Consider the following 72,089-nt stretch of genomic DNA (forward strand, 5'->3'; position numbering starts at 1 on the left):
CGTCACCCTGTTTTGCATGCAAGAAATTTTCTCTCCCTCTTTGATATAAATAAGCATCTCTGATATAAATATGTAGAGATAGTTATCTTTAACTGTGCACACATGCCTGCAAACCGAGCTGGTTCACCGCACATCAGCACGAGCCGTGTATGCTTAAACCCACTGTCTTTATTCAGACAAAGCTCCTGTTGATTTTTCCTTGCTTCTGTAAATTCCAGAGCCACAGTCCGAAGCTGGTTGCGCACAGTTGTTTGCCCTTGTGGCATAATACAGATGAGAGATCCCCGTAATATGACTAACTTTATTTGCTGATAGAAATGTGTAGAGCTGTGAGAGGTTGCTACATAGATAATCATTGATTTCCTTTTTTTTTTTTTTTTCCTTTTTCTATGTAAAACTGACTAGGCTAAATGCTGCAGTAGACCAAGTTTTCAATTGATTTGGGTCTGATAGTCCTCTTTTAATTAAAAATTGTTTGTTGCTGACAAGATGGTCCTATTTTGTTTTTCAGGAGTTTCCTAATCCCTGTCTAATTTTGTATCACACGTGCTGCTGGGGCTAGGTGACAACTGTGGCCAGTTCAGTTCCTACCCAGAGCTTTATTTGCATCTTGACAGAAGGATGTGGTGGTTTTTCCCCTCTTCCCCTCTGTACTGATTTCCTATGAATAGTATATTTAGCAATTTACAAAGCGTATGCAATTTTGAGCATACCACTAAAAAAAAAGTCCAAAAACCAGAGTAAAAGTATTCACTAGAAAGATCTCAGAGCAGCAGATGTGTGCCTAGAAAAGCTGGAGAGATTTCAAAGAGGACTGGGGACATGGGTCATGCTGCTCCAACAGGCTGTTGACTAAGGCCAGGTCTTGTGTCCTCCAGGTAGAACAGAATCACAGAGTCATTTCAGTTGGAAAAGACCCTTTATATCATCAGATCCAGTCATCCACCTGACACTGCCACATCCACCACTAGATCATGTCCCTGAGCGTCACATCCACAATGATTGATTCAAATGGGAAAAGGTGGAAGGGACATTCTGTACTAGCGAGGCTCTTCTCAATGTTATGTTAAAAAAAAAACAAAACACAAAAAACAAACAGAACATACATAATACAAAAGAGCGTGAGAATTCAGGAGAGAACAGCTTGGCCTGGTTTTATTTCTAGGTGGCTGTCCGCATACAGAGCCTGTGCTAATAAAGAGGAATCAGTTTTGGTTAAAGGATGGTGGTTGAGTGGTGGGAGCGCAAGTCTAAGGCTGTGGTTACGTGGCCATTTTCACCTGGCATGAGTATGCTGATGCCAGAGGCAGGACCCACTTTCTTGCTCCTCTCTTCTTGTGATAGGACAAGGAGTAATGTTTTAAAAGTAAAAGAGAGAAGATTTAGGTTAGATGTTAGGAAGCAATTCTTTACTCAGGGGGAGGTGAGGCACTGGCACAGGCTGACCAGAGCAGCTGTGAATGCCCCATCCCTGGAGGTGTTCAGGGCCTGGCTGGATGGGGCTCTGGGCAGCCTGATCGGGTGGGGGGCAACCAGCCCATGGTCCTGAAGCACATGCAGTTCTTGATAGAAAGAAAGATCCTTGGATCCAAGAGCCTGACATTCATCCCATCAGGATTATCCCCTGGTCAAAGCAAACTTAAATTCTGTTGGCTTTTTGCCTGCTGGATTTGATTATGTATAGGAAGTTAGTCAAGGATTCTCATAAATCTTGACCACAGCAGAGCTTCTGTTCTCTGTTCCCAGCAAGCAGGAGGAGATGGAGGAGGACATCTCAGGGCTTGGTGCTACCTGCTGGATTTGTCCCCCTGGCCCATGCAGGAGTGGTGTAGGCTGGCAGCAAGCTTCACTCATGGGAAGAGGGACACCCTAACCCACATTGTGCACTCTACTGGGAGCTGGAATGTTTATGACTGCACACATGCAGATATCTGCTCAGCAGATGAGCATTTTGCCCACCTTTGGAGCGCCTTGCCCTGCAAACCACTGCAGGAGAGCTGGCATGCTGGGAGACCTGGTGGCATCCTGTGTAAGATGCTTTGGTAGCTTTTAGCAAAAGATGTTGAGGCAGCGTGCAAGTGATTCATAGTTGGGGTTTTCTCTTCCTTTTTGCTGTGTGAAGCTGCAGAGGTGTTTTCTCCCTACTGCCCACCTTGTCCTCAGCCACCCCTAAGAAATCTCTACATGGGGCCCATGTGATGACTCAGCCCCCTCAGGAGACCCGGGGGTATTTCCCCCACCTTCCCATCAGTGATTTCTCTGGTGAGAAAGTCCTCCAAGGCTGTGCCTCGGCTCTTGCGGCTCACCAGAATGCAAAGGTCATGTCCTGCTGGGTGTGATCAAGCCAGCGCGCTTGTTCATCGTTATTTTGATCAAGCAGAGACCTGAAACAAGATGACTTGTCTTTTTCTTTCATTATTTGCCCAATGAAAAATGTTCACAGCTTAGCTGCTATCTAAGCATTCCTAAGAACAAGGGTAGAAGGGAAGCATGGCCGCTGTTATGATCTCTGTGCACCATGCACAGGGGCTGGGTGGGGATTTTATAGGCAGTGACCCCAGCTGGCTCCGGGGCCTCCTCACTAGGCTGCCTGTGCATCCTTTGCCAGTGCTACAGGGCTCCTTTCTGCTTGTGAGATGGAAGCTGTGTCAGTTTGAGTCCTGATCCTAGACAAAGCAGGTGTCACAGGCTATGCTGTAGCCGTTGGCTGTAGCATTCGCCAGCAGGAAAGGGCATGGTATAGATTGTTAGTGGTACATCACCGGGACCCAGATGGGTCTTAGAGCTGTCTTGCTCCTCTTGGTGCCTGTGTTCTTCAACTAGCCTTGAGCTGAGTTTCTCCTCGCTGCTTTGAATACTGTCTTGCTAATGCAGGTCCCATCCCAGCTGTGCTGCCAGTGCCCTTCCTTTTACTTCTTTAGTAACATGTTCTGATGTTTTTTTCCCCTTTTGTTTTCTTCACAGATTTATCTGGAAAGTATGAGCAGCGAGAGAAGCTTAATCACCATTAGATAAGTATTACAGATGACTCATGCTAGAATACTGATAGCTGTGCAGCTGACATGAATATGTTCGCATCAAGAGCCAGGAACCTTAACCCACCCTGTGCTTTCCCACTAACATGTTTTGGTTCTCTAGCACCTTTTACCCCCCGATTTGTCCACCTGAACAGCTCACAGAAGTGTTTTTGCCTCCTTGAGGGGTTACAGGGTACATGTCACTTGAAACCAAATTGAAAGATGTCATCTTAAAATGAGAGCTGCTGATGAATGGCTTCAGTCTTGTAGGTATTCTCCAGGACAACCTGCAGTTTGTCTTTTTAATAGAGGCAGTTAATGGCTTTCCTCGATTCTTTGTGTTTTTCTTCTGTTTTCTTTCCAGAGCCATTGACTGCTTTTCCAGCAGAACAGCCCCAAGAATCCAGAACAGGTAAGACAGCTGCTGCTTTGGGGTGCTCATGTGACTCACTAAAGACAAAATGCTGGCTGCAGTGTAGGCAGCAGAAAAAAAAAAAAACATTGGCTTGACTGTGGTAAGAATGGCATCCGCCATGCTTGGACCCATCAGAGCACAGGGAGTGGGGCAGAATGAGCAGACTTCCAGGAGGCATGGTCCTGGGCCCCCTACTCTGAGTGTCCCTGCTTGAGCAGAGGTCAGACCAGAAGGAACCACAGGTCCCTGCCAACTTCACCCATTCTGCGATTCTGTGGAGGTAGCACATGGCAGGAGCTACTGGGGAGGTGTCAGTCCCTGTCTCCATTAGCTGGAGGTGGGTAGACAACTTGGAGGGGTGCAAAGAGAAGTCAAAAGGAGACATTTGGATGAGGAGTGCTGCAGAGAGGGATGTGCCTCTGATGGCAAAGTGAGCAAGGCTCTGCGTCAACTCCTGTATTCATGGCTCAGCCTGCTGAAGAAGCTCATTTTCCATGAGGATGCTGGGCCGTGACCCTGCGCAGCCCATACAAGCAAAGTGTTCCCTTGTGCCATCAGCAAGCTGAGACCGGAGCTGCAGCAAAGTCATGATAGCGCATCAGGTGCTGCAATTGTTTTCACAGTGACAGAGAATAGGAGCACACTGTGTAGAGAAATCTTGCTTGAGGATCTGTCCCGATGACATGACTCTGATGCTTCCCTACACTGATTGCAAGCACTGATGCAGGATCCACATTTCAAGGTAAGTTTTGCTGAGCTCTGTGTGGAAGCTTTCATTTGTGCACGCTGCAGTAAAGAGCTGCATCCTGCGTATGTGGCAAAAATAAACTGTGTTGCAGCTGGCTCTGGGAACAACTGTTGTCACAGAAGCCCTTGTTTGACAGCTTATCTGTCATCACTGGGTCAGCTAGGTCCCTTGCCAGAAAGGCAGAAAATGCCCTGAAGACCTTCTCCATTTAGACTCTGTATCAGAGATTCGCTTGGCATGAACTGATCTCATGACAAAATTGTCCTTAGTGGTAACCTGGCATTGCTCTGTGGGGAAGGAATGGGAATTTGGCTCACAGGGATTGTGTGTCATCCACCAGGAAAGGTTCTGCGGGAGTTTTAATGGCATGGTCTTCCACTTAAGGCACGTGCTCCTACTATACCATGCTTTAAAAAAAAAAAGAGAAAAAAAAAAACCACCCTGATGAAAGCTCTTAATCCGCACTCTGTTGAATGCTCAGTGGAAATACTTCTGAGGCAGAGAAATGAAAGTGCCAGCCCTGCCCTGCTCACCTTGAGCTGCTCCCTGGGGTGAGGCTCACAGCTCAGCCGTGGGACCCGGTGTTTCCCCCACACAGCCTTGGCTGTGTGCATTCAAAGTGAGCACCCGGCCGTGTCGCCTTGCTGCAAGCAGGGCTGGGAGGTGCACGGGGCTTTCCAGCCACACGGGCCAATATTAGTAAGTGGGTTTGTGCATGTGCCTCTTGATTCAAGTTGTGAGCTGCCTGCAGGCTCTAAAAATTGCTGCTCAGCCTCATAAATAATACACTTGCAAAGAGTTTCCGAGAAGCGTAATAACTTCCCTAAATATATTTATTTTACGTCTTCATGTCCTCAGATGTGTGTGTGTGCTGAGTGTTTTCTGTACTCTAAAGAGGATGCTTCCCTTGCTCTTGTTTGGTAAATGCAGGCAGGCAGCAGATTAGGATAAGAAGTTTGCTGCTGGAGTTATGCCTCTTTCTCTGGTTGAAGGATAATTTTGGGGTATCTTCCTGTGGGTTTGGTAGGTAGGTAGGTAGGAAGGGCCATTCAAGCAGTGTGAATGAATTGCGTGGTAACTTCCAGATCGTGCCAGCTATGCAACTTGATTGGGAAGTGTGTATCCCAGGGCACCTGTAGTCCAAATAGGCTTTTAAATCACACAGGTAATTTTGAAGAAAGATAATTAAGTTCCTGAGCTACTCAGTAATGTCTACAAGTGTTACTGCAAATGGCTTGTGAAGCACTCGCAGTCTCTAACATCTGCCAGTGGTAAATGCGCTATAAGGAGAAAATTAGCTATCCATGCGGCATGAGTCTTGGGCTGTTTTACTGAGATGTTGTAGCACAGCTCTGCTGAACTGACCTCACCAACCTCCATGCTCTGATAACCCTCCTTGGGTGAAATGCATCTCGATGGAGTGATGTAGGATACTGCTGCTCCCATTTCCTTCTGCACAAAGCTGCTACCCTCAGAGACGGGGGCATTTACACCTTATCTATTGCTTCCTATTAGCACAAAGCCATCTTCTGTTACTAGGAAAGCTGAAGCACAAGGAGAGGATGCTAACATGTGACAGGTCTACTCTGCCTCCCCTTGCTGTGGATGGGCGATTGACCTCTGGCAACACAGCAAGGACAGTGACATTTCCATGGCTGGATGCAGAGCACAAGGATCATGGGGGGCTTCTAAGGAGACATGTTATTTGAGGCAGTGTGGGGGGTTCAAGAGGTGAACAGCACTCTGTTTCCATAAGATTGAATTAGTTTTGAGTCACAGGTTTCTTTGGATCTTGGCTCAATGCTTCCATAATTTAAAATGTTGTCATTTTTGTCTGATTTAACAACAGGTAGTACCTAAGATTAGATTCCCGTGTGTTTTATCATGTCTGTGTTTTATCACAGCACAATCGTGCTGTGCAGTTGTCACAAGGTGCTTTGTTGAAGCCACAGTGATCTGCTGTGAACATGCTGCTCGGTGGCCATCTACTTTGAGAAGCAGACCACAATACACCTGAAGTATATCTTAAAGTGTCAGCTGGGAATACCTTGCAATGTGGAAAGCCAGCAGAGGAATATTGGGCACTTTATTCAAAGAAAAGTGATGGGCTCAAAGTCTGCCCCAAACAGCACATGTCATCCTCTAGGTAGAAGACCAGTGTGATAACCCCATTATCACTTCTGCTCCTTCTTCTTGCAGTATCTCCAAGGTTTTTGCTGTGTTGCTGTCAATGTGGCATAGAAATGATTGTTGTCTACAGTCACTCACTATGGAAGGGGCCTTGTGGAATTCAAGATGCTCCTTGCAGTGAAGGAGCACATTGAGAGGATGCTGTGAGGTTTCTTGTCTACTTGTTTGTTGAGAGTGTTTTCACCAAGGGCAAAATCACAAGCTCCCCTGCTCATGTGTTCCTCTTTGACATGAGGCTCCTGGTAGGTAAACCACCGTTCTCAGATGGTTGGTCAGTTAGTGGACAAACTCAGGGTCCCTCGTAAGTTGTTAGTGGAACTCCCATTGCTTCCTGGAGGAACTGATAGTTCCCAAACAGGACATCTTAGTGTAGGGCTCTGGAATGTGCACATGTGAACAGGAGGGGAGCATAGATGTATACCTCCATCCTGCTAGTGAAAATTAACAGGAAATACTTTAGTCAACTTCTAGCATCACATGGCTGGGATGCATTTAACTGCAGCCAGCTCGGGGGAAGGTGACACTGAACCAACAACGATGGTCCTGATATGAGTTTCTCCTCACTGAGAAACGTGTCCTTCTGGGGCAAGTACAGAGCAGTCATAGGGAGCAGCCAGCTCATATCCAGTCTGGCATAACCTTTGAAGAGCTGACATGGGCCAACACCAGGCCTGGCTATGGGGATGTTGGGTGCCAGCAGAGTGCTGGGATGCCATTGGTGTGCAGTGAAGGAAGGGAGGAAGGACATCATCATAGAATCATAGAATGGCCTGGGTTGAAAAGGACCTCAAAGATCATCCAATTTCAGCCCCTCTGCTGTGAGCAGGGTTGCCAGCCACTAGACCAGGCTGCCCAGAGCCACATCCAGCCTGGCCTTGAATGCCTCCAGGGATGGGGCATCCACAACCTCCTTGGGCAACCTGTTCCAGGGCATCACCACCCTCTGAGTGAAAAACTTCCTCCTAATATCTAACCTAAATCTCCCCTGTCTCAGTTTAAAACCATTCCCCCTTGTCCTTTCGCTATCCACCCTCAAGAACAATTGTTCCCCCTCCTGTTTATATGCTCCCTTCAAGTGTTGGAAGGTCACAGTGAGGTCTCCCCAGAGCCTTCTCTTTTCCAAGCTAAACAAGCCCGGTTCCTTCAACCTTTCCTTGTAGGAGAGGTACTCCAGCCCTCTGATCACCTTGGTCGCCCTCCTCTGAACTCGCTCCAAGAGCTCCACATCTTTCTCGTGCTAGGGCCCCCAGGCTTGGACGCAGTACTCCAGATGGAGCCTCACAAGAGCCGAGTAGAGGGTGACAATCACCTCCCTCTCCCTGCTGGCCACTCCTCTTTTAATGCAGCCCAGAACATAGTTGGCCTTCCGAGCTGCCAGCGCACGCTGCACATCATCAGACGCCAACAGCTCAGTGGGGGGCCAGGAGGGAGCTGGTACTCCCTGCTGGCACTTCCTGTCTCAGTCTGCCCATCACATGTCCTGGAAAGGCTTTTGGGTGCATTGGGAAACAGAATGCTAGAATCCCAGGTTGGCAGGTAAGTCTGGGTCCCTCTGGCCCAACCCCTGCTCAAGCAGGAACATGCAGTGCAGGATGCCCAGGACCTTTCCAAGAAGTTTTTGGAGATCTCCATGGAGACTCCATAGCCTTTCTAGACATCCAGAGCTCAGTCACCCGCATAACAAGAATTGTTTCCTGCAGCTGCTGCAGCAATGCTGTGCTGCTGTGGGGAGGCTGCAGAAGGAGAAGGCAACTGAAGTTGAGCACTGAAATCCAGCCTCTGTGTTCCTGGGTTGGCTGCTGCCTCTGGAGGTGAATGGGACATGAGAGCACATGCTGATTGTGAGTGACCCTGCCCTGCTGCACAGGGTTAAATTTGTCAGTGTGCTCTGGCTAAGCTCCTTCCTGGATCCCAGCACCCTCTTTCCCTTTCTGACAGTGCAGGTGTCCAGGGGCAGCTCTGCCATCTGCATGGGTTATGATGGCAGCAGACTTCCCCTTTGCTAGGGGAATTTTGCTGGGCTCCGCAGAGGCTGAGCAGTTAGTTACACTGATAGTGAGTGGCCTCACTACCGCAACAGGTCAGTAGCTGTATCACAAAGAAGGAGAAGGGGAAACACCTGGAGACACATCTGCGAAACATGTCCATGTTGCATGGTGAGGCAGCAACTCCATGCAGTGCCCATGTCCTGCCTGCGTGCATCTGCCAGCATGGGTGCTGGGTTTGGATGGAGCAGGGACGAGGCCGCTTCCAAATGTCCCTCAGATGCCTCTGTGCTGCACCTAGAGAACTTCAGCTCTCTTGCAGAGGAGAGGAATGGCAAAGCAAAGAATAACCAGTGTTTTCCTACTGGACTTGGTGAGCTTGTGGTGAGACCTCAGGAAATCTATACATGGCAAAGATGGATGTATAACGTCAGCCTGGTCTCCAAGCCACGGTCAACAGATTTCTCCCCACACCTCCCCAGCTTCACGTTTCTTTTTGCTTTTGGAGCTGCAGTCTGAAAGCACTCAAGCTAAATGCCACGTTGTAACCGTTGCTCATCTGAAAGTGTGGAGCCAGCTCTCAGCAGCTGCTAAAGTAGCAGAACTGAAGTGGAGAATGAAAAGTGAGATGGTGATTAAGACCGATTTCCTGTTGCAGCCTCGTATGGCTCCCGCCGGCTGTGGAGTCGTTGGTGGCGTCGATAGCAGCAGTATGAAATGGTCCTTGTGCTGCCCTTGGGGTAGCTGAGTCATGGTGGGCTGTCCTCTGTGCTCAGTTACTGCAGTCCTTGCAGACACTGGTGAGCATGCTGTGCTGTGCTGCAATATATGAAGGAAAAAAATACTATTGATATCCAAAGGAGGGAATTTTGTGTGGACCTGTGTGGAGCAACTCCCTGAAAGGAGGCTATGGTGAGGTGGAATTCAGCCTCATCTCCCAGCTATCAGCATTAGGATGGGAGAAATTGGCCTCCAGTTGTGCCAGGGGTGGTTCAGGTTGGATATTAGGAAGAATTTCTTCTCCAAAAGAGTAGTGAGGTATTGGAACAGGCTGCCCAGGGAAGTGGTGGATTCACTGTCCCTGGAGGTGTTTACGGGAAGAGTGTATATAGTACTTACGGACATGGTTTAGTGGGCAATATTGGTGGTAGGTGGACAGTTGGACTAGATGACCTTAGTGGTCTTTTCCAACCTTAATGATTCTATGATTTTATGATCCTTGTGGATCCTTTGCAACTTGAGATATCCTATGATTGTATGCTTGAGGAACATCCCTTGTATGAAGGCTGGAAGGGTGGGGAGGCCATGTGGGATTAGAAGCAGCCACAGTGAAGTCTGGACAGTCCTGGGGCTGATGTTAGTTTCTGGTTTCTTTCTCACCCTGGAAATGCTAATCATTGCCCTCCTGTGTGTACTGAAACAATTCCTAGGTCTGCTCTTGCAGAGGTTTGAACCTTGTGTTTCAGTGATCCAGGTCCAGCAATCCAGCACACAGGAAGTTCCTTCTGAACATAAGGAAAAATTTCTGTGCTATGCGGGTGGCTCACCTCTGACACAGGTTGCCCAGTGAGCTTATGGGGTCTCCTTCGAGATGTTCAGAAGCTGGACATGGTCCTGGGCCCCTTGCTGTGGATGTCCCATCTCTGATAACCTTGCATGAACTTTCATACTACTTAGCAAGCCACTTCATATTTCTGAGAAAGCCACAGCAGCTCCGCATCAACCCCGGTGCTAAAACCACCAGATTCTCTCGCTACTCTTTGCTTAATTCAGCTTTGCAAGCCACCTCTGTATGAAACTCAGTCCAATGTGCAGTCAGGCCTTTTTGACCTCTTAGCTCCTGGGGTCACCAGCATCACCCCCAAAGTTGCATTCATGCAACACTGCTGGGACAGGCTGGTGTAGAATGGATGGCACATAAATGGCTCATCCTATCTGATCAGTGTTTAGTAAGGAAATGTAAAGAAAAACACAGATGTGTTTTTCGCTGAGTGGGTCAGCATATGAGAAAGGCTCTGGCAATGGTATCAGGGAAAACTCACAGCAGCCAAGGTAATTAGCTTAAATTGGTATCCTCTGGTCCCATTTCTTTCCTCTGATCTGGGAATATTTCTTGACTGGTGTACAGCTTGAAGTGTATATGCAGAAGGGAAAGAAGCAAAAGGGAGAGATGGCCATGAGCCTGGTGAGAACTGTCATCAGCAGAAGAGGAGGGGAAGCCTGCTTGCAGAGAAATTACTTTCTGCATTCACAGAGGGAGTTGTGTAACATCCCCTGCCATGAAGGAGAGTGACATCCTACACTTCACTGGTGCCTTTCATCCCAGAGGAGTTCATAGTACTTTTTAGGCTGCTTTCATACTGCTGAATAAGGGATGATCAAGAGGTTTTGTGTGAAACGCCCTCCCCTTCCCAGCGAGCAGAGGCTGTTGCTGGGTGCCCAGTGCTCCTCAAATGCTGGCCAAGAAAGCAGAGAGACAGCATGGCAGGGTTTGGGGAGCCTGAACTGCACAGAATTGTTGTGCTTCAAGAATGATTTCTTGGATTGAAAGAGAGGAAATAGCACAGATAGGGAAAGGTAAACAACTGCTTTTGAGCTGAGAGGCCAAGGATGTCTTTGAGGTGGTAGCTGAGAACAGACCAGAGATGTCCTGAGTGTCATCATCTAAATGTAATGTTCTGCTTTACCGGAGAGGTCTTTCTTATCAAACTAAGGAAGAAACAACACTTCAAACATAGCCTTGCTCTAGTGACACCTGGAATATTTTCTACTCCTGCTTCTGTAGCCCGGGAAGGATAAAGAAGACTTAAAGGATTTGGAAAAGACAGTAAATTAGGTACAGAGATCAGAGAATATGACATGTGGGTTCTTAGAATCATTGAATCATAAAATCATTAAGTTTGGAAAAGACCTCTAAGGTCACCTAGCATCCAGCCATCGACTGACCACCAATATTGCCCACTAAGCCATGTCATTAAGTACCACATCTCCATGGTTCTTGAACACCTCCAGTGATGGTGACTCTACCACCTCCCTGAGCAGCCTGTTCTAGTGCCCAACCAACTTCTTTTGGAGAAGAAGTTTTTTCTGATTTCCAGCTTGAACCTCTCCTGGTGCAACTTGAGGCCGTCCCCTCTCTTCCTCTCACTGTTACCAGGGAGAAGAGGCTGTCCCCCACCTTGTCACAACTTCCTTCCTGGTAGTTGTAGAGAGCAATAATGTCTCCCCTGAGCCTCCTCTTCTCCAGACTGAACAATCTCAGTTCCCTCAGCCACTCCTCATAAGACTTGTGCTTCAGACCCTTCACAGCTTCACTGCCCTTCTCTGCACATGTTCCAGGGCCTCAATGTCTTTCTTGTAGTGAGAGGCCCAAAGCTGAACACAGTACTCGAGGTGCAGCCCACCAGTGCTGAGTACAGGGGGATGGATCACTTGGTCCTGCTGGCTGCACTATTTCTGATCCAAGCCAGGATGCAAGCCATTTGATTCTTCGGAGATTATCCAAGCTCCTGCAGTCCCACCTGAGGATGAGCTGGTGAATGAGACAAGACTCTGTTGGTGACCACATCCATCTTGCAGAGCCAGTGTGCGGAGGTGCTCTGGAGCTACACTGGATTGCAGCTGGAGGACACCCAGGCTGGGCAGCCATCCCAGTGCCTCCTGCTGGTCTCTGCCTTTGCTCATGGTGATTTTGGAAGATCATGGTCATGTCTTGAAGTGTCCAGCACAGCCCAGGTGCAGCAGGTTGGGCTTTGATGTGCTTTCCTTTGCCAGCCATGTCCTTGGCTCACTCTTAGTGTCTCTTGTTCCAGTACTTTGCAAGACCCTAACTGGGGAGTACAATCCAGCTTGAGAGTAGTACACATGGTGCAAGCTGATCCTGACATCAGGAGCTGTCCCCAGGAAGGGACAGTGCTGGGTGGGAGGACAGGGAGGACATACAGACCCACCAGGCACATGTTCAGGGCAGTGAGTGTCAGTGGCAGAGCCAAAAGCTCTCTGGTGAGAGTGTGTCCCTGTTTACAAAGCCCATGAGAAGACAGAAAAAGGTCATTTTGTCTGATGAGTGGCAGGAGGATGGAGACATAAGCAGTGATGCCATGTGGGCTTGTCGCTTTCCAGCGAGGAAGACAAAGCATCTCCGTGATGTCAGGAGAGCAGTGGGGAAACAGCCAAAAGATGAAAACTAGCTCGCCCCTTAGCAACCCTCCTTCATCTCTCCTCTCTTGCATCTCGCATCTCTGCCACTGAGAGTAGGGAATAAAAAAAAGAATGGCACACACAACAGCCAAATGACAAAGGAAAAAAAAAAAAGCAGTGAGAAGAGTTTTGAATAAATGCCAAGGTTGATTTAATTAGATGTATTGAATACGTTAACTTTTGAACGACATGTCTGCTGTGCAGCACAAATTATCAGCTGTGAGCGGCAGCGGCAGCATGGCACCGACCTGCCAAAAGGCTCAGCAAGGCAGAAACATTGACCTACTTTCATCAGCTCTGTGGGGAGCGCAGACAAGCGCGTTCCTCTCACCGGCATCGTGCCTCCGTTCTGTCTGCCTGACCTGGGTACATCCATCCAGGAAGAGCTGGGAGCTGCTGGGGTACCCTGCATCACCCCTGTGCTCTGGCACAAATTCAGTGCTGGATCAATGGCTGTCTGCCCGTGGGCAGCTTGCTCAGCTCTGGCTTTGTGTTCTGGCTGCTGGCTTCTGCCTAGTGCTGGTTTTCTGATTCTTCCACCTTTTGCAACTTTAAAAAATTATGCTGGTATTCTCTGATTATAGGCCGAAATGCTGTTGCAGCTGATAAGGATGATAAAATCAGCCATGCACACTACCATGGCAACCTACGGCAATTGCTCTGCTCTAGACATATCTCTTCTCTGCTCTTTGATGATTGCATGGATGTGTGGTTTTGGCGGGGTCTTGCCTTGGAATTACCACCTCAAAAGGATTGTTGGGGCTAGGAGCTGGGAGATCTGGTATTGGGTGTGTGTTGTGTTATGGTAGTGCAGATTGCATCTTGAAAGAAATGCTAGAATCACAGAATAGAATCGTAGAGTCATAAAGTCATTAAGGTTGGAAAAGACCTCTAAGATCATCTAGTCCAGCTGTCCACCTACCACTAATATTTCCCCACAAAGCCATGTCTCTAAGTACTACATCTCCATGGTTCTTAACACCTCCAGAGATGGTAACGCCACCACCTCCCTGGGCAGCCTGTTCCAATGCCCAACCAATCTTTCAGAGAAGTTTTTCCTGATATCCAACCTGAACCTTCCCTGGTGCAACTTGAAGCCATCCCCTCTTGTCCTATTGTTTGTTACCCGGGAGAAGAGGCTGACCCCCACCTCGTCCCAATCTCTTTTCAGGTAGTTGTAGAGAGCTACAAGGTCTCCCCTGAGCCTCCTCTTCCCCAGACTGAACAATCCCAGTTCCCTCAGCCACTCCATGTAAGACTTGTGCTGCAGACCCTTCACAGCTTCATTGCCTGTCTGGACAAGTTCCAGGGCCATGATGTCTTTCTTGTAATGAGAGGCCCAAAACTGAATGCAGTACTGAGGTGCAGCCTCACCAGAGTTGAGTACAGAAGGACGATCACTTCCCTGCTCCTGTGTTCCTGCTGAGTGCCAGCATCCTCCCCACAAATGGCAGCCATGGGGATCCAGGTGAGGTCTGGGCTGTACCACAAGGCCAAATGACCTCTGGGAAGTCCAAAAGCTGTACTGCATCCAGATGTTCTGACTCTGGTACCGGTCATGAGCCAAATTCCTTCCTCTTGTTTCACAGTCATCTTTATTGTTCATTAGTGTGAATGCAGCATCCTGTGAAGCTGGAACTGTCTGCCAAGTGGGGAAGAGAACATGGATCTCCTGGGCTTGGCAGTGGTGTAATTATTGTAGGGATTGTTGGTCAAGACCTTCAGAGCTAGAAGAGACCAGAGGGAGTTTTTTAAGTCCTAGAGCATAGAAGTGCTGTATGGAACTGTGGTCTAGGTTGCAGTGAAGATTTCCATGCTATCAGGCAAGGAGGTGACACATCAGCAGTCTCTAATTTTCCCATTATCAGTGTTAACCCCAGGATGGCAATACCAGGGCTACCACACACATCCTAATGGCAGTCACTCAATGAAGTGGGCAACTTGCTATTTCAATAGGGAAATGAGGCCAGGCAGTGTTGGGAGACTTGTCCAAGGTCATGCAGATGAGACAACTGGGACATTATTCTCCAGCACTGAAGCTCTGGCCTTTTCTACTTCCTGCCTTGAGCATGGCTTCTTCTGACCCCACAGTACCTCTCAGCTGAAGCAGAGAAGGGTTGCTCTAGTGGAGAGATGAGGAAAGAAATGTTATTTCAGTGAGCAATGTCAGGAAATGATAGGGGAAGAAGAAATACAGGACAGACAGAAGGAACCCAGCTGTCTGCTTCTGTGGAGGAAGAATCTCTTCATAGTTTTGAGGCTGCTTTCAGGATTCGTGATTCATGATTCAGCTTTCAAGTTGGTTGTTGATAGTTAGGATGTTTTCATTTTGACTTCAGCTGTTGACGAGATGGTAAGAGCCTTGGGAGGACTCGTATCTCTCCATCATGTATGACTAATTGTGTTCAGACAGCCATAGGTGCGATAACAATTCTGTTTTTCTCTAGAACAACTCCATTACAGACCTCCTGGTAGCGGAGCCCCAGCAAGTGTTTTGCAGGAGTTTTGCTGATTGTGCAGCACAGATAACCTGTGAGTGAGTAAACATGGAAAGCGTTGAATATTCTGCCCAGCATGAGACACTCAGAAACCAGAAGCAGACTTGTTTTACAGCTCGTCTCAACCTGAGCTTTTAACTGTGTTTTCAGTGCTTTTCAGGAAGCTGCCTTGTCTGAGACACATCACTGGGCAGTGCAGTGCTCTGCTTTACGGTCAGCCACCAGGAGCACTGTGAAAGGCCAGAACTCAAGTCTAGACAAGGGCAGGATTTCTGGTCACTTTGCTTTCCCCGTGTTCTTCCACATGTCAATCCACACAAAATAAGTATGTTTTTAAACAAGGGCAAACTGTGATTCCTCATAGCCTTGTACTAAAAAAAAAAAAATCTCCAAAAAAAAGCCAGTGTGTGGCAGATGTTTGGTGCTGTTAGATCCTGTTCCTGCAGAAACCCCAAGAGTTTTGGTGCAACCTGTGGGGGCTGCACTTCTTATAGTTAAACTGGTTGCCTGCTGCTCCTTGGAGTAACACTTATATGTGTGCATGAAAGCTATTTTTATGTGCCTGAAGAATTGTGTTGGCACAGATGTTCAGCTGACCACAATATACCAGCTCAGTGGTCAGTGTCCTTCAGAAAGAGCTTCAATATACAGCTCTTCCACTTGTCAGATTTAATCTATTGATTACAGAAGAAAGTTCTGTACAAGAGGGTCCACAGACTTAGAGCCATGTTGATGGAAATAACTGTTTACTTCTCAGGAACATGAGTTGTCAGATGACAACACAAACCTTCCTGAAAGGCCCACTTGCCCACTTGCATGCCACCATGATGTCACCTGAAAGCATGCAAGTGGGCAAGTGGGCAGTCCATCAAGCAGAGGTAGAAGAGATTTTCTTAAATCCTTTCCCCCACAGTGGGAAGGCATGTTGCCTGCAGCAAGGCGCCCTTGCTGTGTGCTGAAGTGTGAGAAAACTCTGGATATGGAGAGAAGGCACATGACATCATGGCCTTATGACCATGATTTGTCCAGGACAAGCTTGCCACAGATGAGGCACTCCTTGCAAGAGCTACTTTACGTATCTGCAGTTCTTTAAAATAAGGATGTATCATAGAATCATAGAATCATTAAGGTTGGAGAAGACCACTAAGGTCATCTAGCCCAATCATCAACCCATCACTACCATGCCCACTACACCATGTCCTCATGTATCGGCTCACCTTGCATAGGCCACCTGTTCTGGTGCATGTGATGTCATTTGCTGATGTGCCTCCATCCTGAAGGACCGCAGCAGGAGTGAGCTGTAGGCCTTGGGGGTGACTCCCTTCACTCTTACTGGCCATGTGTGATGCACCGCAGCAGGAAGAGGAGGCATGCTGGCTGCTGATTATACTCTAAAAACGATGGCTGTGCAAAGTCTGTCCCTGTCTGGACTCCAAGGGGCTGCTGTGCACAAGGCCTTCACACAGTTTCCTTAACAGGCACCTTTTCACTTTTTCCAGAGACTCGCACTGTGCTTCGTTTCAGAGGGATCCAGTGAATTAACATATTGTTGCTGCTACTTCGGTAATTGCATGCCCAGGGTCTACTCTGCTCCGACTCAGTCTGCCTGGCTTCCCAGACAGAAACCATCCTTCTCCTCTATCAAACAAGGCTGCAAAGTGTTGCCCGGAGACGTTGCTTGAGTGAAGGAGGAGAGGGTGGGAGGAGGAGGGGGAGGCTGTTTCCAGAGGCACATCTGGCTCCAAGACCTCGCCTCTCCAAGAGGAAGAGGAGGTAGGGGTTTTAATCTTATTTTTGTACCAAGGTACTAATTTTGACTTAAGCTGTGGTTTCTCTTTCTGTTTTGTACAGACCTCCATGTGGGTACAGTTGCAGAAATTTAGGCCAGCACAAGTCACTACAGGGGCTCAATATGTAGGAAGCTGCTTTAAATTAGCTAGCCTGGGTTACACAGGAGTTTCAGCAGAAGTTGAAACTGAGTGATCTGATACCCTTTTCTGTACTAAAAATAAAAATCTCTGAGCAGATAGGTATAAAAATGCTTATTGGTCTCACTTCCAAGTATAAAAACCTATATGTGGAACCCTTAGAGCCCTCTAGGGCCTTGTAAGAATAGGCCGCTTCACAAAACACGGTAGCGAGTGTGTTTTCAAAGTCAGACCAGTGTCAATGTAGATGCAGTTTTGCATTTTTAAAAGGTGTTATTTGGTCATGAATGACTTCTGGTGGGGGAACTGGCATCTCTTCAGCGTTGTCTCTTAAAGGAAGTGTGGTTACATGCAGCATTATTAGGGCAGCTTTGCCCCCTAACACAGAAGGCATGAAGAGGGCAGAGGGCATCAGGACACTGGGAAAAAAGGGAAGCTTGACTTTGTTGCTGACCTCGTGGATGACCTCTGGCAAGCAGATGAACCCTTCCTCATCCATTCCTTCCTCTCCTGCCTACCCCTCCATGTGATGGTTGCTTCATTGTTGATATGGATTCTTCTAAGAAGTGAGAGCTCAGCAGCTCTGTCAGTAAGGTCCCTTTTCATCTCCTTGATTGTGACATTTCCTGTCCCTTAGCCGCATGCGTTATTTTGACTGGAAGCAAAGGATTGCTCCAACACCTTTGACTAAACGAGGGCTGGAGAATGGGGGAGGGTCATTCTAGTGGTTTAGCTGGCTCATCCCACACCAGAGTATTGCAACTGGTGGAGCAGAGGGAAGGGTTTTTGAGGCATCTTGATCACATGGATTAGAGGTTGCAGTCTCAGGCAGTACTGAGAGTCTTTTTACAGCTGATGCCATATACTGGGCTTAGGAAATCCTGTTTGTTCTGTAAATATGTGTGTTTATGGAAGCAGGAGGAGCTGTGACTGCTCTCTAACACTGCTGTTTGTATGCTACAGATGGGACATCGACAGAGGTTCCTTGACCACTGCTTCCCAAACTGCTCCTTCCAAATGGAGATGGACAGTTTGCAGGTCATGGGCTGGAGGCAGAAGTGGCATTTATTATGTCCTGAGAGGAATATAAGTTATGGTGCTGAGGATGTACCTTTTGGGGCCTTCAAGAAGGGAACCTGATCTATCCTGAAGATCTTAGAGCTTATGCCCAGCAAAAGGGTGAGGAAAGAGCAGACCGGAAGTAATTGTCATGCCCTTTGATTAACAGTCTGCAGCACGGCTGGGCTATCCTCAAGGTAGACCTCCTGGACTTGAGATGTGGTCGTTTTGCTCAACTGTTTTGCTTGGGTAGTATCTTAGTACTTGAGTACAGACTGATCCCCATCCTTTCTTCCAAAGTCTCTACACTGGTAGCATTTTTAAGATGAATTGTAGGACTGTAGGATAACTCAGTCTGGAAGGGACCTAGGAGGTTTCTAGCCCAACCTGTGCAGAGCAGGGTCAAGTGTGACATTAGATCAAGTTACTTATGACTTCAGTCCAGTCTTGAAAACCTCCAGAAATGGGAAGTGCACAGCAAGCTCCATGTAAAAAAGGCTTTTCCCAACTTGCAGTCTGAACCTCTTGTTTCAAATATATTGTTTCTCATTCTTCTGCCAGACACCACAGTGAAGAGCCTAGCTCTGTCTTCTCAGTAACCACTCCAGAAGCACTGGGAGCTGCTGCTGGATCCCTCAAAGCCATCCCTTCTCCTGACTCAACAAGCCCAGTACCCTCAGCCTGGGCAAGTCCTCCTACCTGAGACAGCCTGGTGCTTCTCAGCTGAACTCTTCTGGACTGCATTAAAAGAGGAGTGGCCAGCAGGGAGAGAGAGGTGATTGTCACCCTCTACTCGGCTCTTGTGAGGCTCCATCTGGAGTACTGCGTCCAAGCCTGGGGCCCCCAGCACGAGAAAGATGCAGAGCTCTTGAAACGGGTCCAGAGGAGGGCCACCAAGATGATCAGAGGGCTGGAGCACCTCTCCTATGAAGAAAGATTGGGGGAACTGGGCTTGTTTAGCTTGGAAAAGAGAAGGCTCTGGGGAGACCTCACTGTGGCCTTCCAACACTTGAAGGGAGCATATAAACAGGAGGGGGAACAATTGTTCTTGAGGGTGGATAGCGAAAGGACAAGGGGGAATGGTTTTAAACTGAGACAGGGGAGATTTAGGTTAGATATTAGGAGGAAGTTTTTCACTCGGAGGGTGGTGATGCACTGGAACAGGTTGCCCAAGGAGGCTATGGATGCCCCATCCCTGGAGGCATTCAAGGCCAGACTGGACGTGGCTCTGGGCAGCCTGGTCTAGTGGTTGGCGACCCTGCCCACAGCAGAGGGGTTGAGACTCGATGATCTTTGAGGTCCTTTTCAACCCAGGCCATTCTATGATTCTATGATCCTAATTTGTCCATCTGTTTTTTCTGGCTTCTAATGACATAGACTTTCTCTGAGGCAGGGGTCAAACCCTGGAAGATAAAATGATGAACTGAGTTCTGCAGAAAAATGCGAAGAGGTGTATTTTTAGAATTATAATTGTCTCACTTACTCATCTGTAAAACAAGCTTTTACTTGCCTCTGCTCTTTCTGTGGGCAGTGACTGATGATGGTCCTGGCATGCTAAGATGGATGTTCCAAATGCAAAGCATGATCAAACCTCACTTACTGTGTTCATTGCTCTGGAGGAAGCGCCATTCCTGGTAGCTGTGTATACAGGAATTGTATATATATATATATTTGTACATATGGCATATTGAAACAGAATACACCAAATTTCATTTTATGCTGCCACTAGTTAGTGTGTGAGAGCTTGAAAGGACACCAGCAGCCTATATTCCTTAAGACCCAAGAGCCATGGGAAAAGATCCATTTTTTTATATTGTACTAATTTCAAAAATGCTGGGTTTTAGTGCAGCAAAGTAAAAAAAAAAAAAAAAAAAGGCAAAAAGGAAAAAGGAAAGACAGAAAGACCTGTACAATCATTTGGAGTTTTTTTTTCTTTTCTGTTAGTGCTCTATTCAGGAAATGCGATGTGACTATATATGGGATAGGAATGAAACCACATATCACAACCCACTGTCAAGTTCATGAGATGGCCACATTGAAAAAATAGTGAAAAATGTGTTCTTGCCTTCCTCACCCATAGGAGTCCTGGTTGTGGCTTGCCATTGTAGTGTGAAGATTTGCATTTTAAAGTTGGCGGTTTTCCTTTTTACTCTTCCGCTTCCTACCAGCTAATTCGGCGTTGTGCTAATTGTGATTCTGGAATGCAAATAAACTCACCTGCTTGTTTTTCTTTCGATTTCAGGTTTTCGAACTATGGAAGCTCTCTGGAGGAGCTGCACCATGCGCTGCCGACCCCAGAGTGGGGAGGGAGGAGGAGCTGCGGTGTACCTTTGTGAGTTGCATTAACAAGGAGAGAGGCTTTCTGACATGCCATACAGTGTCAAAAACCATTTATTCCACCCTTCACAGCAAAAATCATTATCGTTCTTGCTTTTTTTTTTCTAAGATAGGTGATACTTCTGGTTAAAGATCCTTTGTATGCAAATCAAGGTCATACAACAAAAAAATGTCTTGAACACAATTGCACAGATAAACTCAGACCACTGGGGAATTCCTGCTTAGTTTTTCACCTTTTCTATCTTTAGTTCCTTGCAAGATACCTATTTTCATTCTATTATTTTCTGTCTTTAATTTTTTTCCCACCAGACTTTTTGTTGTCTCCTTGCATTCTATAGAGCTCTATGTCACTCCATGTGAATGAAAAGCAGCAGTTGCTGGAAACTGGAGGTGACCATCCCTGTGTTTCAGCTTTGCCCTGCATTGTTTTCTGGTGCTTGGGCTAGATCTGAACCTCATGCCACACATTGCCATGTGCCCACGGTGATGCTCTGTCTGGGAAGACGAGCCCAAAAATCTTCAGGAAGCTCAGAAAAGGAAAGAGATGGAAAATGAGAAGAAACTAGCAAGAGTTTTGCTATGTAGGTAGCTCTGAAAGTAATGCGTCCTATTTATTTCCATGGAAACTACAACAGATACAAAGAGTACAATAACACTCTTTGATAGAGCAAATTCTCAACTACAAAACACTATTTTTCAACATAGTCACCACCATTAGCTATGCATTTTTTGCCGGCAGTGAACAAGAGCCTGCATGCTGTGCTCACAGCAGCAGCACAAGTTACAGGGGTGAAAAAATACTGTAGAAACAATGCAAAGATAAAAGGACACTTCAGAGCAACAGAGAGCTGCAGAACGGCATAACTAGAAACTGCTGCTGCGTGTGTCCAGAGATACACACTGCAGCTGGTTCTGGTTGAATCACATTGTGGTTGCTCCGGCATTCATGTGGGTAATGGTGATAATCGTTGTGTGTGGTGATGAGTTTTGTTGTTTGGTTTTTCTTCAGTGTAAAATTAACAGTCAAATTGCATTGGTAGGGCAGCAAGCCTGGTGTGGCTTTTATCTACCCGGAACCTGGGGACAGAGGAGGAGAGAAAAAATGGTTTGGCCAGTTCAGTAGCCATGCCTGTAACGGTCCAAGAGTTCAAAGCAAAGGGCACAACAGTCAGATGCACAAACCCACCTGGGCTTCAGCTGATAAGTGGCATCTCAAAGTGAAAGACAATCCTGAAGGGGTTCTGAAACTGAGTCTTTAAAAAGGGTTTTCATAAGAAGTAACATGAACAGGAATGGCTCTTTTGTGGCTTTGCACATTCCAAACATGCCAGGACTGTTCCTGTCAAGGATGGGGTTTAGTTTTTTTTTTCTTGTGCAAAATATTTGCCACAAACTGGCGTCTGAAATAGTGTAAAATAAATGAGAATTGCAAAATCGTTATGGTATCATTAGTGGAAACTGTGAGGCTTATAGTTGTCTACACTGCTGTGTTATTGGGATTGAAGCAGCACTTTTGCCTGTTATGGCTTCTTCAAGACGGATGATCTAAAAGCAGTGCTGTAACTGTTGGTTATCTAGAACTTGGACAGATGGGGTGCCAGAGACTTTTTCCACGTACAAAAGGAATTTCTTTTCAGCTGAGCCACGGTTCAGCATGAATCCATTTAGTGCCAGTGCAGTTATGTGGACATACAGCATCTTTGCATCATGACAGCAGCCTTCATTTCCATGGATCTGCTCGTACAGAAATGCTTCAGGTGTTGTAGTTTCAGACAGGTTACATCAGGTCAGTTTGCACCTGTACACTTAGATACACACAGGATTTAAATGGATTTAAGAGTTCCCACAAGCAGAATGACTATGCCATAAACCTTGAATGATAAAATCATAGAATTACAGAATAATTTGGGTTGGAAGGGACCCTAAAGCCTATCCAGCTCCAACCACCTGCTGTGGGCAGGGTTGCCATCCACCACCAGATCAGGCTACCCAGGGCCCCATCCAGCCTGGCCTTGAATGCTTCCAAGGATGGGGCATCCTGAGTTTCTCTGGGCAGTTTGCTGTAACTGTGCCTTAACTGAAGCCTTATGTGTGGTGCAACAGTAGATATTTTATGTAGACCTGTACTGTTAAATGGATGTCTCATTCATAAGCCATCATGTCATGCTTTTTTAGGCCTGTGTGATGCTCCTGCTGCCATACCCCTATGTGCCGTGTGGGTAGCAGGAGCTCATGGGTGGCTGAGAAGGCCACAACCAGAGCGGCAATCACCTCACTAGCTGGGGCTCCAGTGGGTATGGCTACAAGCATGTAATTAGGTGTGGACCTCAGCCCCCTAGAGACACCCTGCGCAAGCCCTGGGCGCTGCTGTCGATGGCACAGCACTGACCGCCCCAAGCTTTTGCTTTTCAGCCCATGTTTGGCCATAGCACAAGTGCAGGTAGAGGGTAAGATGCAGAAGGTGAGAAAGTGTCTCTTTGAAAGTGGCAATGAAAGAGACACTGTTGGAATGAACCTTCTGGCTTGATTTTATTAAACATGAATATGGTTATTTAGTGATGAACGACTACTTGCAGGAGCAGAAGTAGAACTGGAATGTGGTGCCTGAAATCCCTTCCTGCCCTCAAATACATGCTGGTCTTACAGGGGCAAGAGTCATTTTGGAGGTCTATGGGTGGAGGAACTTTTCTCACCAGGGCTGTCACCAAATGCTGCACTTGTAAGGCGCAGTGAAGGAAGAACTTGTATTATCTTGATGTTCAACGTAATTCTTTTCACCTGAGAGGAGTCTGGCCTTGCAGCCTTCTTCTTGCCATTTTGGGTTTGTTTCCTTATAAAAAATGAAAAAGAGTCTTCATTACTCCATCAGTGCTTCCAATCACAAAAAAAAAAAAAAAAAGGAAACAAGAAGTTGAAAGGTGCAGTTAGCAGCGAGCTGTTTTTACTGAGCCTGTCTTATGGTAAATGGTTCTGAAATGGATTTTGCTCCGGCTCTTCAAGGTCTCTGCTTTGGAAACATTTGTTGTTGTGAAACTGTAGCAAGCTTTACAAGTGGTAAAAAAAAATTGCTTTTATAACCAAATAAATGTGTTTTCCTAGCAAGTCATACAGACAGATAAGTGTATGTTTGGAAAATTTTTGTTTCTAACCAAAATAACTTCTTCACTGTGTTATCTCAAGTGGGAAAACAAGTGGACCTTGAATTGCATTTTAATGTTGATTTCACCCATTTAACTGTTACAAAAGATTACTTTGAGATGCTGTCTTCTTTCTCTTGGCATGTCCTTATTCAGTGTTTTGTGCTTCAGAATCCCCATTTTACCTCATTTTGATGATTTGAGAGTTTTGATCGAAAGGGCAAAAACACATAAAAAGTTTTGTGTCCTCAAGAAGGCTACGGCAAGTTATGCAGTGATGAAGAACTGCTGACACCCTGTAGAAGAGCCAGTTTTTGACAGCACAGGAAGTGGTTAGCACCTCATTTGACATCCTCACATCAAAGCCGGACAGTAGGCTGGTCGAGATGTTCTGTTTGAACCACAAATTACTGGGCTTCGGGCAGAAATCACTGGATGAAATTCTGTGGTCTTTATTAGGCAGGAGGTCAGACAAAATCATTTTACTGGTTTCTCTCAGCTTTTAGTATTTATGAATCATATAGTCAGGGTTTGGGTTTTTTTTTTTTGAGTTTCCATGAAAAGTTTGCATTGGTAATCTGCAGACAACAAAACTTACATGTTCTGTTATCTTTTCATCATCTTGTTTTGTTTTTGAATTGTCCTGTAAGAAGGATGAAATTGGATTTATTATTCACATTTCAGTATGAGTGGCAAAAAGTAACTCCACCTTGATTATTATGAACATCCCATGACTGCAGGAATGAGTGATGCCCAGTGACAGCCATGATGCACTCAGCAGGGGGGTTGAAACTCAATGATCTTTGAGGTCCTTTTCAACCCAGGCCATTCTATGATTCTGTGATTCTATGATTTAACAAACATCTGAGGACCAGCTCATCACTGCAGAACAGCTAACAACGGTCTCATTTGTGTTCCCAGTGGGAGCTGTGCACCATGTGATCCTGGAAGCGAGGCAAAGACAGATAGAAAAGCAGCATGCTAATGGCCACATACTTTTTTTGCAAGCTGCCAAAGCTGGGGCTACAGAAGCCAGCAGGAAAGTAAGAGACACCTTAGTTGCCTGTGTCCCTGAACTCTAGTCCTGTACCTTACCTTGCTGCAACAGAAAAACTGGGGAAAGCCCAAAGCAGTGCTCTAGTTGGAGAAGAGAAAAATAATGTGGCAGAAACAAGTTTTGAAGTGAAGCCATGGGATATATGATGAGTCAGTCTGACACACCCAAGGCTGCTTTCTTGACCTCCAGAGGCCCCTTCCAACCTCAATCATTCTGTGATTCTGTCACTTTGCCAAATGGCACAGGACAGCCTGTATCCACATAGCATATACTCCCCAACTTTCTGTACTGGGTGACCACAGCCAGCTGACTATTGGGAATGGTCTGTCTTACTGCTGCTCAACATTCAGGAAGGTGCTAGTTATCATAAGCCAAGAGCATGTGAAGGAGCATGGTCCCTCACCACATCCTTGTCTCTAAATTGGAGAGGTATGGATTTGAAGGATGGACTGTTTGATGGATTAAGAATTGGTTGGCTGGATGCAGCCAAAGGGTTGTGATCAATTGTTCCATGTCAGGGTGGAGGCCGGTCACAAGTGGTGTCCCTCAGGGGTCAGTCTTGGGACCTGTGCTCTTCAACATCTTCATCAATGACGTAGATGATGGCATCAAGTGCACCCTCAGCAAGTTCGCAGATGACATCAAGCTGAGCAGTGCAGTCGATACAGTAGGGGAAAGGGAAGCCATCCAGAGGGATCTGGACAGGCTGGAGAAGCGGGCCCATGAGAACCTGATGAGGTTCAACAAGGCCAAATGCAAGGTGCTGCACTTGGGCCAGGGCAATCCCAGGTATTTATACAGAAAGGAGGAAGAACTCCTTGAGAGCAGCCCTGCAGAGAAGGACTTGGGGGTCCTGGTGGATGAGAAGCTGGACATGAGCCAGCAGTGTGCGCTGGCAGCCCGGAAGGCCAACTATGTTCTGGGTTGCATTAAAAGAGGAGTGGTCCCTGAGTAGGGAAGGTGATTGTCCCCCTCTACTCGGCTCTTGTGAGGCCCCATCTGGAGTACTGCGTCCAGGCCTGGGGCCCTCAGTACAAGAAAGATGTGGAGCTCTTGGAGCAGGTACAGAGGAGGGCCACCAAGATGATCAGAGGGCTGGAGCACCTCTCCTGTGAAGAAAGGTTGAAGGAACCGGGCTTGTTTAGCTTGGAAAAGAGAAGGCTCTGGGGAGACCTCACTGTGGCCTTCCAACACTTGAAGGGAGCATATAAACAGGAGAGGGTACAACTGTTTACATGGATGGATAGTGATAGGACAAGGGGGAATGGTTTTAAACTGAGACAGGGGAGGTTTAGTTTAGATATTAGGAGGAAGTTTTTCACACAGAGGGTGGTGACACACTGGAACAGGTTGTCCAAGGAGGCTATGGATGCCGCAACCCTGGAGGTACTCAAAGCCAGGCTGTACGTGGCTCTGGGCAGCCTGGTCTAGTGGTTGGCAACCCTGCACACAGCAGTTAGGTTGAAACTCGATGATCTTTGAGGTCCTTTTCAACCCAGGCCATTCTATGATTCTACTATTCTACGATTCTATGAATTCATGTTCAGTCTCTAGCCCAAGTGGGGCTATCTTCACTACACAGTGTTAGAGATGCTTAATGGGTCTTTATGCATAACAACTGAATGTGAGCTCTTGATGGAACGATGAGACAGAAAGGATCTCTCTAATTCTGGAGAGGAAATAGATGTAGGGAAGCTATGCTGTCCTTTTGAGGACAGAGTTGCAGGTGTCTGCACTTGAATAGGGATGGAGAAATGCCAAGAAGGATATCAAGGAGAGCCACAGAGACATGTTGGATTGCAAAACCAGAACTCCTTGATGTGAGGCTTAAGGAGTTCAGTTTATTTATTTGGCTAATTGAGAAGAAGGCTGGGAAGGGGTGACTTGAGTCCCACATCTGATGGAAGAAAACTCAGGTCAGTAGTTTGATGTGCAGAAGGAACCCTTGGAAGCCTTAGGCCTTTCCAGATTTGGAGAAAATCCTGATGTCTGCCTAGGGTCATCTATGTGTTTTGCAGCTTTATTCTAAAATATTGAGCTTATAATGTAGAGATGGGTGAAGGGGAGTGATCTGCAAGATACGGAATGTGGGGCGGATCATTTCTGTCTCTTTACCTTTACATTCAGAGTCCTGACAGTGCCCAGCACCTTCCTCCATCCATCCCAGAGGTGGGGAAATTCTCCAGTGCATGGCATAGTTTAAATTACTGGATCAAAAGCCATTGAGCCATCTTGATTTAAGGCAGTTGCCTAAAACAGGTGAGTTACCCTCTGATAATGTCTGTTTCCCTCCATAAACTATAAGGCGAGGGCAGACAGCTGGTTGAGATGTCTATTCCTACACTTAGATTATCAGAAGCTGAATGAAACGAATCCCTCTCACCTCTGCATCTGCCGGTATGAGTCAGAAGGAGCTATCAGAACAAAGCATCCAGTGAAGATCTGTCTGGCTCTGTCTATGCTGCAAATAATACAGAAGCTGCAATCAGCTCTCACAAGTTGAGTGCTCCCTGGAGGTCTCATGCTGAACCTGACCCACTTGCTGGGCTACAGTGATGTGGCATCAGGCTCTCCACCCACCTGTCAGAGAAATTAAAGGACAGAGATCTAAAAAGAGATAAGCACAGGGGAAGGCAGAGAGCATCAGAACTTTGTTAAGAACAAGTTGGAATATTTTGATCACCATTAAAGGCAAGTTTGCCTTCTGTAGCTTTTCCTTTTGGGAGATGCTCAGAGAGGAGTAATGCATATGGAGAGATTTTTTCAGCCTGTTTAAATGGCTACGAGAGGGGGAAAATACAGCCAGGCTGTTGAGATGTGACTCTTGCAAGTGTTTTTGAATAGATAGATTTGGCTGAGTTTCTGTCATGAACACTGATTCCCAGGTCCCTCCCTGCATCTCAGTCTCTTCATCCATGCCACGTTGGGAAGCTGTTGTGAGTGGATGTCCTTGTCGTTGAGCTCCAACATTGTTAGTGGCCTGGTGTTAAGGCACTGCTCTTGTCCCAGGCTGTAGCCTGCCTTCTTGGTGGTGGAGGGAGGGCTCTTGCTATCAGCAAGCAGCAGCAAGATTCTTCTTACAAATGTCCCCATTTGCAAGCAGGACTATCAGCAGTGGAGGCTCCCAATGAAGCCATCCCTATGCCCCTTGAAGGTGATGCACCCACTTTGCAGTGGCTTCGGATGAGGGTGTTGACAAACATTATCTACATTAACAAAGAAATACTGTTTTACAGTGAGTAAGAATAAAGTCCTAAATCTCTGGGCATTGAGAAGATGATAGCAGCCGTCTATTTACAGCAAACCATAAGCAGTGACACCTTCCCTGAGATTTTATTGGGAAGATGATGCTCCAGGGCTTCAGCAAAGCAAGAGGAAACCATAGTCATCACTCCTCATCCCTGTGCACAGCACTCCTTGATTTTCTGATTTTTATTTTTTCTTTCGTCTGGGTGAGTAACAGAAGTACAATCCTCTTTCACCTATTTGTCATTCATTCAGTGATGGGTGGCCAAAGGTTTTGTGTTTGTTTTTGCACTTACAGGATAACAGTGCTCTCATAAACCTAACAGACATGGAGTATATTCAAGCCCTCTGAAAACCTTGAGTCATTATGGAAAACATATGAAAATGGTGGCTTCTGTGGAGGAAGTTTTTTATCCCTTAATTTCATTCTCAGTTTTGAACAAATACATTTCACGGAACTGAAAAAGCTGTGACTTCTCTCCTTTGCTTGCTGCAGTGTTCTTTTCTCAAAATGTTTATTCACACATGCAGATTTTCATATCAGCGAATATTTTTGGGTAAACTAGTTGATGGCAAATCAAAGGAGAAGGGTGAGCAGAAGCCAAGAGCTGAGTTTTCATTATTGCTGATTTTGTTCTAGTTTCCTTTTTATTTAAGCGAAATGGCATGGGTTTCACTTTGACCCACTTTCAAATCTAATTAGTGAATGAATAGAGAATGGGAGCTGTGATCATTTGAACTTCAAAAATGCAGCAGATCAAGACAGGAGAGGCCAGTAGCAATCCTGCTCTGATGGTATGCACAGACTTGAGTGTCCTAGTGCGTCTTACCATTTTTCTGTGTTACCAGTAGCAAATTTCCAACAAGTGGAAGGAGATGATGAAAAAGGGGCCACCAGCACTCCACTCTCAATTTTCCTCGACTCTCCTTCAGGTGACAGCAGTGTGCATCTCCACAGTTGTCATGGTTGCATCTGGTGCTTTGTTTTTATGTAGGGCACATCCATGCAGATATGTGGGGACAGACACATTGGTGCTTGCTGTGGTTCCTGAGCTCTGGAGCCTGCCATTAGTGCCAAGGCTCAACTAAAAAGCTTTGCTCAGAGGAAGGGTATGTTAACTTCAGTTAGCAGCATCGTAGCACAGTTGCAAAACTCCCAGGGAAGAGCAAGGTTACCAGCAGCTTTCTTGACTCTGGGAAGATGAACTTCTGGCTGCCTGTGATTAATCCATGATTTTGCTAAGCCACTCTTCTCCACAGCAACTCTGCCTTTCTACTGGCAGGGAAGAAATGTCAGAAGCTTCAGACAGATTTGGAAAATTCAGCCCCATAGCTCCTGTCTTCTTGAAGAAGCAGCAGGAGAAACATGTTTTATTTACCTAAAGAAATCAATGCTACTCCACTGGCTGTGATCGATTTGGATTGTTTTATGCTAGCTAAGAAGCTGACCTGCTGAGTGTGTCAGAGGCAGCTGGTCACTGGCTGCCGGATGCATCCTGCTAGAAGACCTTGTTTTCAACTGTTTAGAGCTTGGGAAAAGTTAATTGTTTCATTTTTCCACACCAGAAAATGATCATTATCAGAGCAGTTCACTTTCCTATGACTTTGGCATTTCCAGTTTCATTCCTACAGCATCAACAGCAACTTCTTTCCTTCCTGCCATGAGTCCTTCATTTTTTTCCCTGGGGTGCACCAGACCCAGCACTGCCACCGGCTGAGGGGATGGGTTGTCCCATTCTGCTCTGCACTGTGTGGCCGCACCTCGAGCACTGGGTGCAGGTTTGGGTGCCACAATGGAAGGACATAATATTAGAGAGTGTTCAGAGGAAGGCTGCGAAGATGGGGAAGAGTCTGGAGGGCAAGATGTGTGAGGAGCAGCTGAAGTCCCTCAGTTTGTTCAGCCCAGAGCAGAGGAGCTGAGGGGAGGCCTCATGGCGGCTGCAGCTCCTCACAGGGAGCGGAGTGGCAGCGCTGAGCTCTGCTCTCTGTGGCAGCTACAGGGCCCGAGGGAACGGCATGGAGTTGTGTCAGTGGAGGGGCGGGGAGAGGTTAGGGAAAAAGGTTTTCACCAGAGAGCAGTGGGCATGAAAGGAGCTCCTCAAGGCAGTGGGCGCTCCAAGCTGCTGGAGTTCACAGAGTGTTTGGACAACACTCTCAGACACAGGGTTTGAATTTTGGTTGGTCCTGCGTGGAGCCAGGAGTTGGGCTTGCTGATTCTCTTGGGTCCCTTCCAACTCTGCATATTTGATGATTCTATGAGTCTAGGACACTGGTACAACTGCCAGGTGCCCAGAGTGATCCTATTGGTAGTGCTGGCCTGGGACCAGCATGGCTGTGACACCTCAGGCTACCTTGCCTCCTGCCCTCTTGGGACCCTTTAGGCCCACAGTACTGAGATGGCATTAAGATGCTGCCTCAGCCAGGTCAGCAACCAAAACAACATTGCTTACATCTGGAGGGAGGTACGGCTCTGCTTTGTCATTTTGGAGCTGCCTAGAGTTTGTGCACAACTCCACAACCAAAGTTTCCTCTACGTCCTCCCTGGGCCTGACCAGCAGGCAGAGGTACAGATTCCCTGTCCCTAGCCATCTGCAGAGAGAGTAGTACCCAGGGACTGTCTCTGGCACCTCTCCCTAAAGCTGCTGAAGGTGGTGCTGCTTCCAGCTATCCTGTCTGGTTCCTGCTCCCTGATCAAGGCAACAGAAGGGAGCTAGCAGCTGTGATCAGCCCCATCCTCCCAGTTGGTTTCTTAGCTTTTGCAGCAGACTGGGACTGGGAATTGAAAGGATGAAGTGCAGTGTAGGGTCTGCTCAGTGTTGTGGAAACCTTGTGTGGGATGATGGGAGTGAGGATGATAATGGGCTAAGCCACCACAGATACTGATGCAGTGGAGGATGAAGCAGCCCCTCACTGCCCACCCAACAGTCAGTTTTTTTGGGGCCGCGTGATTCAGATAGCAGAGACCTGGGGGAGATTTGCTCCTGCCTTCTGGCACTTCATCCTGCCCTGGTTGGCAGCCATCACTGGATGCACGCCTCTTGCCAAATCTATTCATAAATGCCTAATCCTCTGCATCCAACCAGGTCAGTGTTGTGGACTTCCTACCGGGAGCCAGATACATCAATACCGTTATACATGTGGCTTCTGAGTGTCTTGTGCACAGCCAGGCAGTGAGCCTGTGGCTGAGCAGTTGTTGAAATCCAGCTCTCCCAAGCTTTGGATTGGCAGCCTTTCCCACCAGGAAATCATTCATTTAACTAAAAACCAACCCACTGCAGTGAATGGGGTAGGAAGGAAGTTTCTGTGCCCATGCACCCCTTCCAGCCTTGCCACACCTCTTCCCAAAGGCACCTGCTCCCAAGGCAAAGACGCTGAAATATTGCTCAGTGTTGATACCTCTGATACCATGCACTGGGGAGAAGAAGGTACAAAGTGTGCAAGGGGCAGTTCTGAGTAAAACTCAAGACAGGTCATGCATGTTTGCAAACTGCTCCTGCACAACCCCATCACTGGCTTTTACCTGTGGGAGCCTCTCAGGTGTAGCAGCCGGTTCCTGTACCACCCCTTGCTTCTCCTTCAAAGCAGGAACAAGCTGCCCTGGAACAGACTGACCTTTGATATAATTCTCTCTTTTTTCCCCCAAGCCAAGAAAAGCTAAAACACCCTTCACTTTCTGTCAGCTCTCCTTGCAACAGTGACAGTGCTGTTGTGCTCCTGGCATTAAGTGAGAAATCAATGTTACTGAGGGAGTAAACTCCCAAACAGGTGGCAGTCACACACATTAACCTGAACTGGAGCAGGAGGTACAACGTCTCCTTCAGACCCACTGATGGGAGAGGAGATCTCATCATGCTTTGTTTGTGCTCAAAGCACGGCTGTCCGGAGGATGGTGCCCAAATAGATAAGGCTCTGGGCACAGATGTCTGCTTTGATTATTCCTTGCCTTTTGCTACAAACCATATGGCAGTGCGGGCAGCACAGATAGCTGGCAATCAAAATTCCTGGGCTCCCTCCCTGACTTCGCCATTTGCTCACTTAATTTTCAAAGCGGTTTTCATGCATCAGCTAAACTTGCCACCTTGAGCCCCCCCTCCCTGCTTTAAAACAAGAGCTCTCCCTCATTATTGGAGGTGCTTTTGAAAATATTAACCACATCTTGCTCTGCTATCACAAAATTAGATGCACTTAATGCTTGTAAACTACTTTGGCACCAACAGATAAAAGGCGTTACAGACAGGTCACTAATTAGTTTGATTAAGTAAAGGGCCTGAAGTTTGCCACGGCTGCTGGAGAACTGCAGGCTGATCCATCTATAACCCGGAGGAGTAAGATGAATTAGGTACGATAAGGATTGTTTGGTTTCTGGTCTGTCAACCAGTGAATGAAATGACTCCGTGTTTATATGCCAGGTCACAGGGAAAAGCTTCTTGTGATTGGAAATGATTAGGCATGCTGGTGATGAATGTTTCCAGTGCTCTTTGATCCAGAGCTGCCAGTTGGAATGAGCCTGGCTGCACAGAGACATCCCGACTGCCTCGTAGCAAAAGTGCACAGGGTAAAAAATTGAATGAAAAAGGAGGGTGGGGATGGGAAGGTTCTGCCATGAGATACACTGAATTTCCATCAGGGACTCCAGGGTTGTATTCTCTGAACCTTCTTATTCCTGGAAGTCAAGGCAGTTTGTGACTTGCTTAGTGCTTGTAAGGTTTATTCATTTTAAAGAAAATGTTCAGGAAGATTGCCAAGTCAGCTAAACACTCAGTGCTGATTAGGACCTCTGGGTCTGCTAAGCTAAGAAGAAAGCATCCCAGGTTAAAGAAAAAAGCTTTAAAATTCAGCCCTTCCTGAGTAGTCAGTAGCTCTCGTGAAACCCTTGATGTGTCTCTCAGCCATCTCCTGCATGCCTCCTTGTGATGGATATTCTTTCAGCTGCAGGATTTCCCATTTTTAACCCTCAATTAGGGTATGCCCCTTTTATCATAGGAGAGATAGTTGAAATAGTTTCCTAAGACAAGACACAGCAAGATTTGCTTGCATAAGAAGAATCTAACCACTTCTTATCACTCCCACATCACTCCACTGTCTGTCTTCATTACTGTGTGACTCCATCATGCTTTGGTTGTTATGGTTGAGCCTTGAACCAACTGAGAGCCAACTATATTTTGTTACTAACCAGAACTGTAGTATTTGTCAATCTTACTGTTACCCATGTCATCAACGTTTGGTCATTCTGGCTTGATAACCTCATTTGTGCAAAGTTCTGTATAGCAGGATGGAATTTCTAATACACATCAGAGTAACCAGTTAGCAGGTGGTGAATGAGCACTCAGAAGAATGCTGTAAAATTTATGGTGAAGACCCTAAAATGCTTGGATGTAGCAAGGAATCACAGAATGGTTTGGGTTGGAAGAGATCATCTAGTTCCAGGGAGCTGAACTCCAAATTCATACATCCAAGAGTATGGTTCAGCTATTGCCAAATCTCTAGCTAGGTGTTTTGGAAAAACTTCCAAATCCTTATCAGTTTATCTAAAAATACTTCAACTGCAAACACCAATGGTTCAGCAGTTAGAGCTGCTTTTGTTCAGGGAAGAGAAGAGACAGGAGCTGCGGCTGCTCTTTCTTTGGGTAGCCCAAGATCTTCCATGCTGTCTTGGCCATTTTGGTGCTTGCAGGGGGAAGAGCGGGGCGCTGGACATCTTGGCCATCCCACATTTCTCTTTGCTTGTGTATGATCTGAAGACTCCATATTTTATGGAACAGAGGAAAACATTTTAAATATCAGCAGTTTTCAAGGATCAAGAATCCAGTAGTTGCAAAATGCTTCCCAGTGAATCCCACTGAGTGCCTAAGTAGATATAAGGAAGAAACTGAAATGCAATTTCTACCTAACTTTGCTGTCACTTTGGGTACACCATCTTTTCCCATGCTTCAGAGACCAGCACTCAGTGATTCCTCTTTAACACAGACACAGGAAGTCCATGTCCCACCTCCCTTTCCAGTCAGTCACCTGCCCATCCCTCCTTCACATCCCCAGGCAGAATCTGTGCCTTCCTGGCGCACACAGCCCAGGGCCACAGCTGGTCTCCATCCAAAGCTACTGATCTCCAGCAGCGTGCAAACTCATCCCCAAGCTGGTCAGGCGGTTTTAGGGTTTCTCTCCTTCGCTCAGCTGCTTTCACACAATGAGTAGAAATCTCATTATCTTTCAGTTCTCTGACATGTTTAATCACTTTCAGCAACTGTATTAAACAGAGTGAAGATGGATAGACAGTGATCTCCTAGACCCTGTTATGTGGGAAATTGGTATAAATACATGAATGCATCAGTTTCCTGCCTTTGTGAAGCTGTGCTTAATGCCTGTTCTCAAGCCTGAAGTTGCTTTCCTGTGGGTGGCCTGGAACAGCTAATATCAATTTAATTGCAGATCATTTCTTCAAAAATAGGTGCTTACTCTGCTCCCTTTCTCATTTCCAAATGGCTCCACAGTGGCTGCTTGGCTGCTGCCTGACCCACTGCAAGTGCTCTTGTTTCCCTCCCTGGCTGGCGAGGCTGCACTAGTGCGTTGTTGGGACAGTGAGCAGTGACGTACGGTCTACTGACAGCCTACAAGTGGGGCCAAGCAAAATAATCCAGGCGTCACACCAAGCACCTCCAATATTGCTGTGCCCAGTGGATTCCCATTGTCTGAAACATCTCATTGTGTTTAATAGCTATGGAGGTGTCTGCGTCACTCTCACGTATGGCAAATTAGGAGCCAGGATCAGGGAAGGGAGGAGTGCTGGATAAGACACATCTCCAGCTCCTCAGGGTAGGAATTGCTAATTATCTGAAGCAATTTGGGGAGGTATTTCAGGTGCAGTATTTCAGGTAGAAGACGTCCCAAATGTGTGCCATGGTGCTTGCTTGGTTGTCCCCAGCTCCTCCTCAACCATCCTCCTTATGGTTTCCATCTCCCCCTAGCCCAGCTCCCCTTCTGCCTCCATGTGGAGATCAGGAAAGCTTCAGTGTGACTGATAAATTCATCCTCTTTATTGTGTTCATCACAGTGTTCTTCCTTACAGGGAAACAAATCTTTGTTGCTGGGCAGGCTTTTGAATTTTAAGGCACCCAGCCAAAAATTACATAGCTAGATCTGTTTGCCTCTTGCACTTGTTATTGCTGGTATAGTTAACCCTATGGCTGATGACTCTGGGGTATCTTATCTGTGGCAGTCTGGTCATCTCTTGGGCTTGTAGCTCATGCCATGACGGGCTTCTGGTGGACTAAGACCTTTGGCTGTAACCAGTTTTGCCTCTACCAGTGAATCGCCTCTTTTCCTCACTTTCATGGGAAATTGCTGCACCCACTCAGAGGCTGAACCTTGCATGCCCACTCATGTCAGAGATGGAAGATGGAAGTGCTTGTGCTTTGTGCTGGTGCATGATGTAGAGCATTAAATAGGTCAGCAGTTAGGGGAAACCTAGACAGTGAGAAGCAGGAGACTCACTGCCCCTCTGGGCAGGGTTAGACTATGCAGAAACCTGGCATGGATGCTGTCTGCCAGGTGAGGGTGCAGCTCAGTCCATTAAAAGTCTGGATATGCAGGAGCTGGAGCTGCTGTCTGAGCTAGCAAAAGATCTTTAACTCTTTATATCTTATGCACTCATACGAAACAAATATTCTTGCATCCTTACTGCTATCTGTTCCAAATTCAATAGCTCAGGACAGTTTTTCCTCTGAATTCATACACAGCAAAGTACATACTAAGAAGAAATGGAAGAGATTCACAGAAACACAAAGTCCAGGTTGGAAAAGACCTCTCAAGATCATCTAGTCCAAATTTCTGTTGAAAGCAGAGCTGCAGATTAGGTTGTTCAAGGCTGAGTCAAGCCACATCTTTAATATTTCTGATGAGAAAGGTTCAACTCTTCTCCAAGCAACTGATCCTAATCTTTAGTTGTTCTCACAGCAGCTTTTTTTTTCTTAAATATCTAGGTGGAATTTCCTTTGAAGCCACTTGTTCCTGTTACTTCTTTTCCTGTCACAGTGAAGAGAATCCCAGAAGGCAGTTATTTCAGTTATTTGAATCCCCCACTCTGAATCTTTGCTTCCAAAGGCTGAACGGGGACAATTCAGTCAGCATTTCCTCAGTTGCGGAGTTCTCTAGCTCCTTCTGGACCATCTCAGTGTTTCAATGTCTTTCTTTAACCGGGGAAAGAATAACAGGACAGTGTTCCAGCTGTGGCCTAACAAGTGCCAAATAGAGTAGGAAAATCACATCCCTTGATCTGCCAGCTATAGTTTTGCTAATTCAGCCCAGGATGCTGCTAGCCTTCACTGGTGCGGGGATATACAGTTGGCTCATGTTCAGTTTGCTGTCTGCCAGGACACCCAGGGATTTTTCAGTAGAGTTACTGCCCAGCCAGCAAGTCCCCAGCTGGTGCTACTGCTTGGGATTATTGCATCCCAGGTTCAAGACATGACATTTGTTTTTGCTGAACCTCATGGTAAAACTCATTCTTGTTGGCCAGATCTGTTGAAATCTGTCTATGTGGTGCATTTTCCTTCTAGCATAGCTACCTCCTCTTCTAGTTTGCTCTCAAACTTCTTGAGGATGCATTCAATCCTATCATCCATATCATTTGTAAAGTTGAATCACATTGACTCAAGAAATTTTATTTGCAACCACCTGCCAGCTTGACTTCGACCCTTTAACCAGCAGCTTCTGAGCTCAACAGTTCTGACAGGTTTTTTTTTTATGTGGGTTTTTTATCTGTCCAGTCCATATCTTAACAGTTTGTCAAAGAGGATTTTGTGGGATACTGTCAAACACCTTGCTAAAATCAAGGTAGATGATATCCACAGCTTTCCTCTCATCAGCTGAGCAAATTGTCTGGCCAAGCATGATCTACCTTTCAGTAAATCCATGTTGGTTTTTCACAGACTGTTTCTTGTCATTTGTACTTAGAAATTGCTTTTGCAAGGACCTGTTCCGTAGTTTTCCCAGGGACTAAAATGGAGCCGACTGGTCTGCAGTTCCTTGGATCTTCCTTCTTCACCCTTTTTGTAGATGCACATACATAGTGTGTGTATAAATATATATGTGCATATATATGTATATGTATATATATATGTGCATATCTATACATGTAGATGTGTGCATGTATGTATATATAACCTGCCTAGAATACTCTTCTCCAGATAAAACTGTTCACTCTTAGCTTTTCAGCTCCACTGCAAGGAAGGAATAACTTGGCCTACACCAGATGAATTGCTTAAGGCAGTGTGAATGACAACATGTGAAGAGCAAAATGCACCTGTGCATATTGATACTGGCCAGAATTAGCTAAACGGGACAAACTGTGATCTAGAAATAACAATGGTCCATAGTGACATCTAGTCATGTCCTAACTTCTAGAGATACTCTTGTTCATGGCGTAATAATCCTGTTTGCAGATCAAGGTTAAGTAAAATACTGTTGGGTGTAGCATGGACTATCAATAACATTGTCCTTGGACAATGTCTTTAGCAGGGACAACTTTTTGATATAGAATGTATTCAGTGGTCAAGATTTTGGCCTCTTTGCCAGTATTGGAAGCCAGATCTCTGCAAGAGGGAGTGAGCTTGGTTTCAAAGGCTGCTTGCCTGCTGTGAGATTGAGTGCTGTTGTCTGGAACCAAGGTAGGGGTCATTAGATGGTGTTTTCAGCTTTTGAGAGGTAAATAGAGTTCTTCTAAAGGTCACTTGTTAACTGAAAGGTCTCTACAATTTTGCACAGGCCAGTTTAGTAAGTGGCCTAGTTTTGGATTGATATTGATATCAGTAATTATAGGTATCAATATGTGTTTAGTCATCGCAATTAGGACAACTATACATTAACATTCACTCTCAAATCTATATATTTCTTTTACATCACAAATCAAGCTAAACATCTCTTTTTCCAGCTTTGAAATATCGGGGGCTATTTAATGATACTGTACTAATTGCATTGGAACATGCTTTTAAAAAATAATTTTGTAACCATCAGATTGACTAAAATTAGGAAGTAGTCTGTGTTCCCCACTACTGAAAGGTGTTTTTTTTTTCTGCTCCAGCTCAACAGGTTACTGTGTGTCAGTTATATGTCAGCTGTTGGTGGCTCATAATATGTCTTCTGAGAAGAGCAGGAGGTTTATTTGAGACCCTGAATGGTACTGTCCTCCTAGGCAAGTGATTTGCCAATGCACAACTGCATATAGGTGTTCTTTCTCCACACCTATTTATTCAAATGGTAAGAAGTAATTGCAATTATAATTGTAGTTGTTAAGGCGATTGACGTGACATTGCTTAGCAGTTTTATTAATACTCACACAGTGGGAAGTTGTGTTAGGCTTCTTAAATCTCTACTAATGAAGCATATCCTCAAGCCTTCCACCATCTAGGAAAGGGGAAACCTGGCATCCACTCAGACTCTGTTAATATAAACCCCAAGTTATTCCAAGATGTTGAGAAGGAAAGTGGGCTTTACCTATTTTACTGTCTTTTCTCCTTTTTCTTTCTTTTTTTTTCTTCTCCACTGGAACTACCCATTTCTGGTCTCACTGGGAAGGTTAATGGAAAACAAGATACCACTGAAACATACCATTGCTGCACCTATGGTCAGTATTACATGTGTATACTTCAACAGTCAGCTGAGTTTAAATAAATATGTAAACTTCTGTTTTTGGCTTAGCAAAAAAGTGACAGCTGTTTGCTATGATGTTTCCCTCATTTGTGGGCAGCATGCTGGCATTGCAGTGGTAGAACTGTTTGGGGTGTCATTTGCTTGCAACACTTTATCACAGTTCCCCACAAGGCCTCCCTCAGTCTGGCTGCTTACAGATTTTCAATGAAAGGCCCTGTTCACACATGCAGCAACTCGAATTATCTCTAAATAAACTAGTATATGTGGAGAGTAATTCATGAACACTTCCAGAGTGATGATAAATGACAGTCAAGAGCCAGTGCGTACATGGTGGCCCCTCAGGGATGTGTCTCCATCAAGTTGTGCAAAGATACTGTAGAAGGATGTGGAAACATGACCTGAAAATAAGAGCTGTGTCTTTTGACATTTTAGAAGCCAGACTGTAAGTGGCAGGCGTGCTGTGTTTGATCTGTCTCCTCTTGTTAATACTGTGCTTCCAGAACTTGACAGATACTTTGGGTTTTACCCCTGGTTCCTCCTCATGTGACTACCTGTAGGCTTCCAGAAAAACAACAGTCTTAGCCCTTTAAAGACACCTTAAATAGTCTATTCTCATAGATGATAAATTCTAAGAATTTCTGTTCTGCCTCTCTATCTTATGCCCTTGCTGACATGATTCTTCAGCTACAGTTGAGCTTTGGTTTAACACAGGCCATTATTCTTTGATGACAGAGAGGAAATGCCTGCAAATACAAGAGCCTTAGGATGTTATAGCTACATCTATCCTAACAGGTTAAACAGGGACAAGACATAGCCCTGAGCACACTAGTTTATACCTGTCCATACTATAAAGCTGTTAGCACAGCTCCAGCCCACACCAGCTAGTGCTTCTCCAGACAGCGCCTGGGCACTGTCTGGGGACTTGGCTGGCTAGCAGCCATCGCCAGTAGGTAATTTGGCCACAGGCATCTTGTTCTGGGGAGGTGAAAGGGCTTAGCTGTCTGGATATGAGCTGCTGGGCAGCTGGCTCCTGTGCCAAAGCACAGTCCTTGACTTGTTTTATTTTCTTGTATGGACAAGATGAAGGCTTGGGGGATACAGGAGTCTCAGTAATGAAATACAACATACGTTATTTCTGCAAATCTAGGTGCATTTTTGAAATACGTTGGAATTGAATTTCTGTTGGATTTTCACGTACTGCTTTTCATGTCATCTTGAAAACCTTGTATTTGTTGTATATCTGCTATTACTCCCATACTGCAATACAGGAAGGGAGGAAACAATCATTTTCAGATAGCAGACATAAAATAACTTGAAATGGCTGGTGAGAATTTTTTCTCTGGTTTACAGAGAAACCATAGGTGATTCATAGATTGGTGCTGATACATTTAAAAAGCAGTTGGTATCTTCTCTTGAGAGAAAAGGAAGGAGAAACAGGAGGTAAGACAGCTCAGAAGCGTTGATATACCCCAAAGAGATCGTAGACAACCTGATGTATAGGGGTTTAGTCTTTGTATAATTATTTGTAAGCTTTATATGTAAATAAATAGTGTTTACATTTTTATTAGTCATAACTTCATTGTAAAATGTGTCTCCTGTTGTCAAATTGGTCATACCTGCAGTTTCTGTTGAAAAAAAAAATCTCATTTTTCAGCCCTTAAAATCCCAGAATGAATTTATACAACTAAATAAGTAGCCTCACCTGATGTTCCTGGGAAAAAACCTGTACTGAGAGCTGAATCAATACTGCAAACCACATTTTTTTATAAACCATTTGTCTCAGAACCCAGCACAGCTGAATTATAGATGAGATGCATTTTGGTCTAGTTCATCAATGTATTGCTTGTATTAAGGACCCCAAGACTGGACACAGTGCTCCAAACACAATCTCACAGGTGTCAGATAAATGGGAGCAATTACTTCTTTCAACTTACAGTTGTCTCATCATAGAAGGTACCCTGTGGTTGGTCAGCTATAAAATCAATAGTACTTTGCCTGTGTTGTAACAGGGTATCTGCAGAAGAGTTGGTATGTCTTTAGCTGAGCAATTAAGGCTATAAATGTGTCTTACTCGAAAAGTAGGTGGTGGGCCTGAGTCCTCTTTGTATATGTTGTTGCATCTGCATGACCTGTTGTAATGGGTTACAATAAACATAGGTCACATCATCGTCAAAAGAAAGTATGTAACAAGATCCAAGGGCAGTAGGGATTTCATATCTCAGAGGCTTTAAGGTATGCTATAGTCCTGAAAGTTCCCCACATTGTTTTATATCCATCTAGTCTTTTGCATCTTATGCTTTTTAACAAAAATAGTCTTGAAGGAGAGGACATGAGACTTGACTCAGTGTATGGGAACTGCTGAGTCACGGCCTGAATCACTGATTGAGCACCTGGAGGAAGGACCCAGTCAGCCCTGGGAGCACAGGTGAAGGCAATTCACCTGTGTGACCAGAAGGGGTGGAGCCAGGCTCGACCCTTCTTAGGCCTCATCTAAGGACTGACTGGCACTGAGGAAGAGGCTATTTCTGGAGATTTCTTCTTGGTGGAGCTTTTCTCTGTGAACCCAGCATTTTCTGATGTAGATGAGCAATGTACTTCTCTTCCTTTGTGGCACCTTGCTATCATGCTGGTCCTTCCACTTCTTTTGAAACACCTTTTCCATTGCATTGATCTTTCTGATTGCTAAACTTAGGCATCTAGATGTAGGTGAACTGCTCAAGCTAGTGGTTCTGTCCAAGGGTTAGCAGTGTATTTAAGCTAAAGTGAGGAAGATCTACTGAAATACATTGGTAGTTCTGAAGTACTGAAGAAGGGTCAGTTATGGGGGTGGGGGAAAAAATTCCCCATCTTGTTGCTCTGTCACCTTCCACATCTTGCCTTTTGACTATTCACACCAAAAAGATAGAAAAGAGGGAGGAGGTTACAAACCTCTTGCTGTGTTCCTGTGGCCTGGAAATCAGTGAAAAGCATGCAGCCACAGAGCAGCCTGGAAGCCTGTCTTTGTAGGCTGGGAGGTCTGAGCACTGCCAAAGGCTTTTGGCCCCCTCTCCCAGCCTGAAGCCCTGAAAGAATATCATTTGTCTCCATGACAGTATGGATCTGTTGACTTGCGTGTGTGTTTTTGCTTGGATGTGTGCACAGCTCAAAAGCAGGTCTGAGGTTAAGTAAAGCCCCTTGCTTGAATGGCAAACCTTGATCAACAAGTCATAGAACATGACAACTTCCATAATGTTTTTAAAAAAATGTATGGGGAGTTGGTTGCTAGCTTTCAGGGAAAGGATGTGCAGTCACCATTTGAAATATTTAACTTCTGGCTCTGCCCCCATCTCAGTAGAAGTTTTTAACAAATCATTTGATTTCTCTGTGCTAGATAGCGGATCTGTAATGCTGTACTGTCTCTCTGACATCTGAGTGTTGTGTGACTTATTTAAGGACTCCTCATCTCAACAGTTTAGGCTATAGTGATTTTTTTGTTATTCAAACAACAAAAAAAAAGTGTTCTTTCTTCTCCCCCCCCCCCCCCCCACCTCTTTCTTTCTTTCTACATGGACAGATGTTTAAGACTTGTGGAAAATCTATTCAATTTAATATATCTCAATTCAGGCACTTAAAAACATGTCCCATTTTGAAATTAGGCCAAACACCCCTGCCATGACATGACACAGATTTGTCTTGGTCAGACACATAACCTAACTCAGCACAGATCCTCATAGAGGTGAGAGTGATAAAAAAGATGGGATGTTACTTATCTTGGCTGAAAGAAAGTTTTGTCCTGTAGTCTTCTATGTTCCTCCAAGACAGTGGCTTTTGCTCCTTATGAAAGGCCTGTGTAAGCTTGAAATAAAAAGACAGCTGAGGGCGGTTCTGCAGTCATTTTGACTGCGTACTTCAGGAGTGATGTGACTGCTAGGGAGAGCAGCAATGCCTAGAGTGGGCCTGCTTGTCATTTATGCTAATAAACAATCAATGGAATTTTAGGTGGAAAGAAGAATGATGCATATAAAAACACTTTATTGGGTAGGCAGAAACCCGGAATTATGCCATGTCCTAATTACCAGTTGTCTAAGGACAACTCTTTTGACAGCCTTTTAGTCATTTGCAAACAATCCCATTTGCCATGTACTTTTCTGTAACGTATATCTGCTACAAATCTTGAAAGGCTTTAGAGCTGATATAAGACTAGTTCTCTCATCCCCACTGGACTTCAGTGAGGATGAGAATCAGGTAAAAGACTTACGAAAACAGCTATTTTTTTTGTCTGAGCCCTGATAGGACAACAGCTCCATTGTTCCGCTCTGATATTCAGTTGCTGTGACTCATCTCTAAAGTACTGTCTGGACCAAGTTCTTAAAAATGGGCTCTGTCCAGGGAACTGGCTGGGGCTGTCTAAAACTGGGAAAACCAAGAAAGAACAGCCTTCTGTTTTTTCAGGTGTTGACTGAGCTTTTCTACACCACCTTAGCTTGAAAGGTAGAGCATGTGCTGTCTTATGCAGCAAGGTGTTTTCCATCAGAAGAATGTGTTTGTGGATGTTTGTTCTTCCTTCCTTTTGAAGAAAGGAGATAAGCAGAGAGAGGACAGGTTTCAAGCCTTTCAAGCCTCAATGGAAAGTGAAGGCAGGTGTCTTCAGAGACTAGTCCACTAGCTATGGCTGCTTCAGAATCAGTAGGGTTGGCAAGACTGGAAAAGGCCACTCTGAATCTTACCCTGGCCTCTAGTCACACCCAGCTGGCCTCTGGTTTCAAAGAATTTCCCAAGCCTTCAGGAATCTCAGAGCATGAGGACTCCTGCCAAGACTTGTGGGTGTCATGGCTAATAGAAATGCGACACTGAGCAGAGAACATGGAGACATTTCCTGCCATTATCTAGGATTCACAAACACTACTTTTCCCTGAAATGAGAGAAAATTAAAAATAATGCAAAGAAACATATTTTCAAGAGCAAGGGTTAGAGAGAACTCAGACCTGTCATCTTCCTGGCGAGAACACATTTCTTCCTTTCCACATGTGTGTTTTCCCAGAAGACTGTAATCTTATGTCACAGTTGGACAAGATAAGCACTTAATAATAAGTGAAGCTGTGAATAATCTCTCTCTCAAGGATTTTAAGCACCAGGTTGAATTAGGACTTTAGAAAGGTAAGTGAAATCTGTCTTTGCAAAGAGCATCTTCCATGCATGGAATATGAAATTGGTCTGATGTAAAAATCAGTGATCTGCTCTGTTAGGTATATGAGAAATCTGGCTATGCTGAAACCAACAGGAAAATTGGCATTGATTTTGAGAGAGCTGAATTTCATCCCTGTTATGCTATCTACATTACTTTTTTCTATTGCTTTTTCTATACAGGCATGGAGGACTTGTGGAAAAACATTGATATGATTGAGACAGCCATACTGTTGTGGTGAGAGGTGAGCAGATGCCACTATCAGAAAACACATTTAAAGTTTTGTCTAGCACTTTTATTTTTCATTCTTCCTGCCTACCCTGCTTCAGTTTTCCAGGTTAAACTCGTGCATGAAGGACATGTCTTATTATTTTGGGTATTCTGTGTTCTTCATTGTTATTTAGATACATAACTTGCAGAATATTGCTTCTAGCAGGGCAGTTCCTCTTCAGCGAGATGTTAATGAGACCAGTCCTCCCCTTTCTCTGGTTAGTGAATCCCACCTTTCACAAACCACAGCTAAAGCCTGTTTTTTCATTGAAATACAAAACACACAGCCACTCGCAAATGTCAGTTTTTATTAGCATGTGGCAAATATGGGACATAAATGTATTTTGATGTGGGTCTTGAACAGAGCTTCAGTATAGGGATAGTTCATCTTTAATTTATAGTTACACTCAATCGAGCCATTCTGGGAAAAGATATTTTGTGGTTCTTGTGCAAGGGAAAAAAGGATAAAAACCTTCTGCCCTAAGTAGAAAAATTTACAATGTACAGTGCAGACCCATGTTCCCTAAATGAAAACTTAATGTAAAACACTTAAAATGTTTTTCAGCATTAAAATCACTGAGTTATTGATGCTAAAACTCTTTGCAGATACACTATTCTTTCTCTGGGAAAACAGAAACATTCCTGTTTGTTTTCTACCTCTGTTGCCACAAGCTATAACCATGTGTTTTAATCTGATTATGAGAACTGCTACAGGAAATTCTCTGGCCTGTGTTGTGCCCAGGGTTGACTTAGTTGATCGAAATGGTATTTCTGGCCTGAAAGTTCATCAATCATGAGAGCCCAGCGGATAGCTTATGATAGTGTGGTATGTTTATAGAGGTACTTCTAGTCTTTTAGGAGCCAAAAGCATTTTATAAACAGTAATTGATTCATGCCTGCCTTGCACACAAATACAACCTCCACCAAGGATGAGGTCTGTACTGTTTTTACAGGGGATAGCAATGGGGAAAGATGTCTGTAGGCAACAGCAAGACTGGAATTTTGTTTATGTTCAGGCTTACAAAAGGACTATGGGATTTTTCAACGGTTGGTACAGGTTGGGCTGTAGAGCACCACTGGTAAAGTCACCTGTGGATTGTGGTGGGGTTATTGCCTCTGTACCAGTAGTGGGAATGTATTGCCAACTGGATTATCACTCCCTGGGCCTGATATATTTCAATGTATTTTGCTCAGCATTTGGACAAGAGAAATTTCCTTGTACCTCCTGTTTGGTACTGCAGGTAACTATGTACTTCAAATACAATTGTGTGTCTTGCAGCATGCTGCCTGTGTGCCTACCTCTTGTTCATACCAGCTGGCTGGTCTTCTTGCGTAAGGCTATTACCTCAGACAGTGGGGTTGTTATGCAGTGTGGTATATTCAGCCTCTGCTGATGCTCACTGCATCTTCTCCTGGAAGTAAAATGGATGCTTGCCTAATCTGTCAGAAACTGTCATATCCAAAATCATAGGAACAAAGAAAATCCTGAAAAGAATTTATGCTGTACTATCTTTATCAGCCAGCCTTTCCTTATTTCCATTACATTCAGCCTTGCTTATGTCTCTCTCCACTTGGGGAATACTCTAATTCTGCCCTTCTTTTCTTTCAGACCAGCTGGCTTTGGGTCAAATCCAAGATCTGTTCAGTTGAGGAGAGTTTTTATAACGCTGTCAGCAAGCTTTGGATTGTCCCCTTAACTTGCACCCCTTCCTGAAATCAGAAGGCACTTATTTAGCTTATTCCTAGAAAGCTGATTTCAGAAAGTTAGAAATCAAATAAGTTCGGTGTAGCACCTGATGTTCTGCTTGAAACACATCTGTCTGATGACAGTTGCTCATCCCAGAAGAAAGAAATAAAGGAAAAATTTTCTCTGGGATATAATATGATTTTTAGTCTCTTCTGTCAAATACATTTTAATAGAAAAGCATAGAAGATAGATTTGATCTTTCTTCTGAAGCTTGCTCTCTTTGTCCCACAGTCAGATTTCAGAATGACCATGGACTGACTTCCTACACTCCTATTTTAGCCATCCTTGCTGTAGTAAAAGACCTATAAAACTAGCCGAGCCTTGACATTAAATACATCCCCAAAAGGCTAAATGGGGCAAGAGTTTGAAGGAGTACTGGCAAAAATCTGTGGGAATTCTGACACCTCTAGCTAAGGAAACAGGCTTCAAATCTTCCTCCAAAACAGGAGTTGATGATTTTATTTTTATTGATAGCCTTATCACTGAGAAGGTGTCTTTTATGGATAAGAAGTTTTTATTGTTTTTATTCTGCTAGTAAGTGATCTAAATTAGAAGAGCAGCTGCTCTTGAAGTCTGAAAGGCATGGAAGAGTAGAAGGGCAGAGTGTTTTTGTTGGCTTTAAAGGTCCCAAGGAAGCACACAGGAAGCTCGTGGTGTTTCCTCCATGTCAAGATGTATATACAGATCCTATGTACCACTGATCCCCATTTTGGAGCAAAGCATTACTGGGGCAGCTAGTGAAGAGGAGAGCTTGTGGGAGCTCCTGGCCATGGTGGTTTGCAGAAGTGGCAATTACTCATTGCTCCAGGTGGATGGGCTCAGCTGCTTAAGGATAGCTTGAACATCAGCTGTTCTCTGTCCAAGCTGTACCTCTTGGTGCCAAATGGGTCTTGCATAAAGGGTGATTCTAATCTGAGAATCAGATGGGGCTTCTGGAGCAGCCTGAGCACTCCCCACTGGAAAAGCCAAAGCTGGGAAAGCTGCAAACTCAGCTTGTGCTGCTGTGATTTTCCTCAAAACAAAACAAAATAACCCAAACTGAAGTCTATTCAAAATATTTATTTACTGTTTTATTCTGTCTCTCTCTTAGTCCTTATTGTGTTACAGCTACAGAGGTATTAAGTAAGAATATTGAATGTGGTCAAATTTGTGCATACTAAGGGTGTTATAAAAAACAATGACTACTGTAAAAGACTTTAAATAGTTCCATCAATCTCCTTAAAAAGAGGAAATGAGCTGTTTTCTAACCAGTATTTTCCTATCATGGAATTGTATTGGGGGATTTTAGAGGATGTTAAATTGACTGTGAGTCAGTGGGGCACCACAGTGCTAAAGTAAGCTGCTGTACTTGCCTGCTGGCAGTGCAGGGTGTATTTCAAAAACCAAATAAAAAGTACCCAGACGCTCAATTTTCTGCTGTCCTCAGCAGTGACTGGACCACGGAGTTCAGGCTGGGGCTTCGTGTTATGGAAGAGGACAAGTGACAGTCAGGAGAGGAGAACACAGCAGCAGCATGTGGAAAATGAGAATCAGTGTTTTTGCAAAGAAGAGGTTCTGGCCTGAAGGGAGGAGAAGTGAGCAAGGACAGCTCATGACAATTACAAACAAAAACACTCAGACTGCAACAAGTCACCTGATCATCAGAGGTGCTCTGTCTTCAGGACCTTGCTCTGTGTTGGGTGACATCTGCTAAACTACACCAAATATATCAAGCGGTATCAGAAAATGGAGTCCCAGCTGTTTGGTTCCATTCATTACCTTGCTTCTGCATCTGCTCCAAATTACAAGAGGACTGATGCTGATTCATATGTAGCCAAATGCAGTTAGAAAACATCATGAGTGGTTTAAGCTCAAGTTCCTTGAGGGAGAGTTAATTCAGAGGGAGTATTTTTATTGTTGACTGGCAAACAGCTGATCTGACGAGAAGTCTGTGCTGGTGCTGAAAGCTAGCACAAATATTTCAGAAGCATCTTAATCTAAGGCTCATATCTCAGTTGGTGTCTCAGCAGAACCGGTCACTCTACAGTAAATCTTTCAGTGTTTGAGCCTCACTGCTGCTGCCCTCTTTGAACAGTAAAGACAAGGGTCAAGTCTTCTCATTAGTCATTAAGAACTGAATATAAAAATAACATGCTGATGTGGCTGCATGGAAATGTTTAAGTTGGATTAAATATGAGCAAAAAATAAATCAGGGAAGAGCAAGCTACAAAGGGAATTGCAGATTTACTTTCCAGTCTGAAAGATTTTTAGGGCAGGGACTGTCAATTATTTTGTTTGTACAACAGTCTCAGCTTAAATGGGGCCTCTAGCTGCTTTCACAATGTAAATTATTGATGCTGTTAGGATCCACAAAAGACAAGTGCTTAGCTTTAAGCGCAGTGGTAATAAAACTGGAGTCTAGAGGAATCCTTTCACTCAAAGTCAAATATATGCTTGTGCGCTTTGGATCTGAAGCTTGAGGCTGCTTTAGATGCCTCTGTACCTGACATGATCTTGAAGTAAGGAAAGGAGGATAGAAGTCTGAGTAGACACACTCAGAGCTTCCAGATAATTCTCTTGACCTCTTGGAGAAACACAGCTCTGTTGACTTCACAGAAAACCACTTGAAAAGGATAGCAGGTACATGATGCCAGTGCAAACAATATCAACACACAGCCCATCAGCCTGTCATCGCATTCCTTAGCCTAACAGAGGACAGGATTGGGAAAAAGCTGAAGTGACATAACATTTGGCACCGGAGCCTGGGGGAGAGCTGAGGTGACACTAAGCCCGGCACCACTGCATGGTGGTCCAAGCGGCAGCTGGGAGGCAGGGGAGCATGAGGAGTAGAGCTGGGCCCGAGAAGCACTGGGCCTTGGCGTGAAGATCTGGATGTGTTTTGTTTCAGAGAGCCCAGGTCTGCACTCCCAGCACCAGATGGGTGTTCATGAGGTGCCAAGCTGAGCTTTGATTAATCAGGAATAACAACAAAAAAGAAGGTTAATATTCCTCAGGCACTGGGGCCTTTTTGGCTTGCCATGCTTTACACAACCTGCACTACAGCAGATTGCAGAATTTTACAGATTTGCCAGCTTTTGGAAAAAAAGCCTTGCTTTGTTTTTGGCTCAGTTTACACTCCTTTTCAGCCATCCTTTCCTCACTTGGAGGTGGGAGTTTGCAATGTATTATGCATGATGTTATTTAAACCTCTATTTTGACTGTAGTTGCTATGGGGCTTTTTGTTGTTGTTGTTGTTTTTGTTTTTTTCACACATCACTGATTTTTGGAGCAGCACGCTGCTGGCTCGGCTGTTCTTGCTCAGGCACAGGGAGCAAAGTTAGAGAGGCCTTAAGCCCTGCCTGACATGGAGATCGGCACAACCTACCTGATTATGTCTGGCTGTAGGACCTTTTGGGGACCTCTGTTTGTGTTCCTTGGACCCTCCAAACTCTCTCCATCATTTTCCCTTTCGGACACTTACCCTTTGTGAGGGATGAAGCTGCTGGCAGCTTGCAGGAGGCTGTCTCTGCATCCAGCCAAAGAAAGACCCGCTGGGAGGAAGGGTTTGTGTCCAAGGCCTCCAGCTGCTGGAAAGGAGCTCTAGATTTTCCCTGCTCTTTACTCTTCCAAAGCAAAGAAGGACAAGCTGTGTAACAGTCCTGGTTCAGCTCCTTACCCATCTACTGAAATACAGGAATGAGGAGCAAGTGACCATACAGGTTATCACCATACAGCTCCTTTTTTTTCTGGAACAAGGTGATTCAAAAAGCCTTTCAGGAGATGCACAGCAGAAGCCCATGAGAGATCTATCTCAGATGAAGCTCCTGCACCCAGAGCCCATGGAGGTGTTCTCTGACCTTTGTAAAGAGCAGCAATACCCACCACATGATTTATTCACCCTTGTGCCTCTTTGTCCCCCCCAGTAAGAGCTGATACCTCCTCCGTGAGAAGCAGCAGCTCCCAGCTTTTCAAAGTGTTCAGGAAGAGGTTTGGCCTTGCAGAGAGACAGTCAATCTTAGGGCACCCCTTGCAAAGTGGCCATGCTGCTCATCTGCCCCAGAAGAAGATCCTTGGCTGAGTGTGGTAGAGGCCTCCCAAATGCTGGTGGTTCAGGAGATCTGCAGTTAATGGATCGGTTAGAAACCACGCATATCTCTGAGCTGTTTCTCTCCAATCTCTTTGAGTGCAGCCACCTGAGAAGGTTTTTTTTCTCCTAGTTCCTAGCTGCTTCCTCAAACCCTTTCCATTTCTGAGAGTTGGTGTCCGTAAGTCCTCCTCCATAGAGCCACACTGGAGCTGTACTCACAATGTGCTGTGATAAAACTGAGATTTGAATAGAAACTGAAAGAAGAAAAGGAGAGGAAGGGAGGTAAGCACATCTGGAAGCCTTAGGTACCCCATCCACTGAATTGTGCATGTAGGTATGTGATTTGGTGTGCTGAGTCAATCCCACTTAGGGCAGAGAGACTTAAACAAGGAAGATGTGGCACTCATGCTTGCCTGTAGGTTTCTCAAATGGCTGTTGGAGACCTCCCAAACCTGCTTGCTCAAGGCAGTACTACTGTATCTCCAGGATTTCTTCACCCTCAGGCTCCATGTGCTGCAGTCAAGCTGCCTGATGACTGTGAAGGTTGTCTCCGAAATACAGAAATCTCTGCCAGTTGTCTGGCGCACTGAGCAGCCACAGCTTCTGCTATGAGACCGTCACCCACCTCTTGTCCAGGTGGTGTGTGAAACTTGCTACATTTCAACCTTGGAAATCAGGCTGAGTTCATCAATGTTTGCAAATCCTTTGGCAGATTACTAAAGGAGCAACTTCTTGGTTGCACTGGGCTGATTCCAGAACTTATATAAACAAATGAATTTAGGGAGACATTTGAAGTTTAGATTGCAGTTTTTTTTCCCCACTAATCTTGATGGGAACAATTTCTTCCTTCTCTAGAACAAATTTGGGGTTGACCCTCCCTTTTGATACCACTGTGGCCCAAGCAAGGGTTAACATCTCAATGTCACCCATCCCATTGCCCACCCTGCAACACGCTTAGCTTGTCCTGCCGTTGTTTGGACTAAACCTTCCCAGATTTACTTACTTCCTTTTGATGTCTGGCAATGTTTGTTTATTAGCGCCAGTGGCCTGTGTTAACTCTGAGTAAGTCTTTGACTAAAACCCATTCTCTGCCTTTCTTCCTCCCTTCACGGGCCTGTGAGCTGATAAACTTCAACGCTGGCTTTCAAACCCAGTGAGGTTAAACATGAACTTCTTTTACACCTGCTTGCTTTCCCAGCTAATGGATTCTGGTGCTGCTGAGAGAGGAGTCCTTTTATGGCAAAGAGAAGGCTGCAAAGGTTGAACTGGTTTCTGGTTCATGTGTTCAAGAAGTGTTTTTTTAACTCATGGAGAGGAAAAGATTATTTTAGTGAATTCCCTGCTGTCTTGAGGTTGCCTGCTTAACTACAAAGCAATATAATAACAAGACAGATATTAGATAATAAGTCACATTGTGTTTCGTATAGTCCATCAAGCACCAGTTTATTATCTTCATTTTTGTCATGATGCTTGAGTCAATTTTTGGGACTCAGAGTTTAGTCAACTTCTAGCTAAAGTATGAATCAAATGAAAGAAGATGAGAGCCGTTTGGGAAGTGATAAGTATCTTCTATGGAAACAGTTGTTACAGTTCTGGTTTTCCTTTAATTGTGGGAAAGTTCTGTTAAAAGAGCAAAGCCTAAAATAAAAAAAAATCCCCATATTTTTTCACATTTTTAATATTTAAAAATTTTTGTTTTGCCATGGGTGTATCTCAGGGGAGGAGGTACTGAAAAATCCCCTACAACTATGTATGCCTTTTCATTTGAGACAAAAATTCCTGACTCACTTTCACTCATGGTATTTCATTACAGACATAAGCCCTTCTTTTAAATTCCAAACTAGTTATGTGCTCCATGTTAATATGATCATGAAATAATTTTAAAGGAAAGAATCTTTGGATTTTTATTACTCCATTATTTTGTCTTCTGAAATGTTCTTCATCAGCAGTGAATAATTCTTGAGTCATCAGTGTCTCAGAGTCCTAAAATGTTTTGTGGTTGGTTAAATGTTCTTTTTACAGCATTTACAAACCCACTGATTTTTAAAACTTCATTTTGAGGGTATATAGGCATTCCAGCTGGGGCAGTAACTCTGTTGTGGCAGGTCTGCACTCTTCTATGTAGTAATACTGTCTTTGCCAAAAAGATCTCACATTCAAAACAGATGTGACTGGCAGGTGGCAACGAAGAAGGATTATAGAATATGAATTGCAGAGTGAATTCACATTGCACTGAGAGGATTTAAAAGCCCAGGGAAATTTTGTGGTCATCAAAAACTGAATTTACCATGACAGTCAGACAGCAACAACACTCCTTTTTCTCTCCACTTTTTTCTCTTGATTTGTTTTGTCAAATTACAACATTTGCAGGAAAGGATTTGTACCTCAGTTTGGCAATGATTGTTTAGGCAATGCCCTCTTTTGGTGCTGTGATTGAAAGGATCCTGCTGAATCTTTCTGGGATGGTTTAAGGGAAAGTCAGACAGCACCTACCCAGCACCAGCAGATGCGCGAGAATAGGCACCACCAGCATTTCTGCTGCTTTGTTTCCCAGCCCAGATTCACCATCCCCAGTCTGGCCTCATAGCAGCCTGCTCCAGCCGTGAACAGGAGATGATCCCTGCAGTTGTTGTATCCTTGCAGAGGCCAAGAATGGGATCCATGAGGGTGTTTACATGACTGACAGACTAGATGATCTTAGAGGTCTTTTCCAACCTTAATGATTCTATGATTCTGACTTCTGCTGATCTCCATAAGCATTTGTGGTCAAGCCATCAAGGCAGAAAACAGACTGCTCAGGACATCTAGGCATGGAGAAGAAGAGCTAGTTTACATATCAAAGCCTGACACTGTCTTCCTATTAGCAGATATCTGTCCGTTTAGAAGCTCTTCGGTTTCAGGACATTTCTGGAATACATAATCATGACTTTCTCTGGCCCTTTCTGTACCTAGCCTGATGACTTCATGTGCACCTAAGTATTCTGCAGAAGCCTGGAAACAGCTCACTGCTCATTGTGAGCCTCAGGGCACTATTTTCCAATGGGTCAATATTTCTTAGGTTGTTATGATATCCGATGACAAAAAGCCTGTTTACATGGAAAACACTATTGACGGTAGCTAATGCAGTTGCAAATCCCAAGTGCATTTCAGCGTAAATCTGCATATAAACACAATGCTTTGTAAAGGAAAGCCTTATTTCCATAGCAGGCTTCTTTCAGAATAGAAATAGATTTGCCTTGTCTTTAACTAAGGTTGTGAGTCACAGGAAGGTTTTGGTTCTCATTTCTACATGGACAAACCCCAAGCTCTTGTACGTTCCAAATATCTTCCTTTAAACATTTATTTGCCTGTTGCGGTGCTGGACTGCTTGTGCCCTTTGCCTGAGCAGTCAGCCAATTCCCTTTGAAGATGTTTACTAATTAAATCAGAACAAAGATGGAATGAGTGTTAAGCACCTTCAAACACTTGTTGCGGGCTTCAGTCCCATGATTGTACTTCACAAGCAGCCATAAAATCCATATATTTCAGAATACACTACATAGGAATTCCTTTAATAGATTTTCTCATTTTTTTTTTAAGATAGATTAAGGCTAAAAGTAAACTATAAAAGAGAAATGTGGCTTGTTTCATACTTTTTTACATCTGCACCTGCTACAACAGGAAAGGTGCACAATATTTTGGATCTGGCAGGACACTGAGGCCCAGCACTGGGGATTGCAGCTCCAATTTAGGAGACTTTTAGGAAACTTGTTGGCTCTGCTCCTTTTCCTTATCTGCCGAGCATAGGCTAGTACTTAGAGACATGAGTGTGAACCAAAGTTCCAGCTACTGTCACTGCCACCTTCAGGGTATCCAAATTCTAAATAACTCTTATTTTTAGAATCTGGGATAAAGTTTCTTTCTCACTCATTTGGGTGTGACACGCTTGTGCTGATCTCAATAGCTGGAGATCTTTTTAATTAAAGAACAATGATAAAAAGCCACATAAATGGGTTGCCTCAAAGCATCATTGTGCTGCAAATGCTAATTATCGTAATTATGTAAGATTGCTCACGTTTATTTTCTAGGTGGAAAGGCACACCAGCTGACTGGGTTTCAAAGTGTGGCTTTTTCAGCAAGATTTTAAGGAGTCAAGTCACTTGCCTAGGAGTTGTTGTTCTTTGCAAACTGCATAGCTATAGTCAACCTCAGCTAGTGCTTACTAAGTCAGGAAAAATATCAGAAGAGACTTTCTTTGAGCAAGCTCCGGTCTTAGCTAACAACGCAGGCTTGGTTTTGGCCTATGAGCACTTGGCCTCTCCCAGATTGACATATGCTTCTATATGGGGAGGCAATGGAAGTATACTCAATGCAGGCAGCATCCTACAAGGCTGCTGACTTTTTTGCAATGTGTTATGTAGCCATCCTGATTTAGTAATCTCCATGGGATTATGCCAAGATTTCAACACTTAGACCCTTCCAGAGCAATAATAAACCCAGCGTAGTCTGGTCCCACCATTAGCTCTGATCAGAAACTGGGCTGTGATGTGCAATAGCAGCAGCCTCCTTTTTTCTCCCTGAGCGGGAAGTGCTGGCAAGGAGGCTTTCGGGAAGAGGAAACCTGGAACCTTAGCAAAGACTGCTGGATTGCTTCACGTGAATTATCTGGAGGGAGGCTTCACCAGAAAGCTGGGAGGATGCAGTCTCAGGAGCAGTTTCACCAGTGAAATGGCTGTAGTGAGGGGAAGGACCCTTGGAAAACTGACAAGAGGATCAAGAGACACAGGGGGAAATGGATGTGCTCAGGGCACAGAAGGAACTGCTTCATGATCCACAAATTCTGGGACTAACATTTGTTTCAAACTGACTAAAATTATGTTAATCTATATTTTTGGTGAACCAAGAAGCAACTCTTGATGAACACCTTAATAAGTCAAGACTGCTTTCCTCATCTCAAAATAAACACAGTTTGGAAGAGAGCTAAAAACATACTGTTAGAGCCAAACATGTGAAATAAAGTAATTTTGAATCATTCGCAATTAAAAATAATTAAAGGGTGTTGAAAATCCTGCCTAAAGATGAGGTGTTTTCAGAATAAAAATGCCAAAATTAAGTTGTTCCAGAGTGGGAATTCTTTTTAAACTAAACTTTGGTACTATAACTGTAAACATAATTTTAAAAAAAAAGGAAAAAAAGAAATTCCAATCCCAAATCATATTTTTGGCTGGTCAAGTTAAAAAAAAAAAAGGCAAATATAGCTTAAAATTCGTATTCCCCTTTTCCCTAGTGAATGCAGAGGAGTAGAGATGTGCAGGATTACTATATTAGCATTAAAGCTCTTAAATAAATATCTGAACGGTCGTAAAACGGTATAGGTTGGAAGGGACCTCAGGAGATCTGTGGTTCAGACTCTTGCTGAAAGCAGGGAGAGCATGACATCATAGAATCATAGAACTGTTTGAACTGGAAGACCCTTAAAGATTCTGTAGCCCACCTCCCCTGCAATGAACAGAACAGGGACACCTGCATCTTGATCAGGTTGCTCGGAGTTCCATTCAGCCTGACCTGGAAAGTCTCCAGGGATGGGGCATCCACCACCTCTCTGAGCAACCTGTTCCAGTGCTTCACTGCCCTTATTGCAGAAAACTTTTTCCTTCTATCCAGTCTAAATCTTCTCTCTTTTAGTTTGAAACCATTTCCCCTTGTCCTATCACAACTGACCCTCCTAAAGAGTCTGTCCCCTCCCTTCTTATAGCCCCCTTTAGGTATCGAAAGGCCCCTCTCAGCTCACCCTGGAGCCTTCTCTTCTCCAGGCTGAACAGCCCCAACTCTCTCAGCCTGTCCTAGTAGGGGAGGTGTTCCATCCCTTGGTCAGATTAGGCTACTGGGGACCTTTATGTTAGCTTTTGAAAGTCTCCTGAAATGCAGACCCTGTTCTTTCTAGGCTGGTGAGTATTGGGATACTCCAAGAGAGTCCACAATGTGCTATGTGCCTTTTTTTTCACCTGAAAGTAACAAGAGAGGGCTGCAAGTTTGCTCCACTTCTGTTCTGTGCTATCACAAGTTGGGGCCTGACATCCTGCTGGAATGTGTAGCTGGGGAAAAGTAAAATCAGAGTTTCTGCTTAGTGTTTTTGTTCAACAACCGATTTTATGGAGCAGAAGAAATATCGTAGAGTTTGCCCAGAGCCAGTTATGGCATCACATTTCAGATCACTTAAAGGCAGTGTTTTCAGAGTTGTAACTGAGGCAGTTGTGCCCATCTGATGAGACAGAGAGAAAAAAAACTGGACATAAGTTACTAGCAATGTCTGGTTCCTTGCTGTTATAGCGTTTCCTTTCCTACACTGAAAGTGAAGGGACACACCTCATCTTCTGCAGGTTTTCCTAGTGCCCCCAGAACACAAAGCTGTACAATAAAAATCCTTTCACCTTTTAAGGAACATATTTTTACTATTATGAACAGTGCATTTTCTTTTTTTGCCTATTGAAGAAGAATCTGAACATGCTTCCATTCTTTATTTTCAACACTACTGCTTTAATACAACTTCTTCTTAGCAAAGGCAGACAAAGAGAAAACCACTACTTTAAAGCTCAGGTAGCTCCATGAGTAGCAAAACCAAGGAATTTTCATTTCCTATAGATTTGTATCTTGAAGTTGAATTTTTTGTGTGGACTCTCTAGTGTCTAATGATAACTGAATCATAAGATGGTTTAGGTCGGAAGGATTCCCTAAGGTTTTTTAGTCTAGCATCTTGATCAGCCATAGAAAATGGGGTGCAGATTATATGGGCAAAATTTCTCTCTCACCTGTGCAGCTTAATAGAGAAAACTGTGCAAGTTACAGCTCAGCCATCTGGAAATCAACTTAGGCTGGATACTCTTGCCAGTTCAGTTATGGCTGTCACACAGTGCAGTCCAGAACACTCATGACTGATGCTTTCCAAAGTCTGTGTTGTAGACATCACCTAAACAGCACTATTATAAATAATTTTGCACTAGTATAGGTACATCGATTCTTGGAGGGTCAGTAGTTCTGCTTTGCTTAGATGATTACAGCTAAACTGGCCAACCTTGCCAAGAAGTCATCTTTGTTCAGTGGCAATTCATTTTCAGTTTCTAAGAGGTTATTGCGAACATGGAAAACATCCGACAAATGGATTGTTCCCACAGAAGCAATGAATGCAGATTGAATGACCCTTGAATGCAGCTAAATTTTCAGCCAGCAACACAGTACTGTTCCTGTTTTATATTAGTTTTTCATATTTATAAGCTAGTGAGTGCTACACATCTGAGGTGGTAAGTTGATCAGGTTCCAAGGACTCTTTCTAAGAAAATCAGGCACATTCATAAAAGCCACAATATATGTTGTTTAGAGGCAGAAGCTAGAGGTAAAAGTTGGAAACGTGTATTTCAAATAGATAAAACCAGGAGTTCTTCTCTGTTAAATTACTGAGTATGGGTTTAGATTCTTTAAACCAGCTATTTTGTCTCTTTCCTCTACCATTTCATGTCAAAAAACTGTGTTCTTCCTTCGTCCAGTCCTCATCCAATAGTCATCATTTGAAGGAGCCTTTAAGATGGCAAGTAAAGTTGGCCCTTTAGAAGGCCTATGGATGATAAAATAGTTTTGTATCAAGCTATGGATTTTATTTCACACAAGCCACACAGAAAATAGCACAAACTCTTCTTGTTTTCCAATGCTCTGTACATCTTCATTTTCACTTTTTTCCCCCTTGAAATTTGACAGTTAGAGCCCTTTTAGGAAAACATCTTCTTTTCCTGCACATGATGTCTGATCCAAATCACAAAGCCTCTCTCTTTACAAAGCAGATATTTTGCTTTCCTGCCTGGTCTCACAGGCTATCTTCCGCTAAGCGACTGAGTCATCTGGTTCCTCTCTACCACCTAAACTTCCTTTGTTGCTGAGTACTCTTCCTTCATCAGTTCAAGTCTGAGTTATTCTGCTTGGGGACTTTTCCATTTTGCAACCACTCCTTCTTTTAGACTGTCTGCATGGTGTCTTTTTCCTATTCATGGAGTTGCTTTTCTTGCCTTTAATTTCAGTGGTATTTAACAAACTAGTGCCATCAGATGTCCTAAGTTATCTTAAGAAGCTGTTTCATATCCATCTACTTATATATACACAGACAAGGGACAAACTAGGGCCAAGTTTGAGAAAGCAATCATAATCACTCAGACCAGAAGTCATCTGCCCACCAGCAGGGCTGTGGCATCATATGTGTTAAGATTGGCATAACATCACATATAATGCTAACGCTATGCAAAACTACAACAACTTCACTGTACACCCATGTTTCACCACCTTCATACCCACTTACTGGAAAGAAAGAAAAAAATTAAGTGTGTATCTTCATTGCTCAGGAAATGAAGTTTTCTGAAAGATAAATGAAATGGGAGCAAGAAAGTGTGAGACTCCATAGGAAGCAAGGTTCAGGCAGGTCTTTCTGCAACATAGTTTTGCCATGCAATTGAGGAGACCTATTGTAGCATTCTATTGACCAGTCCCTAGCTTTTAGGAGATGGCTAATGTGCCCTAATTAGTCCCTGCATGGAAAAAGTGTTTTGTAGGCAACACAGAGAAGGCCAAGACTGCAAGTAAGTTACTGGGATCTGCAGATTGATGAGTTGGTTTACATCAGGGAGATATCGTCTATGTAAGGAGGCCAAAACAAACGGTACTCTTTGGCCACTGGGAGGCCATGACACAAACAGTGGTTTAATGGCACTTGAAGCCATGGGGAGATAATTCTAGAGAGCGAGTCCTGAGGCAGGGAGAAGAAACCCTGCAGCGCAGGTAAAGCCAATACCTGGATTCCTTTAAAACACGCCATCCACATCTGGGCTGGGAGATGTTACAGGTGTGATACTTATGACAGAGGTCTTCTGCTTTGTACACACTTTATTCATTTTAGCTCTTCTTTGGTTGGTTTATTCCTTTTCCCTCCACCCTCTGATCATTAGCAAAATGAATTCTATTGATAAAAGCACTGTTTTATTGGTGCATTTTTTGTTCTCTTGGAGTTAATGCAGCTATTTCAGTCCAAATCTGGTAAAGTTGGGCATGAAAAATGAGTAACACTAGCCTGGCCTTAGGTTACACCCCCTCATCCTCTGTACTTTCTAGGAGACTGAAACCTCTTGACTGCAAAACCAGATGTGAGATTTCAAATGGGAGCAGGGGATGGTCCCAGAATTTCCCTTCTGAAATGCACATGTTTTACTGCTTGTGAGAGGAAGACAGCTTGCTCTGTGTGCTGTTAAATGGCTCCTCACAGCTCTAGAGACGAGGGCAAACCCAAGCAGGTGTGTGGGTTTGGTCTATGTCTTGCACTGATGGGGCTTGGAGACTACAGTCTTGGGTCAACTTTATACAACAGTAATGCAAATATATTTTTATTTATGTATTTTATTGTAATCCCTACCCCACAGGTTTCAACCCTGACTTGTGGAGAGAAAAGTGTCTTTTTTTTTTTTTTTTAAATTCATAATAGTTGGTCACTGCTTGAAATCATTGAGACAGGACACAAAAAGATCATTTAGGAGCTAATGAGTTTGCCAAAGTTAGTACAAATCTTTGTTAAGCCTCCGGTGGATTCTGCAGCAGACCTCAACTGAATTTTTTCCTGTTAGCTGGTGGGTAGCTCTGTCTGGACTGATATGGTCATGCAGAGCTTAGCAGCTGTTCCAAAAGGCTGATCTGAGTAATTCCTCTTACGTAAAGCACCCAGAACTGGGGTGGTTGCAGTCATTTATAACTTTGACCATGTTATCCCAGTTTTAGTCACCAACCTACTCCAGTTAGGTGCAGAACCTCTACTCCTCAGAGCTCTTTCTTTGTGGGTGAACAAGAAGCTTGTGTCATAAAACTAGGAAAAAAATAGTGTTTTTACTCTGCTGTAGGAGCAGGAGATGGTCAGATCATTCAGGAGTAAAAGTGGTGCACATCTCCAAAAATATTTAAATACCTGATTCTCAGTGATTTTCTCAACAGCTCAAATGCTGAAAGGAATGCTGGAAAGCCAAAAAAATAAAAAATCCACACAGTTATTTGGAGCCATGAGGAAAGACCTGAAGAACAACTGAGCAAGAACTATTCCGCAAGATCTGAAGGTATTCTGTGCTGGCAGTTCATCGATGAGGGTTGCTCATTATTTGCTTATTTTGAACATGTTGTTTGCTGAAGGCCAAAGCCTGTCAGATCTTAGGAAGGCTCTTTTTCAAGAGCTTTTGTTGCTTCAGCAAACAGGTCATGAGTCCAACCCACCCACTCCACAAACAAACATTTCTCCAAATTATCAGGGGAATGGAGTTCATTTGACAGAGACGTCAGTTTTGTAGAGATGGATCGCTTAGGGCGTGGGGGTTTTATTGTATGTGTCCAAGTCTCTGCCCTCTACTCCTCAGCTTTCTGCTCATGCATCCTGTGTAATGACTCTGTGTGTGCTTGTTTATTTATTTCCTTTTTGGAGCTGCTTACCTCTCTAATTATGCACGCTAAGTATTCAGTACTCCAGCTGGCTGTGTTCCCAGAACAAAGGCTATAACTGAATACGAATAACTGAATTAAAATAATGTTGGCTTATAATCAGAGAAGGGCCCTGCGTTGCTCAGGAATTTTGAGAAATCACTAATCGGAAAGGTAATTCTACCTGCTGACATGTAAACTGGATGCCTGTCTGCCTTCCAAGCTAGTCTTCATACTTACAAATCTGAAACATTGCTTCTCATGGTAAATTTTGTGGTAGACTAAAGGCAGATGATGGCTACAGTTAAAGTATTATACTGGGGTAAGAGTATTTTTCAGAGACATAGGAATAATTCACAGAATGCCTTAGCTTGAGTAGAGGCTTGAGTTGTTGAAATGAAAGTAGAGCAGGAATTACTTATAGATGGTACCTAAAAGACACTTTAGTGGAAGCTCACTACAAAACTGGGTGTCTCAGTCTTCCTGTTTGAAAAATTAGTGTGGTTCTGACAGAGAACTGGAAAGCATAGTGGGTGAGAGCAGCTTACGGAGAAAGTCAAATAGATTGCTCTTCCAAGAGAAGAGAGCACAGAAGTGACATACATGAAGAAGGACTCATCTCTCTCTGCTGACGATTAATTCAGAAAAAAACCTCAAAACTGGAAGAGCTCATTGTGCTCTTACATTTAAATCCATGCAGATTGTCCAAAGTCATTATTCAGAAGTTATTTTTTGTCCAGATCTTAGCTCTCGAGTTTGTTCTTATTTACTGGGAGAAGGCTTCTTTTTTTTAATGTGACTTGTCGAAATCGAATCTAAAGTGCAAAAGCATCAGTATGTCTTTTTCTTGTGGGAGTAATTTTGATGAAAATGTCATGCAATTAATCCATCTTATACTATTATTAACTGAAAGATTTATATTCCTTTTTCTTGTGACCTTCAATTTCCAGTCTTTATCTCTGTACTATTTGCAGTGGAAATCAAATGTTTTCTACTTATTCTATCTTTTCCGCAATCTTTCAGATATCTGCCTGTACAGAGTATTAAAGTTTGGGATGGCAAACTAACTAACCTGGCTTTCAAAAGATCCTTTAATGCATGAAGTGCCCTACATCCTAGAAGTCCCACATATCCCATTGGTGCAGATCCCAGCTGTGATAAGACTGAAGACATTATGTTATAAAGAAGTCTTCGGCAGAGTTATCAGCTGCTGCCTGGGAGGCTCATGTGAACATCCTGGGCATGCCTGAAAATAGTTTTGTGTAGAAGGGATTTGCCAGGGAAAAGGGAAAGGAGGTTTCAGGGATATTTCAGGCTTCCAGGGCACAGCCATGTTTTGAAGGTGCTGGATTCTTGCTTTGATTTTATAATGACTAATCTACCCCCTAGGGCCTAAAACAGTAAAGGATCCACAGCAAACACTGGAAATAGCTTAAAAGAGTACAACAGGAACGTTTACCAGTCACTGGCCACACAGGCATATACCCTCCCTGACATCCAAACTATCTGCAGCAATGTGTCCGCAATGGTCTGTGGAGCAGCTTGGTTATCCTTTGCCACTGAAGGCTTTGTACATGCTCGGAAACCCCTCTGGGGAAGTGTAGTTGGCTTTGCTTTACTTTTGAGCTCCTGGAGCTGGTCAGCTGCTGGTGGTAAGGAAAGCCCTTAGGCTGTAAGAATGATATACGGTTCCTGGAGTCCTCTGGGCTAGCATGAATTTATCTTCTAAACACTTGTGTGATTCAGTCTCCTGATGTCCACACAACTCTGCCACAGCCTTCAGCATCAAAACCCTGATAATGCGTTTGCTATCGTAATTCATCAGAGACAGTTTGTGCAGATCCTCCCAGGGACTGAGCTGGATGGTCTCTTGAAGACTCTGACAGCTCTGTATTTCAGTGATTATCATTAACAACAGGATCCTGCTCTGAAAAGTGCTGGTCTGCGTTCCAGTTAGCTGGAATGGGGGAAGTGATACTGCAAAGCAAACAACAGCTTTTATTAAACAACTGTGCAGATGCACCAAGCACAGTGTGAAACATGATGTATCACTTTTCCAGTAGCAATATGGTTCACCCACCTCTGGCTTGGGATTCTACTTCAGAGATAAAATTGAGAAAACATATTTTAAAAATAAAAATAGTTTTCATGAAAAAGAATGACTATGCATGAATAGAACAGAAAGCTGCACCATTCCATATAAGTTATGTGTGAATACAACACTCAGAATGGCAGTTTTCTTCTTGAATGTGCAGTACGTTTGTGTGATAGTGGAATGTGAACTTTCAGAGATAGATTTCCCAATTTATTCCTTAAGGATGTATTCTGTGATCCAGACACATGTGGTTTGGCTCGTTTAAGGATCATCTTTGGGAAGAATCTCTGTTCTGAGTTAAAAAAAAAAAAATAGCACCTGATGGCTATTCCCTCTGTTTGAGGTGTTTTTGGAGGCACAAAGCCTCCACTGCACTGTGAGTGGGACTCCCTTTTGTGCCCTCCAAGAGGAAGCCCACCAGGATAAAGAAGTAATGGCAATTCTTTTGTCATGGTATTTGCTTCGTACACATTTCTTCCCCTGTGACAGGAACTGCTGTTTTTTTTTGCATCAGTATCAACATTTCTATAATATAATAAGGTATATCTAATATCTATGTAATAGTATGTATATAATGAGTCCATAATTCAGAGAAAAAGAGAGCAAAACAGTAGAAGAATTTAATTGCATACAGCTCTCCAGTTAAGTAGGCAATGAGATTACAAAGCCAATGGTTAAAAGATGAAGACAGAAGAATTATACCTCATTTCTAGTGTGATTTATCTACATACAGATTGAAGGAGATCACCAATCAGAACAAATTTAAAGATGTTTTGGACCCCATGATCCTTGGCCAGGATTTATCTCAACCAGCTTTTGGTGCCAGCAACACATTTACATCTCAGCTCTGTGTTTAGTTTCCATCTGGTGAACATTCCAGTCAGTAGAGGAAATGCTGAATGCAGACACCCAAATGCAGATGGATTATTTCTATCCCTGCAGGTTTTGAACTCAACCTAAATACCATGCTCCACGACAGCCGGAGATGAGGAGCCTAATTCAAAGTGAGGCTTTAGTTGTCTGTTTTGCAGGAAGTCAGACAGGATGATCATTGTCCCCTTCTGACCATAGAATTTATGAATCACCAGTGAGTAATTTCTCCAGATAATGTTGAAAACTCTGCTGATCATTTTGGGGCTTTCACTATGATTTCCCCCATCTCCAGTCATTCATCTGTACCCTAGTCAGGACTCCAAATGACAGCCCATGGGGAGACTGCTCTTCTTATTTTGGATTTTGGCCTGCTGCAGGGAAAATAGATGCAATGAAGTGTGTAAGAGAGACTCATCCTTCTTACTTGTGACCGATAACAGCAGAGAATATAGAACAACAGAATCATTTGAGTTGGAAGGGACTTCTTAGAGGTCATCTAATCCAATTTCCCTGCAGTGAACTGAGAGGCCTACAGCTAGATCAGGTTGCTCAGAGCCCTGTCCAGCGTGACCTTGAATGTCTCCAGGAATGGTGCATGTAGATGGTGCACCTGTCTGGGAAACCTGTTCCAGTGCTTCACCACCCTTCTCATAAAAAACTTTTTTCTTATAGCCAATCTAAATCTCCTCTGTTTTAGATAAGGAGCATCAATGACATCAGTGGGGTTTTGAATTAGTTTAGGGACCTGCCCAGGCAGAACGTTAGCTCAACCTCAAAATATTAGGACCCATTTTCAGTAGTGATCATATTGGTCTTGTTTATCCCAATTTATTTATTGTTTCTTCCAAGTTTCTAGACAATTTCATATGACAGTTGTTGCCTGCTGTGTGTGTCTTTGCAATAATTTCCGGTGTGCCTTTGGATGATAACCTTTGCCAACACACCCTGCCTGTTATGTCCCAGCTGGTTTCCTCACTGGGGATATGCCCTGTTCTCCACCTGCTTTGGATATGTGCTTATCAATGTGTGCACAGAACCATACTGAGACATTTCAGTTCCCTAGACATTTCACCCTTACACATGCTCTCAAAGATTTCTTTGCAGATGCTCTTTTCATGTTCCTGGTATCCCACCCACTCATCCATAGTTTTTTTTTTTTTTCTGTCTCTGGGCACTCTTCTTCCTGATACTGTTTTTCCTGACTATTCTCCCTGTTGGTTCCCTGCCACTCCTCTGGCTGGTAGAGTTGGTGAGTGTCATGGACATTTGATTTTATATATTGTTCTCCTCTCCTCGTTATATGCCTCTGCTAACATATCCATTAAATTTGAAGAAATTTTCTATGTTTCTCTCTCGACTCTTCATTTTATGTAATGTTTTCATCTATACCCATCTTAAATGTTAGCCTGCTGGTACGTTATTGTGCACCAGATTAAAATACCTTGTTCTTTCTTTTTCCACTTATCTGACTGAATTCAAGGTCATCATCGTGTCCTACTTTCACAGCTCTCTCCTGACTCATTAATTTATTGCCAATTTTTTCTTAGAAATTTGCCATTCTTCTCAGTGCTGGCAACAATCCCATCTCTACAATCAAGTTGCTAGCAGTTTCGATTTCTTGTTCATCTGTTCATGTCTCTTTTCTGACCTTTGCACCCCATGGGAAATGTTTGTTTGTTTCCCTGTTGTCCTTTTTGAACACTGCAGCAAAATAATCCTCTTTAATTTTAGTTCCACTAGGGACTTTTTAATGTCTTCTCTATTCTACCAATAAATTGTGTCACATCCTGAGAGAACTGCAACCTGTCTCCTTCACTGAAGTCTTGGTTTCTCCCAGACTGTTGTCTGCAACTGAATTTTACTGGTCTTTTCATTTTAAGAAGTTTGGTGTCCTCTGAGTCATTTTGATTCCCTTCCTTTGCCATGACCTACTGCCTTTATTTTTCACATCTCTTGCTCTCTTCATTTTCTTGTTCATCAAGCTGACTTCACTCCCATCAACTTGCCATAGATGAACTTTGGGACAAAGGACACACATGGAATTCATTAACACTTCCCTCCCCTGCCTGTTTTTCCAGTGGGGTCACAACTTCTTTCCAGAATGGTCCATGTGCTCCCATTCTGCCCCAGGTCAGAGTACACCATAACTTCTTTCTTTTTCTCACAATATATTAAGGTCGTGATTATCAGTAGTATTCAGTATTTTTCATAGACTCGTAGAATCATTTGAGTTGGAAGGGACCTTTAAAGGTCATCTAGTCCAATTCCCTTGGAATGAACAGGGTCATCTACAGATAGATCAGGTTGCTCAGAGACCAGCACAGTTACTCCCTGGACCAGCACAGTTACTCCCAGGCATAGGAACCAAGAGAATACAAAAATATAGTTCTCATTCTAATTTTTTTTTTCTCCAGTTTTGCTGGGCTAAAGTTGTTCTCCTTGGATCAGCACTCACTTCAGTGCCTGTTCTTCTGCCCGCATCTCAGCCCAGCTACATACTAGATGCTCTCCCCATGAATTCATCAGTTTACCTCAGTGCCAAACTATGAATTGATGCAAATCTTTCTTCAGGGAGCTCCACAGTTCGCAAAGTACCAACCATGAGTCCAACCATGTGAACCTCACTTACCCCACATGTGAGGGGGCCAGGAGTCTCCTGGAAGCTCTCCACATTGGAACTTGCTGCATGGTGGGGCCTTTGACAAGAAATCCTGTCTTTTAGTTCCTCTCTTATTTGTTCATTGGCAGACAAAGGATGCAGTCATCTTCCATCCACTTGGAACCCTTTGTTTGCTAGAGGATGTTTTACTGCCTCTTTAAATCTACGGAAGCCATTAAAGTTGAGCAAAGCAGCAGTTAAACTTCTCAGTCCGTGTTGTTCTGTAGCCAGCGAGTGCTTCTGCTGTTAGCAAGAAAAGCAAAATTTCCACCTCCCAAAATGCATAAAATGTGCTTGTAATATGTTCGTGAAAAATAAAAAGCTACCTACAAATGGAGCCACACCTGTTTCCTCCAACTAGAGGAGAAAGTGGATTAAGCCCTCGCCTCATTGTTCCATAGCCCTTGCAAAAAACTGAGCACCGTTTACAGTTGGGAGCATGATTATCGTTCTGCTTCCTTAGCTCAGGGAAAAACAGCTTTTCCTGATGTAGATTATATTTGCATTTATATTTATTCATTTGCATACAGATTTTTATGCCCTGCTCTTGAAAGGTAAAGAGATTCTAGCTCTTTTAAAGGCAATAACAGTTCATTTTATGCCCTGTTCTCCATAACAATAATTGCTATAACTCTGAAGCTCCCTTGGCATTTTAAAGGCAATAAAGAAAGGGGTGAAGGGGAAAAGAGGAGAACGTTCTCCTATTAATCGGTGAGACTCCAGGGTTCAGTTCTGCAGTGCTTTATTCCTGCGAGTAATCTCATTATCCTTGGTAGAGCTGATTGTACAGAGGCAGCAGGATCATGCCCCAGAAGTCCAGCCCTTAATCAAATCTACCTGTTTAAAAGGAACACATGGCTGTCTTTCAGTGGGAGCCTTTAGCTCCGAAATGAGGATGTAAATTAGCTAAAATGCCTCAGAGGGAGGAAAACTCCATCTGCCAGGTTTTCCCTCTGCTCTTGCAGAAATTAATTCTTTGATTGTATGTGTGTGTGCGTATGGGGGGAGTGTTTCTTCGCATTTTTTTGCCTTTGACAGAGGCTCAGAACTCCATTTTCAGAAATAAACACAGCCTTTCTCCATGTGTCTGAGAAAAACACATGTAAAGGGCTATTTTGTATGGATGGAGTAAAAAAAACATATAAATCTTTAGCCAGGAAGGGGTGAGAATTTAATAAAAGTAACAGGCATTTGCCAGGGACTCTCTCAACTGCTGCAGAAGCAGAATGGCTCCGTAGAGGGGAATGGCAAAGTCTGAAAACCAGGCAAGACTTGAAGGAGGGGAGAGAGCCAGCAGAGCAGGGCTGCTTGGCTTTAAGAGGAGGTGAAGATGAATGGATGTAATAAAGGCATATAAAATATTGGTTTCTACAAAGAAAGTAAAAGATGGGCTTCAGTATAACATTTCTCCTGATAACTAAATAAATCTAAAGAAATGAAGACAGTAGTTAAAGCAGGTTAGTAAAGTATTTGTTTATTTTTCTTAACATAATGCATAGCTTCCTATCTCACTGATACCATTTTAAAAAAAGAAGAGCATAGAGGACTTAAAAAACTACTTGAATGTGAGTAAATGTACTAAAATTCTCTAAATGTGAGTTAGAAAGGCAAGTCTTTAAGACAATGTCTTCCACCCCCAGTGTGGTTTGGTTCAAATTCCAGATTTGTGGCATAGTAGACATAAAAATCACTGTGTTCTTGGTCATTATGTTTTACATAAATAAAAAACATTTATTTGTTATATAAATGTGAACAAATGTCACTGTCTGTAGCTATTAGATGGGGTAAAAACAGAGAAGAAATATAATCTCTCCCATACTAAGACATGAAATATCAGATGAAGAATCAGAAAAGATGTAGAAGGGCTCTGTTTGTTTCAGTATTTTTTAAAATAAAGCCCCAGAGCAGCAGTCCTAATTTTTTTTTTTCTTCTTCTGTAAGAACAATCACAATCTTGAGAGGAAAACAAATGAGTCACGTCAGAACAACATCTTGTCTCCAGTGCCTCCTTCTCCTGCCTGTCACCCACTGGGCATCTGAGGCTCTTTCCAGCTGCTGCCACCTCCTTGGTGGCCTTCAGGAGCAGCCTGAAGATGATCAACTCATCTGATGTTCACTTGCCTATCTTATTTCTTTCTCCTGCTGTGGATAAAGCAATCACCGACTAGGGCATTCCTCCTATGGCAGATGTCTTGGGCCTTTTTAAGGTGTTTTGCTTTTATGATCAAAGAGCTGGAGCATTTCTCCTACGAAGAAAGGTTGAGGGAGTTGGGCTTGTTGGGACTGGAGAAGAGAAGGCTTCAGAGAGACCTCATTGTGGCCTTTCAGTACTTGAAGGGAGATTGCAAATGGGAGGGGGACCGAATTTTCACATGGTCTGGTAGTGATAAGACAAGGGGAGATTTACATTAGATGTTAGGGAGAAATTCTTTACTCACAGGGTGGTGAGACACTGGCACAGGCTGCCCAGAGAAGCTGTGGTTGCTCAAACCCTGGAGGTGTTCAAGTCCAGGTTGGATGGAGCCCTGAGCAGCCTGAGCTGGCAACTCTGCCCACAGAGGGGGGTTGGGACTGGATGGGCCTTACAGTCCCTTCCAGCTTAAGGCATTTTATGATTCTATGACCCTACTAACTGCTAATACTGCAGTTGAAATCTTACTATTATAGTTAATATCAGGAATGAAAATGCCACTGTCTCAGTACAGAGTCTGTCCCCTGGTCAGCCAAAGCAAAGAGACTAGGATGGTTGTGGCTAGCCTGCTTGATGGCCAGGACTGCCATTGCAATGTGACTATCAGTGGTTGGCTGTTTAACCTGACCTGTTCCTTAAGCCGTACTAGTTTGTATCAAATGTGGATCTGAACTCTATTTTTAGGAAGAGTACCAAGCTTGTTTACAAAATAATTGACTTGACTTCCATCTGAAGCTTTGCATGTTTTTAGTTCAGCTTTGGTCAAACTGGGTTCCCGTTATGATTACTCTACGCTTGTACAATAAACATTTGGAAACTGTCAGCATGGTATTGCTCAGTGTGAACTTTTAGTTGTGTGTCTGCTTGCACAAGACCCAGCACAGGGTCAGCTGAAGAACTGCTGCTATGGAACAGTGCTGGTGAAAGTGCGGTGAGCTTGGGCAGCCACACCAGTGAAGGCTGACTCATCTCAGAAATCCTTGCCTGACTCCATACTAACATTATACAGACCCATGTCAGCTGTGGCATCCTATGGAAACATGTCCCACAATCCTTGTAAGTGTGTAAACAGAGGATTTGGAAAGGTTTGAAAGTGCCAGCAGGCCAAAGCATGAGGGGTATGGACTGTGTGTCTGCTAGAGTTTGTCGGAGAAGTTGGTAAGATGCCATGACCATGCCCAAGGCTGTGGCTTGTAGCTGCTGGTTTTCTCTAGCACTGAGATATGAGGCAACATCCACACTTACATTCACGTTAAATTTGATAACTCTAAAGCCAATATTCACATTTTATTTTATTTTATTTTATTTTATTTTTATTTTATTTTATTTTATTTTATTTTATTTTATTTTATTTTATTTTATTTTTTTAATTATTTTTACAGCACAAAGACCTTCAGTTCTTTCTTCGGACACTATATGTGTGTATTTGTGAATTAGATGTATGCTGCAAGAAACCAAACTGTACGTAACACTGTTCAGTAAATACAACTTTACCCCCATCCACAAAGAAATAGGGTCTGTAACCTGCAGCCTAGTGGATGATTTGACTTCTCACAGCCTGTAGAGATGACGACTTTCCAGACAGAGCTAGATGTAGGTTTTGAACAGATTTATTTGTTAAAAATGAATGCAGTCTCATGACTGCAATGTTTTAGTTTGGATGCAAATATGTTAAGTACCTTATATGGACAAGATAAACATATGTAAGGAATTAACAAGGTGCAAAAAACTTTGTCTTGTGCATGAGGTTGAGCTAGGTAACTTCCTAAGACTCCTTCCAACTCTGTTTTCAGTGGTAAATAGTTCTTATAAGTTGACAGCAATTTTCCCCAGCAGGGCACATGTACACGAGACCCAATAACCTGGGGACAGATTTTCGGTTACAACCCTAGGCAACGCTACAGTCTTGGGGCAGAGTGGCTAGAAGGCTGTGCAGAGAAAAAGGACCTGGGGGTATTGGTCGATGCTTGACTGAACATGAGCCAGCAGTGTGCCCGGGTGACCAAGAAGGCCAATGGCATCCTGGCTTGTATCAGAAATAGTGCAGCCAGCAGGAGCAGGGAGGTAATCAGCCCCCTGTACTCAGCTCTTGGAAGGCTGCACCTCGAGTACTTGTATTCAGTTTTGGGCCCCTCACTGCAAGAAAGATGTTGAGGCCCTGGAGCCTGTTTGGAGAAGGACAACGAAGCTGAAGATAGCACTGGAGCACAGGCCTTATGGGGAGCATCTGAGGGAACTGGGATTGTTTAGTCCAGAGAAGAGAAGTCTCGGGGAAGATGTTATTGCTCTCTACAACTACCTGAAATGAAATTGTGACAAGGTGGGAGATAGCCTCTTCTCCCAGATATGATTACAGTAGGCCTAGAGGGAATGGCCTCAAGTTGAGCCAAGGGCGATTCAGGCTAAACATTAGGAAAAACAACTTCTCCAAAAGAGTGGTCATGTGCTGGAACAGGCTGCCCAGAGAGATGGTGGAGTCACCATCCCTGGAGGAGTTCAGGAAACATTTAGATGTGATACTAAGGAACATGGTTTATTGGCCAACACTGGTGGTGGGTGGGCAGTTGGACTACATGATCTTAGAGATCTTCTCCAACCTTAATGATTCTCTGATTCTTTGAAAGTGGTGCTTGCCATGGTACAGGTTTTTGTTAACAATGAAAGAAGTGCCTGCCACAGGGCAGGTCTGAAGTGGAGATGTCCTGGTTATATCAATATTCCATATCATGACGTCATGTGACAAGCTTTTTGGTGCAGATTCACAGTGCACCGTAGAGCTGTACTTCCTGTTTTTCTAGCAGTCTCATGTGAGTTCTGACCCTCCAAGAGGATGATACACTGAGATGTACTACATTTCCCAGGAGCCTCCACGTGATCTCTAATTCCAGATGATGGGGGTGAGAGTTTCTTCCAGGTTCCGGCAGCTCAGTGAGCAGCAGCACAGTTGTGGCCTTCCTCTCTCTCCCATTTGAGTTATTAATAATAGTATCTCTCTTTTCTTATTATTATCTCACATTCTTTTGCCATTTGTAGTAAATTTGTTCTCTCTCCTTATCTTAATTGGGTTGTTTTTCTTTCTTTCTCCCCAAAAGTGGAGAAAGCGCCCCCCTTACCCCATTGCATTTGAAACCACGACAGGAGATGAACACTTTTTTTTTTTTTTTTTCCTGCAGTGACTCAATGTCTCGGTTTTGCCAGGCATGAATCTCAATGCTTGTGTTGTTTGATACTGTATCTCTACCCTGCCTGATCACCCATCCTCCCTGACTTTCACTTCCTTGATCTGATTTGGGTACATCTGTGATGTTGAAACATTCTGCCCTCTGTACCTCTTGGCGTTACTATTAGTTCCTTATTTGCTTTCTGAAATCTCTTCATTTGTTCATAGACGAAACCCTCTGAGCTTCCTCTAAGTCACCTTCTCTGTCCATTTGCAGTTGGAGATATCTTTCATAATTTTACATTTTTTCCCTATTAACTTTAAAGACATGTATTATTTTTCTTTTTTTGATCTCTTCTCATGATATGTCCTTCACTCTCTAGAGATTCCCAGTATATATCTCATACTCTTTTCTTTTCTTCCTATTTTCCTGGAAATGCCTCCTACAGATATAGGTGTCCTTTTCTCTCAGTCAGGTTGGCATCTTTTTTTTGTTCACATATAATTATTTCTTCGCCCTGAAGCTCAAGTGAGCTGTACATACACAATTTGTTTTATTAATCCATAAAAGAAAGTCTCCCTAGTCTAAGATTTCTCCTAGCTGCACTAGTTTTCCTACTTGCTTCCTAGGGTTTCAGTCTTCTGTGCTTTTCACATGAAGTCTAAATATGAGGTTGTATTCTTTAATTAACTAATTTTGCCTTGCCCAGAACAGCCATCAGAATGATATTTATGGGACTTGTTTGTCATATGAGAAATCTGAGATTCAGCCCCTGACTTGCATTGGCAAGGGACGTGAATTTTGGTCATCTTCGTCCATCAAGAAGGCCCTGACCACAAATCAGTCTATTGACCCTTCTGAGATGGGTGGCTCTCAGAAGTCTGACAAAATCTTCTAGAGGTCACAGGTTCATCCAGATGTGAAACAGAAGAAAT

At 44.1% G+C, this 72,089-nt stretch overlaps 1 long non-coding RNA gene across 1 annotated transcript; it reads left to right on the forward strand.

Annotated features, from left to right (window-relative positions):
• Positions 1,516–44,092, forward strand: LOC110394503. The gene is made up of 3 exons (XR_002435673.1): positions 1,516–4,174; positions 20,283–20,372; positions 43,808–44,092. It is a non-coding gene; the product is annotated as an uncharacterized LOC110394503 (long non-coding RNA).

The sequence above is a fragment of the Numida meleagris genome, chromosome 2 (assembly GCF_002078875.1).
Source record: "Numida meleagris isolate 19003 breed g44 Domestic line chromosome 2, NumMel1.0, whole genome shotgun sequence".
Classification (NCBI taxonomy): Eukaryota; Metazoa; Chordata; class Aves; order Galliformes; family Numididae; genus Numida; species Numida meleagris.